Source organism: Rhineura floridana, chromosome 11, assembly GCF_030035675.1.
Source record: "Rhineura floridana isolate rRhiFlo1 chromosome 11, rRhiFlo1.hap2, whole genome shotgun sequence".
In the NCBI taxonomy this organism is placed as follows: domain Eukaryota; kingdom Metazoa; phylum Chordata; class Lepidosauria; order Squamata; family Rhineuridae; genus Rhineura; species Rhineura floridana.
In genome coordinates, this window is record NC_084490.1 from 45256582 (window position 1) to 45328670 (window position 72089).

A 72089-nucleotide genomic window follows, 5' to 3' on the forward strand; every position below is an offset into this window, starting at 1 on the left:
TCCCCATGCTGTTGCCATTCTGTGTTAGCAACATCATCCTAATAATAAACTAATTCTCGAGGTGTGGGTCCTTATGTAGCCAAAATGGCACCACCACCACACAGAAGAGATGTTTCAGCAGGCTTGATGGAACCCCAAGGTTGCAGAAGTACAAAAATAGTTAGGAAAAGTCCTAAAAGGGGCGGAGACCCCAAAACAGCCCCTTGAAGACTGTGTATGCTCAGTGGGTAGAGATTGCTGGGGGATGTTCAGGAACAAAACCTGAAAACTGGAAGGGGAATGGAGTAGAGTAAGTAGTGGCCAGTGGGTCAAGCAGGATGGGGCAGCCATGCTTACCTGGCTGCCCAACTGTCAGCCAGCTCACGGCCAGTAACCAAAAGGGAGAGGGGTGAGGCAGTGGGAAGGTCAGTATGGTATAGGTGTAGCAGAAGCAGGAGTGATGGATTGGCTCTGCCTGCATTGCACTGACCTCCCTGTTGCCTCTCCCCTTCTCCATTGCCGACAACGACCTCTGTATTAGGAAGCCAGGTAAGCAACGCTGCTTCATCCACTCTGCTGGTTCCCACTGAATAGAGTATAATGGAAAAAGGCATAGCTAGTTGACTGGTTGGAATCTTGAATGAGAGCACTCCACACTGCAACATTTTGTTGCATGTCCACTTCTTCACAAACTAATATGCAATTCCTAGTGTCCATGTAATCTATTAGAGGATTGAACTGAATTTTGGAAAGAAAATTCTGACACACATTGTTTCATCTGATTTGCTTGCAAAAATTCAAATGTATTTTATCCAAATTCTGTTTTGTTCTTCCTCAGTTATGATCATCTTTGCATTTAGGAAGTGTAGAAAGCATAAGGTACAGAACTACCCAGCAATAGAGATCCATGTGTGGAGGTTGGCTTTCTTGCATGCAGCTGATGAACATTAAAATATGCATCTTCACTGTGATGGGTCACCTTGAGTCCTGTTGAACTGGCTTGAGCCCCATTGGGATTCTCATGCCTGTCCAGAGGCACAATTTATTGTGCAATGCAAATTGTGTGTGACTTGCATTGTATCAAGAAAAGACCATTAAATGTAGCAAGATCACTGATTGTTATGGCCTTAAAATTAATCAACAGAAGAATTTTAAAAAAGTTGTCATCCAAGTTTAATTCCTAAAGTAAAAATTGGTACAAAAATTCAAAATTCTAATTCAGGCCTGAATTCTGACATTTTTGCCAGATTTTGTTCAATATAGTAGAACCTTGCTATAATGCAAGGGTTGGACAAAGGATGTGCCCGTGTTATAGTGCTTCTGTGTTATAATGAAAGCTGCTGTAAACAGTATTTTACTGGAGGGACATCATGCCTGCAGTATATCTGCAGTTCAGCAAGCTGTGTTATAGCAAGGTTCTGCTGTACTTTGTTTCAACTCTATCAGTTGCAGTATGTAATTCAAACTTCATATGTCAGCGAGAACCATATATATTTGCAAAAACAACAGAGAAATTATAACCGCCACCATCTGTGGAAGCACTAGAGTCGTTGAATCAGAGGTGGACTTTGTTCAGAGTCCCATCAAATGTATGTTGTTTTTGAGTACTAGCTCTCCAAAAATTGGGGCTCTCAGCTTAAAGTACTGCAGATCTGTAGCCTGAAAAGTATATGGGTACACAGTCTTGGGGAATGGCCATAGCGCAGTGGTAGAACATCTGTCTTGCATGCAGAAGGTCCCAGGTTTAATCCCTGTCATCTCCAGGTAAGGCTGGGAAGGAATCCTACCTGAAACTCTGGACAGCCACTGCCAGTCAGCATGGACAGTACTGAGCTTGATGGACCAATGGTCTTGACTCAGTATAAGGCAGCTTCCTATGCCCAGTTCTTTGCCAATATGATGGCCTAAGACCAGGGAGACCCAGATTCACACTCCTGCTGAGCTATGAAAATAATTGGCTGACCATGTCTCAACTTAACTTACCTCACAGGATTGTTGTAAGGATAAAATAGAGAGGGTGGAGTGAGAACCACGTATGCCACCTTGAACTGCTTGGAGGAAAGTGTGATAGAAACCAGAGCTTGGAAAAGTTACTTTTTTGAACTACAACTCCCATCAGCCCAATCCAGTGGCCATGGTGGCTGGGGCTGATGGGAGTTGTAGTTCAGAAAAAGTTACTTTTCCAAGCTCTGCACAATACATATCAAAATAATAATATTTTATTCTTTATACATATTTTCCTGTGTGCACTTGAACCCAGAACTCTGGAGGACTACAGCCAGAAAAGACAACAAGCACTCTTTGTCAGGTTCTCCAATGTGAAGGATGGACCTAGGGATGGTGATTTTGTAATCCTGTACGCAGTTAGGGTGATTCCAGAAGTTTATTGTGGAATCAGTGCTACTCATGTCTGCTTAAATCCCACTGAAAAAACACTGCAATTTTCTGCAGGCTAACTGTGTTCAGGATACTGTTTTGCAGTCACTATCTTATTACTTTCAGCCAGATCTTCACAATGATCCTATGGGATAGGTCACTATTTGTCCCATTTTACAGGTGGCCAGCTGCATCCTGGAGTGAATAACTTGCCCTAGGCCACCCTGGTAGGACTCAGTTGCCCAAGGCTAACTGAGGCAGGACTTTTATTGCCTTGAGTCCTCCTGACACTGCATCATCCATATACCATGCATGTAAAGGGGGTGAGGGTTGAGAACTCCCATCCATAAAAGTTCACTTAACCTAAACATAGTTAGGAACAAAAATAAGATATTTGGATTTGAGGGGTGGGGTTAAGCAAATAGAATAATTATTTTAATATAACTGTCTTTTGTCTATGTTAATAATTACAGTGTGGCACTACCTGCTCTGAGATGACAGAGTAGGAAGGGAATATCTATTCAGGCTCCCCAAACTTGGTGTCATTCAGATTTTTGGAGTTGAATTCCCGTCAGCTCCATCCACCATGGCCAAATGTCAGGGATTATGGGAGCTGGATTTGGAGGGAATCAGGATGGGGAAGCCTGATCTATGTCTCCATATACATACACTTTATATGAAAAAGATTATTTACAGGGGTCTGCTATTTTTTGCTGGAGGAGGGCTTGCTGGGTGGTTGCTGTGAAAAGAAGTATAGAGGACCTTTACACAGCAGCATCAAAGCAATCCCCACCACTGCTGGAAAGACCTGTGGGTACCACTCTGGCATGGGTTCTGCTGAGCATGGGTGCTGACAAATAGCCCCCAGACCTTTTTCCAACTTTCAATCTGGGCAGGGGGTGAAAATCACCATACAGCTTTCAGGAAGATCCTTGCTGGACACTGCATCTTCAGAGTTGGGAGAAAAGCTGGTTCCACATCACACTCCCAGAGAGCAGAACCACATTCGCCATGCTGAATGTAATTGTGGAAACCTGGATATTTGCCTGATGGAATACTGGGGGAGTTCACATTTCTGAAGTGGTCTGGAGATAAACAAAAGCTGTCATTGCAACATCTTCAGCAAGCTTCATTTCTGCACTGTGTGCCCACCTAGAGCAGGGACATAGTTTGGTGGAAGAGTGCATGCTTTGCATGCAGAGGGTTCCAGATTCAGTCCCTGTTATCTCCTGGGGAGAGTTGTCCTGCCTGATAAAACCCTGGAGAACAGCCACCAGTCAGTGCAGACCAGGGATGGAGGACCTGTGGCCCTCCAGATGTTGCTGGACTACAGCTCCCACCATCCTTAAGCACTGGCCTTTCTGGCTGGGGCTGAAGGGAGTTGGACTTCAACAACATCTGAAGGATGCAAGTTTCCCATCTGTGGTGTAGACAGTGCTGAGCTGGTTGCCCTAATGGGCATAGGGCAGATTCCTATGTTCTTATTTAATCTGTTTAAAGTTGGGCCCTTCAGGCAACCTAAGACCAGTTGGATGTGTGCACGCAGCTTTTGTGTTGGCAGCCCAAATTATCCAGTGAGGGGAAGAACCAGTTGTATTCTGAGAGGACCTTTGGGTGTGCACCAATTGTCCATAGTTTTGGTATGTGTGTTGTTCCCTCTGGCTACTTTTCAGTGGTGTACTGCTTTAAATGTGTTTCCAGAAACCAACAGCCCATTTTCTTGTATGGAGGGATGCCAAAGCTCACAGATTTCAGCATGGACAACACACATCCAAAGCCACCCTGAATAGGAATCACTTCATGATCTTTGCAGCAAATGGTGTTGCAGGACAGTAGATGGTGCTCTTGCCAATGCATCTAAGAGCAGTTTCACAAGTTCAACAAAAGACTAAAGCTATGTGCATTTAGTGGTATCATGCTACAGAAGTAAGGTATTTGGTGTTAGGTCCAGAATTCAACAGTCTGTGATGTTCAGCTTCTGTTGTAAAAAAGGTTTCTAGTCCTTATGGCTGTGACTACAGGCATAGAAGTGTGTGGCGTAATGCCTGGTGAAGTGGGGTTGACCACGATTTGCATAACTCTTTGCCCCCCCACCTAATTAGCTAAAGCAGACTAACAGACACACAGTCAAAATATATGCAAATTTAATTAATTTGCATAATATAGGCTTCAGGGTTCTTGGTGCTCTATGTGTGCGTGTGCATGTGTGTATCTCTCTCACAGAAAATCTACATACTTGACTAAAGGCACCTTTTCTTCACTCTTTAGCTATTTGTGTACATGGGTGAATGCAGCTCTGAAGTTGTGTATATTTTTTTAAAAACTGGTTGAAGTCTATGCAAGAAGGCAGATTTACATTCACATTTGAACCTTCATACACTTTTAATTTCACCTGTGAACATAAATGTTCTATATTAAATGCATGATTGGTCTCCCAAGTAACATTGTTACCCACATATATCCATGTATGTTCCAGGCTAAGAGGTGTGTGGCGATCATTCCTTTGTAGGAAGGGCCTTTCAAACAAAGATCATGTGGCTCAGGTGGCGCGGCAGTGGCAGCATCAAAGCTTCACAGGTGGTAATTAAAGCGATTTTTCAAGTCACTGATGAAAGACACCCATCATTTAAATTAAATATATAATATGGGATAATGCAAGCTTTGGGTGAGGGTCTGAAAAGTGTAGCCCTTTCCTATGTATGCTTACTCAGGAAGACGTCCTGCTGAGTTCTGTGGGATATATTTCCAGGCAAGTGTACACAGGATTGCAATCTTGGTGTATATTCTGCTGTATTATTTTTTTTTAATCTAATTTTATTGGTCTATAACAGGGTTTGGGAAACTGTATCTAGAGGTGTTGTAGGACTCCAGCTCCCAAAAGTCAGGATGGTGAGATTTGTAGCTCAACAATGTCTGGAAGGCCAAAGCTTCCTCTCCCTGGTCTATAATATATTAACATATCATTTAAAAAGTTATCTGTCCCAAATCCTAGGATGAGGCTGCATATACATTTTAATAACTAACTATGCAATTGAAGCAACAAGAAGGCCACCAGTCCACAGCTAGGCCACTCACCACCAAATCTTGCACAGATTAAATCACAAAATTCAGACTGCAGAGTGACATTGATAGAACAAAGGAGCAAATCAGATGCATCACCTCAAAAATGCATCTCCTTACTCAAACCTACTTGCTCCTTTTTGTTTTGAAAGATGACTTAGGTTGCATTTCATTTTTCATTGGTATGCCACCTTTCCACATTATTGTACTTAGGCCAGTTTATGACAAAATATACAACAAAATTACATTGTCATCCCAGGAAAAAAAAATTAAAATATAACTAAAAACAGATAACACAATTCAAGAATCCATTTCACATATAATATTATTAAATAATAGAATATCACCAAATGACAATAGAACAAAATCACCCCCATCAATTACAATAAATCGTGGATATGTTATAAACAGCCAAGTAGGGATCAGGGAGAAATTCAATTCAGTTTGCATTTAAAGCTGAATCTATCAAGCTTGCACTTTCTGGAACAATTCATAAACTGCTGCAGAAATGTGGAGAACTGAAATAAATGATCTAGCAACCCAGTAGAAGTTACACTGGCAAAAAGCGTGGTATAACTCAATCTGTATTTTAAAGGCTCGTTTTCCCTCTGTAAGGCTTGGGGGCAGTAGCGCCGCTTCTGAAAGGAGTTTGGAATAGGGATAACTTACTCCATCTTAATTTAGGATGGTGTTAATTACACTAGCTTCCTTTAGGTTGGATTGCTCTGCCAGTTAGCTACACTTAGGTCCCATTGAAATTATGTAAAAAGTTAGTCTAACCTCTCTGGATTCAACTCATCATTAGCAAAATATATATACTGGGCTAATGTCCATCCTGATATGCAATACTGACCTTAAAAAGAAGAAAAGAATGCCTGCAGCTGAAGATGAGCTCTGTGTAACCCAAAAGCTTGTACTCTAGGCATTCTCAGACTTAATCTATGACCTAATAAAGTGGCCTCCACTTCTTGTTCAGCAGCGCAGACAATACTGTTTGATGCACCTGAGTGAACAAAGACATGCGTTGAAGGGAGACAAAAATACTCCCTCTCCATGAGTTATGACTCAGGTGTACCTTTTTTTGTGACCTTCAACAGAGGGTTAGTTGGTTGGGTGGTTGTTGTTGCTGCTTTTTAAACATTTTAAAATTTTGCTTCAGGGTTTTCTCTTCGGTCACTGAGGAATGTTGATTGCTCTATAATCCTATTAATCTAACCAGCCAACTTGTGTTCCATAGAATTGCCAGAATTAATGTAATTACTTGTTTTTTTCCAACTTTAGCATCAATCTTTTTTATTTATTTTGTTCAGGCTACACTGCCTGCAATAAAGAAAAAAAATAATGTATTCTTGTTGCTATTGTAACTATTATAATTTATATCATTCCCATCCACGTACAGTGTACTTTACAGTAGCAGAAAAGTTGCTGTGCTAGTCTGTGTTGGAGCAAAACAGCAAACTAACACATTTATTATATCATAAGCTTTCCCAATTTTATTTATTCATTTTTAAATAATCCAACAAAAGCCAACAATCACCAGAGCCCTCCACGCAGAACCCCACTCCATTCCCTCTCTCCTCCACCCCATCCCTCACATAACCCCCTCCCTCACAAACTAACCCACCCCTTCATAATCATCTATGCAATGCAAGGGGGGGGGAAGAAACAGCTCATTATACACCAACATTTTAAAAGAAAAAGAATTGGCATAAGCTTTTTTGGATACAGGAAATCTAACCCTCAGTTGCAGGCATATGGACATGGAGGGCTGGGAGATTTTAAACAGTGGTGTGTGTAAGGGAAACAAAATGCAAGAAATAGTCAGCTACAATTACTCTGGAGCTAAATGTATGCAGAATAAGTACAGTGACCCTTGGGTGGGGCTGACTGTTGGGGAAAGGTTGTAGTTCAGTAGTAGAGCATCTGCCTTGCATGCAGAAAGTCCTGGGTTCAAGCCCCGGAATATCCACTTAGGGCTAGGAGAGACTCTTGCCTGAAACTCTGGAGAGCCGCTCCAAGTCAGTATCAGTGATACTGAGCTATGGACTAACGGGTTTGACACAGTATAAGACAGCTTCCAATTATTTATTTATTTAGTATATTTATATCCCACCCTTCCTCCCAGTAGGAGCCCAGGGCTGCAAACATAAGCACTAAAAACACTCTGAAACATCATAAAACAGAATTTAAAATATATTACAACAAAACATCTTAAAAAACATTACAACAAGATGCCTTTAAAAAAATCTTTTTAAAAATGCTTTCAAAACATCTGAAAAGCAATTACAAGAGCAACAGCAGGTAAAAAACCAGTGAACTTGGCAATGCTTTGGTCATTAACATCTGTAACAGTACAGGAAGCAGTAACAGCCTATATATGGTGGAGAGGAGGTGCAGAACCGCCCTCCTGACACTGGTGCCATTGCAGCTTATCTGGACAGAGCTGAGTTGGGCAAGGCGGTAATCAGGTAAGGGCTGCATGGGCTCACTAACAGAACCACTCCCATCAATCCACTCCCATCTATGTGCCCAAACAGGACAGACTGTGCAGCTGCCCTGCCGTATCCATATCCCATCTGGGTAAGTTGGAGCAATGGCAGTGTGGGAGGGCAGCTGTATGGCTCCGCCCCACAGATAGGCCATAGCTGACAGGAAACCACTGTCTCTATTCAGACCTAAATGATTAGAAGTGAACTTTTTGATGAATTGTTAATTAAATAGTTTCACACTGGAGCCCCCCTTTTAAATTCCTTTGTTCCTGTACAGCCACAGTAAATCAGTAGCAGAGAGTTCTGGTGGACCGAAATGCTCTCCCATTCATATTCAGGGCTCAAACCTGAGTTTCTAATATCCAGCGCTAATCTGTTAGCCACTGTGCTACACTTGCTGTCAATGAAGGAGATTCCAAACAATGAGGAGAGAATTATTAAGCATGTGCAGAGTGCAAATAAAAGGTAATTACATCAGCAGCCAGCCGATGCAAATTTGAGGTTTGAGAGCAGAGATGTGGAAAGTAGTTGGCTTCCTGGCACGCCTTATTTCCAGTATCTCTTTGTAAAAAAAATAAAAATTAAATTTAAAAAGTTAAGCAAGTACAAACACTCCAGTGTGAATTTCTTTCCCATTCTGCAGTCCAGAAGGAAAATAGCATCGAAGCATTCCACAGCTGTTAATGAACTGAGGTTTTGTAGGAGGCAGACAAAAAGGACTGCAATCTTCTGCCTCTAATTATCCTGTATTTCTACATCTGAAAAAGTGGGCTTTAGCTCACTCAAGTTTATGCCTCAATTGCAACAGGTAATATGTAGATGTATGTGTGCCATATCCCCATTTTGTGGGTGCATGTATATTTATGTGCATGTGTGTTGTTTTAATGCAGGAGGCCCACTGCCAAGGCACTTGTCCATGCCTGGAAGGGTTAAAGTCAGCAGGTAGTGGGTGGGGCTGAGAGGTGGAGTTTGGATCTATCCTTGCTCCTTCCCTGCTGTGAGTGCTTGAACCAGTCACTCCTGGAGTGGCACTTGCAGATACCTGTTTAACTTGCCTCTGACACATTGCCTCTCTCTCGGTGCTCTCTGAGGACTGCCTCACTTCATCAGATTCTGGATTTTGCTTTGGAGACAGCAACATAATTTCCCTGACAAGCCAATGTGGAAAGACCTGCTGGAGGATCGTTGTTCCTACCAGCAACTCTAAACCAGTATGTAACTAAACTTTTTCATTCTCTCTCTTCCTTTTTTTGATTTATTTTGGAAGGCAGGTCTTCTCCAATAGATGCTAAAGTTGCAGTTGGGCCAAAGGTTCCATATAGTAATCCAAAACCTGATCATCCCATACCAAGGATGACAAGTGCATAACATTATAAAGAAAATTAATTATAATTATAAAATTATTTTAAAAAGTTCACTATCCTCCCACCCCATCCCCTGGCTATTGGGAGACATAATCCTTTAAAACTGTTGTCATAGAATTTGCCACGTACTTAAATGTCCCTGATAGTGGTCCATATCTATGCTAAGAAAGCCCTTCTGTCAGCTCTGTTCTGAATTATCTAAACGGATTATGTCCCTTTTTAGTGGTTTATAATTTTATTAGCTGCCCTTCTTATTCTAAGCAGTGTACAAACAAAACTTTGCTTGTGATCCTATGTATCTAGATTACCTAGAAAAAAGACCCATTAAACACAGGAGAATTTATTTATTTATTTATTTATTGCATTTGTATACTGCCCCATAGCTGAGGCTCTCTGTGCGGTTTACAACATTACAATATTTCGGAGTAAGCGTGGATAATATCAAGCTGTAAAACTTGAAAAAAATGAATAAGTTGTTGGATTGAAAGAGTGATGAATACAGGGAAAGCAGTTCAATTAGACAATATTAGGAAATGGAAAAAATATAATATTTTTGTCACATTCCAAAATGAGATTTTTTTAAAAAAATAGGCCATGCAATTTATTTACAAATGTCATAAGGTATGTGTTTATGTATGTATAAGAATACAGCTGAAAACAAATGAGAACAGTCAAAGTTATGATGGTATAGCATGCTGGGTTAAACTTTTTTTAAAAAATTGGATTTCTCATACATAAACCGTTGAAAAGATGGTATGTCTCATTTGAATTAGTTTAATATGGATATCAAAAGATGCAGTTCTCATATTATGAAATTAATCCTGTTTTTAAAAGTATCTTTAATGTGGAAAAGCAGGATCAACCCAACTACACCGTAGGTGTCTCCCGGACAAACAAAACAAAAATCATAGCCTTCAAAAAGGGTAATCACACTTCAAAATTAGTTTTCTCATTATAATGTGGGGAAATGGAATGTATATCTGTAGATACATTAAATGGGAGTCAATCCAAAACGATCACAGTCTTTCCTTTTTTTAAAAGTGCGTTTTAAATGCTTTGTAATACCACACACACACAACACACACACATGATGAAAGGACTGAATGAAGTCACTGAAGTTGACTTATTTCCTTGAACCCAGAAGTCACCAATTAAAATTAGGTTTGAATTAGAAGTTTTGTCAGACTTGATTTAATTCCTTGGCATCGTAAATGTGTGGTGGATAGAGAAATCTTACTTTATCGTAAATAAGGTAGTAGGAAATCCTGCTTGCCTCAAGGCCAACAATAATGAAATCTCAAGATACACCGAGTTTGGCAGCTAGTCTCTCATACACAGTGTCTTGTGACAAAATAAAGCCATGCTGCATGTGGTTGTATTGTCTCTGGGATGGTGACATTGGTCCAGTGCACCTTACAAAAATAGTGCCCTGATATTAGGTACATAGTGTAGATATAAGTTTGTGGCTGGAGTAGGGAAAATTCATCTAGCACTAGGATAATGCATTACTTTGAGATGTTTCAGTAGCTTTGAGCTGTTCATAGGAAGTAGTTCATAAACGGAATGAAATAATAAATAACTGTAATTCTATAGTTTTTCTCAGCCTTCACCAACCTGGTGCCCTCCAGATGTTGCGGATCGCAACGCGCAAGGAGTTTTCTGATTGTAAAACACATTTAGTTAGGAATAAGCACCATTTCGTTGTAGAAAAGGGTAAACAATTTTTAAGTAAAAATAATAAAAAGAGCATCTGTAACCATGTACATGCCCAGCCATCTGTCCCCCGACTGTAAAAAGGCCTTATTTGGGAATGGGGATGGCTGGACTACACGGTGCTGGACTTTGGCCCAGAGCTCCAGCCATTGTGCTGGCTGGTGCTAATGAGAGTTGTAGTCCAAAACATCTGGAGGGCCCTAGGTTGGCAAAGGCTGGTATATCTTGTAAGAATCTCAGGGCCTTTTTACACATTACATTTTTAGGGATACACATTTAAGGGTATAACAAAAAATGTAATCTGTGAACGGGACAAGCATGTGTCTGAAAACGCATGTCTCATACAGGTACTCTAAGAGTGTGAGGATTGGCTGTGGTGACCTGTTGAGTGTACCCAAAGTGGCAAACCTGGGTTTGCTATTGTGTAATCTGTGAAACAGTCCTCAAGCATGTGTACCACCAGACACCCCATCATGGGCACAGCAGTATACACATAGCCTTCTATTGATCCCATAATTTCCTACATAACTTGCTCTCTTCTTTCTTGTGGGATCCCAGCACCACAGAGAAGAGGAGGCACAGCTGAGAAATGGCAAAGAGATGAGAAAGAGGGAGGTGTATCCTACCATGGAGTGTTAGGTCAGGGGCGAACCCAACTCATTCACAGATCTTGTGATCTCAGTGACGGTTGGATCTAGGTGCTGCCAGCAGTCTGTTGATTGAACGCCTCTGCAATGCCCACGAACTAAATTAGTACAGTTAGCTTTTGCTACCGTGCCCTTGTACAGCCCTCACTGACTTCAATGAGGTTTGTACTGGAAAACTTCCCGGTAAACTGTGCCCCATGGCTCATATCAGATCTGTCTGTGTCCCACCCTGCTGCCCTTAATGGAGACCAACATCTGCCACCCAAAGTGGCTGTGTCAATTTGGCTCATGTTAAGGCCACTTGTGAGAACAAGGGAACTGGGACACCTGTGTTGTAACCAGAGAACTGATTTGCATTTTAAGTTATGCAAAGGCACCTGTAAAATATTGTGTGTGCTTCATGAACATGACATTCCATATAATATTCAAGTAAATTTGCTGGGGAGGTGGGACTGGCTGCGGCTGCCTAATTACTGAACACCTGAGTGGCAGCCACAAGCAGAGAATTGCTCCCATGTGATAGGTGAAGAAGTAACTCTCCAGATAGGCCTGTTGAATGAATCTTAGATTATGGCCTAGGTTTTTGTTTTTTTGCCTCTCTGTCTGTCTGTCTCTCTTTTCCCCTCTAGTGTCTACACACAGGACCAATCCATGTGCTAATTTTGTCCCACTTACAAAGAGGTTAACTTCCATGCTTGGAGAAAGCTACAATTTGTAATAAACTTTAATAAAAAGCAATTAATTAAATAACAATGCTAGGGTTTAAGGTGTTTTGTGCACACCACCTCAATAAACAATACGACATACTTGTAAAGGAGGCCAGTGCTGTTATCCACTATTGTAGCTGGTGTGGTGTGCGCGTGTGTGTGGGCACGGAGCTAAGGATGGGGAAGAAATTGTGTTCGGTTCACATTTCACTATGACCCTCCCAAATTTGCATTTTCCAAAACTATATGTGAACCAAAGTCCAAAGCAGAGCTATCCATAGAAATGTGCACTTCTCCAAATTTTGTGATGTATTTCTTCAATCAAACCAAATGTGTGTAAAAATGTGTATGTTGGAGGAAAGTGTGTGTAAAGTGCGTACATTGTTGAAAATAACATAAACGCACATTATATTGTGGGAAACTGCAAAAATGTGTGGGAGAAATGCGATCTAAAATGCTGACAAATTTTCATTAGAACTTTAAAAAAAGCTCAAACTGATGTGGACTGAATTTAGGACTGGAAACGGAGAGAAACAGTAATGGTCAGACTCACCAATCTCTAGCAGAGCCTGAAGGAGTAATGCCTTGCTGAAGGCTACCCAAGTTCCATCTGAACGAATTACCTCCTGACTCACTGTGGAGCCATACCAAGTCCAAAACACAGGAATGTGTTTCTTGAAACAGGTACATGGAGCAAATTTAGAGGTGGTGTGTGTCAGTTGCCCAATTTGTCTACTTCACTGATGGCAAAAAGCACATCCAGGTTGCTCTCCCTGTGTAACAGGAAAGACACCTATCTTTCAGTATGGAGATTAATCTCCGTGCCAGAAAAAGCAGTGTATGAAGCAATATAATACAGCGGTACCAGCTTTCTATAGATTTGTCGTCTGCCAGGCTGGCCTCTCAGGTCCTAAGAAAATATATTAGTAATTCATGCAACATTTTGTATTCTGTGTATCGAATGAGTAAAACAAAAGGGGGGTGCTCCTTCCTCTGACATATCAATAAAGTACAATCTCTTTGGAAAAAAAGGGGGAAGTAGGTGAGCATCTCCACCTGGACTAGGCCACATTTCCAAGGTTTTACAGGCTGTGGTAAGCCACTACCTTATCAATATGTTTTTATTAGTCAGGTATCGCCATGCTAAAAGTGAACCAGCATGGATTTCACTTTAGAGCTACGCAGTAGAAATCAGCTAGGCCAGGCATGGGAATTTTTTTTCAGTCTAAGGGCCATGTTCTCTTACGGGTAACCTTTCACGTGTCACATGCCAGTGGTGGGTGGTGCTAGAGGCAAAAGTGGAAGGAGCAACAGATTTGACTCTTTGCCTTTATACCCCATCTCTCTCCATCCAGGCAAGCAAGAGGCATTCTCACAAGTGAAGGGCATATTCCAGCCAGACAAAAGCACTGAAGGAGTGATGTTTATAAGGCTGAAGGAGTCTGACTGCTGAAGGAGTGCACTGAGCAGCAACAGTGAGGGGTGTGGCATGGGGAGAGTCCACCTGAGGGCCAGATAGAGAGGCCTAGAGGGCTCTATTCAGTCCCTGAGCCTGAGGGCCTCCAGCCCCAAGTTAGGCAGTTCCGTCCAGTATGTGTTGAGGGGTGATAGGATTGATTCAGGACCAGTTCACACAACCAAACTGGCCGATTGGGAATGTAGGCTGGACTGCTTAGCCCATACAGAGCTCAATCCATTATGTGACTGCTTTGTTGTTCACAGAATTGAGACCACACTGACTGCCTCACCATAATGTTGCTGAAAATTATTGGAGCACTGACATAGTAAATGTAAGATATGGGTTCAGTTTAAGGTGACCAGCTGCACATCAGCCCAAAAGAGGAAATGCATTACATCAAAAAAGAGGAGACAGATTACTATAATATTTGCATGTGCCAATTTATATGTGTAGATACAAATACTTAAATAGAAATATTTCTATTTCTTGTCATAATAGGTAGAGTGTCGCCAAGTTACCCGTGCGCCTGCTCAGTCTGGTGTCCAGGTTCTAACTGTTGTTAGCCAACTTCAGAGCCCCTGCTGTCCCTTCTTAGGGTAGTTTGTTCTTAAACCAGACTTAGTCCAGACACCCCTTCAAATAGAGCAGCCCTTCATATAGAGAACTGTAAAGTAGAGCAAATGTCCACTCCAGTTCAGTTGCATGCCTTGCTGGGTGAGCGAAAGGCTCATTGTGCAAATCCTTTGAGTTTAGGGATGGGGGAGAAATTTGATTCAGTTTGGGTTTAAAACCAAATCTACCAAATTTGCACTTTTCGAAACAATACGAGAACCAGAACACAGCCATTATTTGAAATTTGCCCTTATCCAAATTTGTGATGTAGTTCAATCAAACACTGTTTACAAAAATGTTTATATTAGTAAAGGTGTGCATAGAAGTGATATAAGTGAAAATAACATTAAAATGCACTATATTAGGAGAAATGGTTTGCAAAAATGTGTACATTAGTCAAAACTACATACCTAAGTGTGAGAAATGTGCACTAAAATGATGACTTTTCATGAGGATTTTTTTTTAAAGCAGATTGCTGCAGAAATGTTGAGAATTGAATTTAAGATTGGAAAAAAATGAGAAACTGAGGGAACCGAAATAGATCCTTCCATCCCTAGCTGAGTTCTGCACAGATCCTTTCAACACGTATCCTCCCAGTGCTAGTATGGCTATCTAAATGGTCCCTTGGATGCCCATTACAATTATTTCTGTAAATGATCGATATACATAGTGCTTTCAACAAAAGGCAGGTTCCTGCCCCACATAAGCTTCAAGCTGGTATAGGGTGCCAACATCAGGAGGAAAAGGGAGGAAGAGGCAAGGGTAAACAAGCAGAAGTGTCTTGCCAGGTGGAGCAGAGCCAGTTAGCTTCCCAGCAAGTGAGTTGCTGTAGCTTACTAGGGGGAGCAACGTGGCGGGTTGGGGGACACACTGCAAATGCACTGCTGGAGCCAGTCCAGCAGTCCTGACAGTATGTTTGCAGCATGCCAACATCCCTGCCGCCTTATTTATTTATTTATTTATTAAATTTATATACCGCCCGACTAGCAATAGCTCTCTGGGCGGTGAACATAAAATAGCATAAAAATACAATGAATAACAAAATAATACTAAAATACAATCATCAATCCAATACAATAAACATTTTAAAAAGTAAATCAGTGTAACTTAAAATGCTTCAGAGAATAGGAAGGTTTTGACCTGGTGCCGGAAGGAGAGCAGAGTCGGCGCCAGGCGTACTTCCTCAGGGAGACTGTTCCATAGTTTGGGGGCCACCACTGAGAAGGCCCTAGATCTTGTCATCACCCTCCGGGCCTCCCTGTGAGTTGGAACCCGGAGGAGGGCCTTCGTAGCAGAACGTAGTGCACGGGCCGGTTCATATCGGAAGAGGCGTTCCGCAAGGTATCGTGGTCCCGCACCGTATAAGGCTTTATAGGTTAATACCAACACTTTGAATCTAGCCCGGAAACATATTGGCAACCAGTGCAAGCTGGCCAGAACAGGTGTTATATGCTCGGACCGCTTGGTCCTTGTCAGCAATCTGGCCGCCGCATTTTGCACTAGTTGTAGCTTCCGAACTGTCTTCAAAGGTAGCCCTACGTAAAGCGCATTACAGTAATCCAAACGTGAGGTTACCAGAGCCTTGCTCTTCTCTCTCCTGGTAAGCAACAACAATCCACCTCCCAGGAAGCTAATGTAGGCCACTTTGCCCCATAAACAAGGGATACTTCTATTAATCTTAGCCATGTTTATCCCCCCACTAAAAAAAAATTCTCCCATTGTGCCATGGCTCACATAAAGCAAATGAGAAGCAAAACACATTTGAATATACACAGGCTTAATTTCAATTGAAGATATTATGTTGATACCAGACTAAGTTAGTTCCAAACTCAGTGGGAACTAAGGGCACTTCCAGACTGCCACTATTTTCAGATGGGATTCAGTTGCATACCAACAAGTTCAGGTTGCATAAAGAAAACTGATTTGGAGGTCTTGCACAACAAACGCGCTTCTCCAAAAGATGGGACTTTTTTGCAATAAGGAAACTGATGGGAAAATGCACTGGAAAGTTTGGGATAATGCTTGATGCAATGTTGTCTAACCTCCCTGCAAACAAATCAGGTTGAATGCTTAATAAATTGGTAATCTGGAAGTGACCTAAGTTAAGGCACCTAGGGATGTAAGAAGGCAGCTGTTTCTGTTATTCTGTTCCTATCTGTATTTGTCATAATCAGTATTGTTTATGTTCCGCTGCACTTCTGTTTCTGCCAAATCCTAAATTAGTTTGCTATTTAATGTAAGTTGCATAAGTTTGTGGACTTAAAAATAATTGATGTGAATTAGGGATGGGCAAGAAATTCGATTCAGTTTGCATTGCAAGCAGAATCTATCAAATTCACACTTTCCGAAACAGCATGAGAACTGAAACACAGACAATCCTTCAAAATTCGTACATTCAAATGTTGCAGTGCAGTTCACCAACAAATGTTTACAAAAATGTGTATGTTACGGGAAAGTATGCATAAACATTAATATATGAGAGAAAATAACATAAAAAAATTGTATGACAATAAATTGCTTGCAAAAATGTGTAAATTAGAACAGCCTACAAAAATGTGTTTAGTAGTAGGAAATTCACAATAAAATGCTGAAGAATATTTATAAGGATTTTTTTAAAATTTCAAATTTCTGCAGAAATGTGGAAAACTGAATTTAAGATTGGAAAAATGAGAAACAAAGAGAACTGAAATTGACAGAACTTTCCACCTGTAATGTGAATAAATACCAGTCACATCGGCTTGACTGATTCTTGTTCCTGACCACAAACAAACCTGTGAACTGCAGCAATTTCTGCTTCCTTTTCCATTTTGTCAAAATTCTCTGACATCCCTAGCGGTGACTGGATTTCAAAATCAGCGAATTTATTCTAGATCCAAGCTGTTATTATTGTAGTGGTAGTGATGAGATTCGAGTGGAGTAAATTAAATCTGTTATTTTCCCTTCTATGGGCACATGGTGAAGGGAGTGGGCAGCTTCTTCACCCAGCCGCATGAAAAGTGGCCAACCAGTGAATGGAAAGGATCTAAGTACATGTTGAAGCAATCATGTGAATAGTTTTGCTTTGCAGTCAGAGTGGAAGGGATTGGGAGGCACATAAAACCATAATCACTCAATCCATATTTCACCAACTAAAATGGTTGGATAATCTTTATTGGATGATTGTGAGAATGGACTCTACATAGCTCTGCTTTTAACAAAGAAACATATTCTAGTTTCCAAGGTTGCCCACAAGACATTTTGGTGCCTGAGTTACAAACTCCAAATAGCATCCCCCTTTCACTAACAAATGGCATAGGTTCTGTTCCCAAAACCTTATTTGTTTCTTTTGATAGTTGCCATGTTTTCCCTGGCCAGGAAATAGGACTCCAAACAAAATCCTCCTCTCCTTTCATGTTACATAAATTAAGGATTGCTTGATTGCTAAAAAATATATGATTAACTTAAGCTAATAAAGGATACTTACCAGGACTCCTCCTTTCTGTTTCCTTAGCACTCTTCTGTGTATACCCATGTAAAATGTCATTGATATCTCTCTAATCGTCTTGCATCTCAACTTATAAAATATTTTACCTTCTCCACCATTCTTTCAGTCACCCTCCCTAACTATCTCCTAAATACGGCTTAGCTAGATTTTTTCTCTTTTGGTTTTCTGTTCTTTTCTCATGCCAAGTCCTTCACCAGAATATTATACAGCCACAAGAGTGGCTGTATACCATAGGCAGCATGGATTTTTCACATTCCGTAATGTTAAATTGAAAATACACCCCATGCCATTCTGATGCTTCCCATAAGCTCATTTCAAAACAAAACCTTACAAAACATATAGTACTAAACTCAGAAATGTTTGCTTAACCCTGTCAATTTTCATGGCGATACACAAAACAGTCAGAGAGAATTGAGAGTGCAAAGTCTAAAAAGAGAGAAAAACCTCAGAGCCCATTTGGACTTTTTTCTCTGAGAGTTCTCATAATCTGTTGAAATTCATTAAAAATCAGCCATGTTCACAGAGTACCTGTCATCCTAACACTGACCTTGCCCCATACTCTGACCTTCATCTTCTGCAGTTTAAAAGTTTAAAAAATGCCTGGCTGATTTTTAATTAATTTAAGAAATTTTGGCTGGAAGCCTATGATAATGCTGGGCATGCTCAGTAAGAACCAACTGTCAGTGTTCTAAAAGCCTCCCAGCTGCTGGGCTTGGCTAATCAGGGGGCCACACCCACACCAAACTTGATTTCACTTGAGACAGTCATGGCTTCCCTCAGAGAATCCTGGGAAGTGTAGTTTGTGAAGGGTGCTGAGAGGAGACTGCTATTCCACTGACAGAGCTTCAGTGGCCAGACTGGTTTAACAGTCAGCCACTCTGATTTAAGGTCTGTGAGGGGAACAAGGCATTTCCTAGCAACTCTCAGCACCCGTCACTTACTATACTTCCCAGGATTCTTTGAGAGAAGCCATGACTGTCCGAAGTGAAATAAAGGCCTGGTGAAATAAAGGCAAGGACAGCTTTGGTTTAAATTTGGGTGGGAGGCTACATGTGCCTGCTGTAGAATCAAAAGGTGGGGGAAATGCTGAAAAGCAATGATACCGTTCACAATATTTTCCTTTTGCTCTCTGCTATCTTTTTAGCACCTTTTGAAAACTTTTCCTCTTTTAACAAGCCTTTTAAGTTGAGACCTATCCCAGTCTGCGTCTGTGTTAGAATTGCTTTTAATATGTTTTCTTTAATAATGTTTTTAACCCTTTCTTTTTTAAAAAAGATGTTTTTAAAGCTTTTTTAAAAATGTTTTTAACGTCGTTTTGTTTTAATGTATTTTAAGGTCTTTTTATGATGTTTTAAAGTGTTTTTGTTTCTGTTTGCCGCCCTGGGCTACTGCTGGGAGGAAGGGCGGGATATAAATCAAATAATAAATAAAGGAATAAATAAAGGAAAGGGACCTCCCTTCTGCCCAGTACCCACCCACCCAATCTCCTCCCCCTCCCCTCCCTGCCCCTCCCCCAGGTCAGTGTTGGACTACGACCTGGGAGACCAGGGTTCAAATACCCACACAGCCATGAAGCTCACTGGGCGACCTTGGGCCAGTCACTGCCTCTCAGCCTCAGAGAAAGGCAATGGTAAAACCACCTCTGAATACCATTCACCATGAAAACCCTATTCATAGGGTCAACATAAGTCAGAATTGACTTGAAGGCAGTCCATTTCCATTTTCAAACATGATTGCACAGAAATAAATCCCATTGAACTCAAAAAGTATGCAAACAATCAAACCCACCCTCCCTTCTCCTCCCTCCTATTCCCTCCCCCTTCCCTCCCCCTTCCTTTGCCCCTCCCTCCCCATCCCCAACCCCTTCCAATCCCCTCCTTCCCCCTCCTCCCCTTCCTCCCCATGGTCAGTTTTACCTATCTTAAGCATGATTGCACGGAAGTAAATACCATTGGACTCTATAAGCCTGCAAATGATCAAACCTGCTTTTTCTCCTCCTTCCCCTCTCCTCTACCTTTCTCCTCCCCTCCCCTCTTCTTCCTCCTCCCCTGCCCACTCCAGCCCTCCCTCCCTCCCCCCCCGGTGAGTTTTACCTATCCTAAGCATGATTGCATGGGAGTAAATTGCACTGAATTCAATAAACATGCAAATGATCAGACCTGTCCTTCTCCCCTCTCTGTCCTGCCTGCTCCCATCCCAGTCCTCCCCTCTGTGTTTCCTCCCCTCATCCCCTGTGGTCAGTTTCACCTATCTTAAGCATGATTGCAGGGGAGTAAATCCCACTGAACTCAATAAGCATGCAAATGATCAATCCATTCTCAGCAAACTTGCACAGGATCCCATTTCTTACCTCCCAGATTAAAAAGCAGAGAAATTCACTAATAGGCAAAAAACCTTGCTGTTTAAGAACGTACCTATAGCCCACAGATATTTCTATCAAACTTTAAAAAGCAGGGAAATTGGGCAGCTATAGTGAATGCACCAGGGGAGCAGGAGACCTGAACTCTTATCTGAGATATTGTACTGCCCTACAAATTTGTCAGAATGCAAACACAATTTGGGTTGGTCTTTCACAGTCCAATCCACTTCCTGTGTAGCTTGGAAGAATTTGGTAACATGTGCCTCTGAGCATATGGTGAGTAGTGGCAACACCTGCAATCAGCCCAAATAGAAAGAAGACATGTGCTGTGCTGATCTTGTTTTAGCAGGGAGGAAGCAACTTTATTAAGACAGTTGATATAGTTCAGACGGTCACTTTAAATATGTCTGATTTACTTTGCAATTTTAGTGAAGTTTCCTATAGGACATCATTTTCTTTTGTTTCTATTTCTGTGAATATGTGAAGTAGAGCAAAATTTGCACTAAAAAACCTCCAAACATAATTGTGGAATAATGGCACTGACTAATGGCAGAATAGTCTCCAGTGGACCTCAGGAGTGTCTCAATTTGCACAAGATAAAACAGTGGGAGGTGAAATATATTCTAGCAAAATTCTAGGTGTGCTCTATGTTTTTAATAGACCATGCCCACCTTGCCTTAAATAAAGTGGTTTAAACATAGCAACCTGAAAACATGTATCCTCTTTTTTCCCACAGCTAAGAGTCATTGCTGAAGTAGCAACATATTGTAATCAGTATGATTTTACATCAAACTGCAGTTTCAGATTCAACTGTTAATGCACCCAAAATAGAAATAGAACATAACCTCCAGTTTGAAACACAAAAGGCTGTCTGCACCATCATATGGCATTGACCAATAAAAAGGCTTTGAAATTAATGAAATAAATTTGACACAGATTTCTGGATGAATAATGAGGGAAATAAAATTTTCTAGTTTAGATTCTCTGTAGAAACATTAGTAACAGGAAAGAAGCAAAGTAAGAAGAACACCAACAAACATACAAAAATATAATTCTCCATCTTTGGAGATGGCAGGTGTTGCCACCACTCACCATATGCTCAGAGGCACGTTACCAAATTCTTGCAAGCTACACAGCAAGTGGATTGGACTGTGAAAGACCAACCCAAATTGTGTTTGCATTCTGACAAATTTGTAGGGCAGTACAATATCTCAGATAAGAGTTCAGGTCTCCTGCTCCCCTGGTGCATTCACTATAGCTGCCCAATTTCCCTGCTTTTTAAAGTTTGATAGAAATATCTGTGGGCTATAGGTACATTCTTAAACTGCAAGGTTTTTTTGCCTATTACTGAATTTAATATGTTCTTAGCTGTAAAATCGTTAACATTCTGAAAAATCAAACAAATTTTTAAAACAGCCAGCAGTGTAACATGGTGAACAATCCATCAAGAATTTTTCTGCATAGCTCCTGTTCATTTGAATGAGCCTTGCAAAGAAGTTCTTGGATGTGCTATCTGCTATTTGTCACCTTTAAATGTCACCCAAAATTCACCTCCTGAGTTAACACCTTATCTCATGGTTAAGCTAAGCCATCTTTGCTAATAATTCTAGACCGCCCAAGAATTTGGAGATACTTGTGTGTGTATATACACGCCATGCACACACATAACTTTATGCTGAGGGATTAACTATAACACAGCTGCTTCCTTGAAGGAAAATGGCCCTTCTGCATTACTCTGGTGTTAGCTAACTTTCAAGAAGGAGAATCTGGTCTCTTTGGGCCTAAGGATTCCATGCTTCGGAAGATATTTGAGGCATTGTATCCAGACCTTCATCTTCAAAGGGCCCCCAACCTCTTGATTCATATTGTGTTAAGTGGCCATTGACTACCATTAATTTCTAAATCCAATTATTTCCCCCCTGAAAACTGAGTCAAACTGTGCCTATGGTTTTCTGGGAGAAAAAGGTGTGCAGGAAGCATAAATGTGGTTAGATGTACAGATGGGAAAGATTCAAACATGAGTCCAAGGTTTTAGCACTCCCAAACAGGAAATATTTTGTTACTTTCAGGGTGCTTCTAGGCTGTCACTGCTTTGGGGTGGAGTTCGATCATGTACCAGCAAATTCAGATCTTGCACAATAAACCCACTTCCCCAAAAGATTGGACTTTTTGCGATAAGGAAAGTGATGGAAAAAATGCACTGGAAAGTGTGAGATAATATTTGCTTTGAGCCACCCATGTCATCTATCCTCCCTGCAAGCAAATAAGGATGAATGATCAATAAGCCAGTCATCTAGAAGTGCCCTAAGTCACTATTGTCAAAGGAAAAATGCATTTTAAATGTTCTTCAGCAAGTGTCTAGAGACAGTTTAGCTTTCAGTTAGTGGCTGTGGCTCCCTTTGTCATTCAAATTAGGGTTGTGAACAGAGTAAGACTGACATTTATTTTAACTGACTAAAGCTAGACTTTTATGTGCTTAATGAATTAATGAAACATATATGAATGATGCAAAACCTCTAGTGCAGTCTTAGAGGATCCTGATGATGGGTCACTTTCTCTTTTAAGTGTGCTATTGTAACAATTCAATGGGCAAAACCTACCAGTGTTTGCCTGTTGTCAGCCGTATGAATTAATTGAGGTTGCAAAATTTAATGTGCAATTACAGCTTTAGTCAATTGCACTGACCAGTTGATTGTAGCCCTAATATTGTTTAATAATATATAATAGGCCCACAGGTCCTGATGCACAACCTATACTCTGGACAAGAGGCTACTGTAAGGACAGAATATGGAGAAACCAATTGGTTCCCAATAGAAAAGGGTGTGAGAAAGGGGTGTATTTTATCCCCCTATTTGTTTAATCAGTACGCAGAACATATCATACGGAAAGCGGGATTGGACCAACATGAAGGAGGTGTGAAAATTGGAGGGAGAAACATCAATAATTTAAGATATGCAGACGATACCATACTCTTAGCAGAAACCAGTAATGATTTGAAACAAATGCTGATGAAAGTTAAAGAGGAAAGCACAAAAGCAGGACTACAGCTGAACGTCAAAAAGACTAAAGTAATGACAACAGAAGATTTATGTAACTTTAAAGTTGACAATGAGGACATTGAACTTGTCAAGGATTATCAATACTTCAGCACAGTCATTAACCAAAATGGAGAGAATAGTCAAGAAATCAGAAGAAGGCTAGGACTGGGGAGGGCAGCTGTGAGAGAACTAGAAAAGGTCCTCAAATACAAAGATGTATCACTGAACACCAAAGTCAGGATCGTTCAGACCATGGTATTCCCGACCTCTATGTATGGATGTGAAAGCTAGATAGTGAAAAAGGCGGATAAGAGAAAAATAAACTCCTTTGAAATGTGGTGCTGGAGGAGAGCTTTGCGCATACCATGGACTACGAAAAAGACAAATAATTGGGTGTTAGAACAAATTAAACCAGAACTGTCATTAGAAGCTAAAATGATGAAACTGAGGTTATCATACTTTGGACACATCATGAGAAGACATGATTCACTAGAAAAGACAACAATGCTGGGAAAAACAGAAGGGAGTAGAAAAAGAGGAAGGCCAAAGAAGAGATGGATTGATTCCATAAAGGAAGCCACAGACCTGAACGTACAAGATCTGAACAGGGTGGTCCATGGCAGATGCTCTTGGAGGTCACTGATTCATAGGGTCGCCACAAGTCGTAATTGACTTGAAGGCACATAACAACAACAACAAAGGCCCACAGAAGTGTAACAGTGTGAGGAATCAGAGAGGTTAGGGTAACAAGGAACTATGAATGTGAGCAAAAGCAGTTACAAGAATTTAGAACTTATTGCTGTTGGGTATGAAGATGGGACAGGAGGGGGCTTCACCTAAGAGACTGATTTGGAGGAGAGAGATGCCACCATGCACGTCAACGATGGGGAACTTGTTAGGAAAATGCCAGCCCATATTCCCCCCTCCCATTTATCCCGGATGTATGCTTTCTGACAAAATCTGTTAAGTTTAAAAAACCACTATTGCCAATTACCTATTTGCAGTATCTCAAATACCCAGTTACCACATTAAGTCTCCATCTAGAAGCTGCCTTCGTCTGGATCATTTCAATTCACTGAGTTTAAGGATATAATTATAAAGCAAGTGGGCCATGCTTACAATACTTGCATATGAATGTGTTTCATGCCGTTCCTTGTTTAACTGCTAAACAAGGCCTATGCGCACAACTGCAGGTCCACCCAATCAATGGAGGTGTGGCATGCTAACTCTGAATGTGTATGGACTAGCATAAGTGACGTACACAACCTAAGGAGAGAGGACCGGCATGAAATGCTTACACAGGCAAATGTTTTTGCTATAAGCATCATATTTATTTGAGCCTGAGGTTGTAGGGCAGCTCAGTGGTAGAGCATTTGCTTTGCAGGCAGAAGGTCCCAGGTTCAATCCCCTGCATCTCCAGGTAGGGCTGAGAATATCCCCCTGTCTGAAACCCTGGAGAGCCGCTGCCAGTCAGTGTAGACAGTGCTAAGCTAGATGACCAATGGCTTGGCAAGTATATGGCAGCTTCCTATACACCTGTGATAAGACATAAAGGAAAAAATATTAGCAATAGATTTGGAGATGAGGGACAAGATGGAAGGGGTTAGATCTGGGCAGACAGGCATAGCTGAGGGCCAGCATTAAATGGCAGCTGTGGGGGGTCGGTGGGATCCAGGATCAAAACCATGATGCATAAGGAGGGTGTACTGTTAACCCTTTCCTCCGACATTATGGTCCCAGCGAAAATCCTCCACCATGCTGCCATATGCACTGAGAGGGAAGCTGTAATTAGTACCAATGGGAACTTTCCTTCCAATGCAAACAACAACTTTGAGGGAAGGGGGTTTGTCAGGACTGTGGTGGCGGAATGGATTAAAATCCCCCACCCTCTGCCTAATTTGGCCAGCCCTTGTCATGACTATTTACCATTTTAAAACAAACATGTGCAACGCTAAACAACGCATTTAACATCACATGTAATTTGGCTCTGTTAGCAGAGTATAAGTGGTGCTGAAAGCCTAGAGCTGCCTTCCTTAAGCTGATGCCCTCCAGCTGCTGTCAACTTCAACTCCCATCGGCCTCATTCAGTAAGTCCAATGGTCAGGGATGATGGGTGCTGTTGTCCAAAACATATGGAGGGTGCCAGGTTGGAGAAGGCTGGCCTAGGGCGTGAGTGGCCAAATGTTGGCCCTCCAGATGTTGTTGGACTACAGCGCCCACCAGCCCTAGCCAACATTGCCAATGGTCAGAGATTATTGGAGTTGAAGTCCAGCAATGTCTGGAGGGCCACAGGTTCCCTTTCCCTGCTCTGGCCCAGTCACACAAGCATGTACCCATTTAATGATAGTCAAAGAAAAATACCAAGGAAGCGGAATACCAGTGTGACTGAAACAATGTAAACTCAAGCCAAGACTTTTTACAATGGATTGTGTTTATACAAAACAACAACCCAAAGAACCAACCAACTAAACAAACAAACAATTCTGCTGGTCACATTAGCTATGTGACTACTTAGAATAAAGTTGTTCTTTGTAAATATGTGTTATTATATGAACCTTTCCATAATTTAATTGCATCCACACTTACAGGAGATTTCTTTGCCTTTGAGAAGTTAAACATGTGTCTTTCAAGTGTTCCTTGAGCAACTAATTTTATTTATTTATTAAATTTATATCCCGACCTTCCTCCCGGAAGGAGCCCAGGACGGCAAACAAAACACTAAAAATACTCTAAAACATCTTAAAAACAGACTTTAAACTTTTAAAAATATTTTAATATTAAATATTTTAATATTTTAATTTAGCTGAGCCACAATAATCATTTTAAATTGAAATTACATTTCAAGAACCCTTTCAAGATGCTGAGTAACCTCACCTGTCTTTTTTTAAAAAAGGTAAGATGCAAAATGTTTGATGGTGTTTGTTGATCTTTAATTCTAGTTTATGTCTGTACTATCACCACATCACTTTGCATGTCCATCAGACACAACAAATATCATGTTTTTATACCAATGTAGTTATCATGACTTCCACCAAAGAATTCTGGGAACTGTAGTTTGGTGAAGGTGCTTAGAATTCTGTGTTAAGAGACCCCTAGCTCACAATGCAAAACTACAAGTTTGCTGCCCTGGGCTGCTGCCAGAAGGAAGGGAGGGATATAAATCAAATAATAAATAAATACAGTTGCTACATCAGTTCCAGTCTGAACTATACATATGCCCTAATAATTGGAGGTGTCAATTTCTCCCCTGCTAGCAACTTAAAATGACTCACTGAACAGGGTTAACATGTCATGCACTACTTTTGGAGCATCTTGATGCCTTTTCTTCAAGCTGTGCTTATGAAGATATTATGAGAATATCGGTTGATTGCTGCTTGAAGTGTCCTGTGATTCTGCAAGAGCCATGGGCATCTATTGGTTTGTGGTATCGTAGGAGACAAATGACACCCTCTCCCCTTATTCACTTTCAGAATAGGCCTTATTTTACCGCCATTTAGAAGCTCTGCATCCAGAGCCTGTATACTTCACCACCAAAATAATTTAACCCGATTGAAGATACCATCAAAACTTTCATTTAATCTCCTCTTTGGAGTTTAAATTTAACTGGGCATTTAGTGGCTACACGTGGGGTTTAGTTGCATTTATAATGACTGTGCCTTTTAGATTTTTATCATCGCTTTATCCTGAATGCTCAGAGCAAGTAATCATATTATTTAAATGGAACAAATTACTATGCAAGACAATTAAATAATATTTGTGTTTTTACCTATTTAGATTTTGAGGAACACAGGAAGCTGCCTTATACCGAGTCAGGTCATGGGCCCCTCCTGCAGTTGACTGGCAGCAGCTCCTGAGGGTTCCAGACATGGAACATTCACAACCCTAGCTGGACATGCCAGGTGCTGAGCCTGGGACCATCTGCATGCATTCCACAGCAGATGCTCTACCGCTGAGCTACGGCTCTCCTCCAGATGTTTAGGTTTACCATATCCCATCACAGACTGGGGCAAATAAGTATGACCTCATTGCCTCCCCCATTCATTTTGGCCCCAAACTATCACCACTTGTAGGTCTGAGGCTTTTATAACACAGTGGAAACCACGTGTGTGTTGGAGACCTGGAGAAACTCTGCTTTCCCCTTGTTTCCAGTATGAGTAGTGGGATGGCCGTGTGTCCCACTTCACAAGGATAGCCATCTGCTTGAAAGGCTGTCGGTACTTGAAGGGCTGGCTAGTCTAAACCCAATTTAAAGAACCCCTAAGAAGGGAAATTTGCAGGGATCTTGAAGTTACCCATCAACAGCTAGCACTTGGACAACAGATCAAGCAGACATTGAGACGGGGAAGACATTTGATTCCTTTCACGTTTAAAGATGAACTTGCTGAATTTGCACTTTCCAAAACAATATGTGAACAGAAACCCCCATCCTTCAAAACTTCTCTGAATTTTGCAATCCAATTCTCCTGCCAAGTGATATGTACAAAAATGCATATGCTAGAGTAAAATGTGCATATAAATCCATGTGTGTGTGTGTGACAAATCAGCATACAAAAACTCATTTTATTTATTTATTTATTTGTTAGATTTACATCTCACCCTTCCTCCCAGTAGGAGCCCAGGGCAAAAGTGAAAATTGCTTTGCAAAAGATATATATATATTAGGAAAAAATTGCATACATCAGTGTATGCAATGTATGTATTTCTTTACTGTAGAAGAAATTCACACTAAAATGCTGATCAAATTAGGAGTTAAAAAAATCATAAACTGTTGTGAAAATGTGAAGAGCCAAATTTAAGATTGGAAAAGTGAGAAACTGAGAGAAACTGAAATTGATATATTTGCCCATCCCTAGCAAGCAGGCACACAGGTCACGTGGTCACAGTCTTCCCCATTGTGGTGATATGCATTATATTTCCATTTAACTTACAGTAATTATTTCAAATTGTGTATCTATGTACCTGTAGTTAACATATGCAAATGTTATCCAAATCAACATCTTTATTGGTGATGAATAAGTATATGTTCCGGAAGTAGGGCTATCTATGTTAGAGAAATCTAAGTGAATTATTTTTGTTTTGATTAGGCAATTAATTAATTAAATTTGCATATAGGTTAAAAACAATAGTTCTGAAGAAAAATGCAAGCTTTCTTTGTGTTGAATCCAGTTGTGTCCTTCAGTTCAGAGAAGGTTTTTGATCCACAGGACACCTCGCTAACACAAGAGAAGGAGAGAGGATTTGTGCCAACTCCCCTTTTCCCTGCACCCTTCAGATATCTGCTCCAGAAGGCTGGGGGACTCAAAACAGTGTGGAAGTTGGCAGTGGCATAGGGGACTGAGCGGGGGGAAGGGAAATAAATGAACATCGCCTTCCCTCTACTTGGCTAGCAAAGGAATCGGGGTACAACTGGAGTCAACCTTTTGTATTTATTTATTTCAAAAACTACTGCCTGATTAATTGGGGCATGTTTTTACTTGAGTTGTTTAACAGTGGTTTGTTTGTTTTTTTAAACTCTACCTGGGTAATAGATTAACAGTGCAATTCTATGCATGCCTACTCAAAATAAAGTCCCATTGAGTTCAGTGGGGTTTACTCTTACATAAATGTGAATAGAATTGTAGCCTAAATTTTGCACCCTGCCTGGAAGATACACATCTTAAGACTTTGGTGGACCTTTGGTAGGAATTTGTTACTAGTTGTGGAACAGCCACCAAGAAAGCCTCTCTAGAGGTCTTCCTCATTTAGACTCACAATAAGGTTGCAACAGGATATAGGGGAGGATTTGGGGAATTTTATCTCACTCTGGCTTGAAGGCTCTGGGCGGGTTGCAACATATATTTGAAACAAACAAACTCCTAAAATAGAACACCTGAAATGCTGCAATAAAATCCCACAAAATACAACAAGATTTAAATAGCCCAATAAACCAGTCCCAGTCATGTCTTAGGTAGATTCTCTTTGATCTTAAACAAAAGAGACAGTAAGAAAGAAGAATATTATAACTCATGCTGAACTTAAGGTTTTGATAGGTGATACTTTTTAAATAATGTGACTACAGCTGTTTAATATTTATTTAATGATTACAGCATGCTAAGTATTATGTACATCTAAAAGGAAAATATGCCCTGTTACCACAATTATTATTGTAAATTAAATATTATTGTATTAATTAAATATAAACGCTAATGTTTAAATGTGGGTTATGTTTTCCCACCAGCCAGCAGTGTAGTTGTGCATATAGCAAATCAGTCGTGTACATTTATCTACAGACCTACATGGCATCTGTAGATGCTACTGATTAATCTGCTTTGTATTTGTTTTAAAACAATATTTATACCCCATTTCCCCCCCCAGTGGAAATGTGCAAAGTGCCTATCTGTTAATAAAAGAGCTTAGAAACAAAGATAACAGTAAAATATAAGAAAAACCCACATCAAATAGAATCAAAGCAGCTGTGAAGCTGGAAAAAATAATAACCAACAAAGAGCCAACTTAACATAAAAATCAAACAGCAGACTTGGAATTTTGCAGCTGCACACACAACTGTCACGAGAGTCAGTGATGTAGGACTTGCATGACTGGCAAACTATAATCCTTTCAGACTAGAAAAATCAGTCCTGCTGAAACCATTGACAGTATAAATAATCTGTCATATAATGGCTGTGATCACAAGGGTCCCACACAGAAGACAAATGTGTATGTGTGCACATTCATAGCATATTTACACAAGTCTTAAATCTACTCTTGTTTCAATTGCGTTGCAATATAGGTGTAAACATTAACATTGACCACAATGCTCATTTGCATTATAGATGCCTTCCTTATACTTTCTCTTCCCCATTAACAATGATCAGACATATGTAGAAATAGCATGAAAGATGATCAAAGGCAATTTAAGTCTCAACTTTCATACTCTTGCTTTCTCACCTAGTAGCAATTCCTAGTTGACTCACTCATGGAAGCTGAGAAAAATTGCTAACCACTCTTAATAATTGTATTAGAAGATCAAAACTGCGCTCTGCTATCCCTTCACTGACTTGTGTGGGTGAATCAGAACTGCCTGCTACGGGACGATAGGTGAAGCTCTCTGTGGATGCACCTAGCTTTCTTCTGCATAGCCGTGTTTTTTTTTTTTAAATGATCATGGTCTAAGTTAAGGTGATCTCACAAATGACTTAAAAATCCCTTCTACACACATTAGTATCCAGTGTTAGCCCTACTTATAATAGACTCACTGAAACTATTGGACATGATGAACTTGGGTTCATTAATTTAAATGGATCTACTTTGAGCAGGACTTGCTGTTTTATTGTGATGTTCTATGGTGTTAAACTGAGTTTTAGAATTCCCTAGAGGAAACCTGATTTTGTTGTCATTATTTATTTTTAAATGCTAAAAGGTTTTTATTAACTGGTTTTAACATTGCTTTTTTACATCTTTATTTATTTATTACTCTTCTAATAGTGTTTCTATCCTCTGATCCCAGTGCATGGTCTCTTTAAAGTAATTAGGGTGCTGAATGCTCATACTGCTTCCCTCGGTAGAGCTCTCTTCTGTCTAGGTCACTTTGGAAAGGGTCTGTTTAATATTCTACCATTTTTCTCTGTGGCACAATGGTTCTCCCTAGAGGAGGGTACAAACAACTGGGTCTGGTCCTTGTGACGGAAGATGTTGGGTTTTTTTTGTCAAGGTGCACAACCAACTTAAAATTACAGATTTTTTTTCTGTTCTAACTCTAAGGAATGAGCAAAACCAGGTACCACAACAATGTCATCTGATGAGAAGATTCTAGATTGGTCTTTGTGCCCCCAACGTATAGTGAAAGCTATGGACTGGGAAAACTTGGCGGAAGGCAGGTGTAGCTTAGCTGCGGAACTGACCTCTGCTTAGGATGTGGCAAAATTTCTGAATGTGGCCATTCTGACCAGACCACTTATGATTGTTTGAAAAGTATATATATGTATATCCTTGTCCGCAAATAAAGTTGTTGTTGTAGTAGACCCATTGAAACTACTGGACATGATGAACTTAGGTTCATTAATTTCAAAGGATCTACTCTGGGCAAGACTTTGTTGGATACAACACATTATGTTGGGAAATTACCCCTATAAATCCTAGTAGCTAAATATACAAGGATTCTCTTAAAACAAAGGTGTTTCTTTAAAAATGGACCTTACATTTGATGGAGGAGGATGTGTGCTCCTTTTTGAACAAACCAAATGAGTAAGTCATTTCCTAGAATGTGAGGCTAAGACCCCCAAAATAATTATTGGCTTGTGAGCTCCAAACTATTATTACTGAGATTATTTGAAGTGGGGAGGGAGAGATTATAGCATAAATAGGCCTGTCTCACTAAGGCATTTTGTCATTACTTGTGGATGTGTCACCATGTATATATTCCATCTGTTTCTATTACTTATTTACCAGGGACAGTTCCTTACATCCCCTATTCAAATGTCGATAATAAATGCTGCTGTATATCTTTGAGCTGCAGCTAGTAGAACCAGATCCATTGTGGGATTAAGCATTCTCTTAAAACATTCTTTGTTGCTTACAACAGAACACTGCTGTGGTCAGCTTACGAACACACCCTTACAAACAGAACCCAGAGCAGGAGGACAAGCTATGGCAGGGCAGATGAAAACAGCAGGCAGAGAACAGCCTTAGGTTGCTTCTAGTTGGGAAATGTCTTGCAAAAGGGTCATTTAGATCAGATTTGGCAAGTTAGCTTGCACACATTCCTGTTTTTTCAGTCATAATATTCATTGCTCCTCTGTCACTTGCTTTCCACACTGGTGTGTGGCTCTTGACACAACGTATCTGGGCTGTGTTTTTTCTAAAAGTGTAAAAATAAGATAAACTCAAGGTCTAAAAAAACAGGGTGCAGAGTCTCTTGAGACACCCCAACTTTTTCTCAAAGTCCACAAACGTCCTTGAAAGACAGTTCGAGATAGCTATGGGAAACAAATAAACAGGAGCCCTGGGCTCCTACTGGGAGGAAGGGTGGGATACAAATAAACAAACAAACAAGCCATTGGCTGAGCAGGGCTAGAAGTATTTGTGTTGTTCTGTTAGCTGATCTTGTGCACTGACCCCAAAGATGTACACAACAAGGTCACCAGTGCTGTTCAGCTGTATTGAGTGTAGATGATACAGAACCACTAGCATTTGACCATTTACTGTTGTAGCTCTCATGCAAGCAACTGGAGAGTGTGTGGGACCCCAATGCAAGCCATACAGGTGAGGGGCACATGTACAGAAACAATGCCTTGTGTGACAAGCACAAACACCACTTTGTGGCTATGTGAAGGACTTCTGCAGTTCACACCACTGCAGTGGCCCAAAGAATACATGCTGCTAGAATTATGCAAATAGTGGCAGCTGCATATATTTCTCACTTGTGGAGGCAACAGTTCTCCATGACACCCTTTTTTAACATGTGTGTTACCCAGGTACAAGTCTTGCAATGGCACCACACACTCCCAAAGGGGAACACCATAAATGGGAATGGAGCCAGAGGGTCACAAATGGGACTAAGAACCCCATTTAGTGTTAGAGTGACCTATCCCCTCCTACTGATCCTGGCTCTCTATCTTGGTGCCAGCCTCCAGCTGTATCATTTTACCACTGATACTGACACGAAAATCCCACTACCGTAATCTTAAGACATGGTGCAGCATATTTTAAGGAACTGCCGTACAAATAGAGCAAGGGCCCTGGAGAAATGGGGGCCAGCAGCCAAAGGGTATGTGCCATTGCCTTTAGATTCAGATACAATCACAGAAGAGAGATTGGATCGTTCACATCATTTAAATACTCTGTAACCATACCTGTTTAATAGGTTTAGCATTTGCCCATCATCTTTCATCATTGCTGCATGTCCTAAAGTGAGATCAGTTTAAAGGCATGCCTTGAGGGGAGGGGAGGGGAGGGGAGGGGAGGTGTCGAGGCCACAATGGCTATGTTGTACCTCCTCTGTCAAAGGCTCTATGCCTCTGAATACCAGTTGCTGGGAATCGCAAGTGGGAAGAGTGCTGTTGTACTCAGGTCCTTCCCATGGGCATCTGGTTGGCCACTGTGAGAACTAGATGGACCTGTAGCTCAATCCAGCAGGGCTCTTCTTCTGTTCTTCTGTTTATAATTTGAGTCAAAGTTCTAAAACCCAGCCTTGGAGCATGCTGGTGTGGTGGATAGTATTAGTAGAGAGTCTTTTCCTCCCAATGGAGCCACGCATATCTGGGAGAGGGGCTTCTGGATCCCAGCAGATCTGAGTCCCAGCACCTTTTATTTATTTATATGTGGAAATAAAGTCTCTTTCCACTACACCAAAGTGGGTGCCTGATTATTCCCTGCCTCCTTCATACCCGTGTGTTTTAGAAATTAACCACTCTCCAGGATCCAGGAAGTGTGTTCCTCTAGTTATCTAGTTATTTCTGCTTAAACACATTGAATGCTGAGTTACTTGTGTGGTTCCATCAATACAGGGGAGGGAGTAGTTTTAAATGAAGGTAGACAGCTACAGCAGGTTGTCTATGCCTATATGAAAAACTGAGGTTGGTGTATCCTTTATTTGGTGGAGTAAAAGACCTGCACTAATTACATAACAAGCAATGCAGAAACGGCAAGCCAATTCATTGTGGCAATCTGATGGAATGCCCAGCTAGAGAATTTTTTAAAATAGCAGCTTCAAAGTATCCATTTCTCCCTTCCATTGGAGACAAAAGGGCATCTTTTGCATGCAACGCATGTGCTCCAACTTCTACTGAGCCATGTGTCCCTTTCCCTCAGCTGAACCTGAGAGATAAAAAAGCAGTACAAGGCAAACCATGGCAGTTTTTTTTAAAAAAATTAGTATTCTTAAAAGGTATTGGGAGTCAGAAACGCTTGACAATCTTGTGTGGTGTATGAGTTAGAGTGTTGGCCTGGGACCTGGGAAATGGGGGTTCAGATTCCTGCTCAGCAATGGCCTTGAGCTAGTCATTACCTGTGAGCCTACCTTGCCTCACAGGGTTGTTGTGAGGATAAAATGGGGAGGGGGAGAATCATGCACACCACTCTGAGCTCTTTGCAGGAAAGATGGCATTAAAAACAACAACCTTACAATACCTGAAGGGCCATCACATAGAAGAGGGCAAAGCTGTCTGAGAGGATAGGACTAGATTTGATGGCCTTAAGTCATAGACTCATAGAACAGAAAAGTGGGAAGGGGCCTATAAGGCCATCAAGTCCAGTCCCCTGCTCACTGCAGGAATCCAAGATAAAGCATACCCGACAGGTGGCTGTCCAGTTGACTGTTGAATGCCTCCAGTGTTGCGGAGCCCATCTCCTCCCTAGGTCATTGGTTCCATTGTCGTACCGCTTTAACGGTTGGGAAGTTTTTCCTGATTTTCAATCAAAACTGGCTTCCTATAACTTGAGCCCATTATTCCATGTCCTGCACTCTGGGATGATTGAGTAAAGTTCCTGGAGGATATAGTTTGGTTAAACATTAGCGGAAACTTTTTGATGGTGAGCAGTTTGACAATGGACCCAATTACCTAGAGCAGATATGGGGAACCCTTGGCCTTCTAGATGTTGCTGAACCACAAGTCTCACCATCCTTGGCCATTAGCCATTTTTGCTGGGGCTGATTGGAATTGTAGTTCAGCAACATCTGGATGGCCAAAAGTTCCCACTCCTGACCCAGAGGGATTGGTGGGGTTTCCCTCACTGTAGGGCTTCAACCAGATGCTGGGCTGTTGGGGTTGCGTAAGCCCTGGATTTCTTCTGTTTGGGGTGCTATAAGCTCTGGATACTCTACCGTGTCCACTCCAACTTTGTGTTTCTACTGCATATCAGAGGGCTCCTGCTGGGAGGGAGGGCGGGATATAAATCAAATAATAAATAAATAAAATATCAGCCAGGGATTCATAATCAGATCCCGATCTACTTTCTGCCAGACCCTGTAGTGGTTATGCTTACAGAGTAGGCCTTTACATTTCGATACTATATACAGATCCTGTACTTCTTCCTAGCCAAAGGTGCTTAGCCAGATCATTGGTATTGTGTTGCTTCCAAACTAGAGTGCCATAGTCATGCCTGCAAACTGAAGATTAAGCAGAGGATATGCACACCTTGCAGGCAAACTTACACATTTTTAAAAACTTCCATTCTATATATGTGGCTGCACTCTTAGGGAAGCTGCATCTCCGTAAAATTAGTCACTACCACCTAGGGATGAACAGTTCTGTTCATTTTAGTTCCCTCAGTTTCTTGTTTTTCCAATTTTAAATTAAGTTCTCCATGTTTCTGCAGCAATTTGCAGTTTTTAATCCTCATGAAAATTAATCGGCATTTTACTGCAAATTTCTCCTAATACATTTTTGTGTGCAGTTTTGACTAGCATACACATTTTTGCAAGCAATTTGTCATGATATAATGCATTTTTGTATCTTTCACTAATATATTCATTTTTATGCACACTTTCTCCTAATATATGCATTTTGTAAACATTGGTTGGAGAAAGTGTGACTTTCGAAGGACAGCTGTGGTTTGGTTTGTGTATTGTTTCACAAAGTGCAGAATAGGTAGGCTCACTAGTAAATCCAAACTGAATCAAATTTCTCCCCCGTCTCTGCTACAACCATATTGGAGTCTGCCCATTTTTGAAACCAAATGCACTTCAAAGCTATGGGATTTCTTGTGAATAAGGGAAGTACACTCTTTAAATCCACTAATCACCACCAGTGGGATTTAATCCTGTTATTTCCATGCACCTCACCATAGCATGGATACAAGCCACTTAGATGGGTGAATGGCATCATCTAGAGCAGGGGTTCCCAAACTGTGGTCCGTAGACCACCAGTGGTCCATGAGCTTCATTCAGACATGTCTGCATTAAATATTCATATTTATTTTTAATTGTATTTGCATTGCATCTTTTAGCTTTTCTATTGGATTTTGTTATATTACAGTTTGAATTCTATGGAATGCAAATTTTAATACTATGTGTACTGCCTTCAAGTCGATCCCGACTTATGGCGATCCTATGAATAGGGTTTTCATGGTAAGTGGTATTCAGAGGGGGTTTACCATTGCCTTCCTCTGAGGCTGAGAGGCAGTGACTGTCCCAAGGTCACCCAGTGAGCTTCATGGCTGTGTGGGATTCAAACCCTGGTGTCCCAGGTTGTAGTCCAGCACCTTAACCACTACACCACACTGGCTCTCTTAATACTATAAAATACACTTACGGAAATAACAGAATCATAGAAGAGTAGAGTTGGAAGGGGCCTATAAGGCCATTGAGTCCAACCCCCTGCTCAGTGCAGGAATCCAACTTAAATCATACCTGACAGGTGGCTGTCCGGCTGCTTCTTGAATGCCTCCAGTGTTGGAGAACCCACCACCTCCCTAGGAAATTAGTTCCATTGTAGAACTGCTTTAATAGGAAGTTTTTCTTGATGTTCAGCCAAAATCTGGGTTCCTATAACTTGAGCCCATCATTCCATGTCCTGCACTCTGAGATAATCAAGAAGCGATCATGGCCCTTCTTTGTGTGACAACCTTTCATGTACTTGAAGAGTGCTATCTCCCCTTAGTCTTCTCTTCTCAAGGTTCGAGAAACAATAAAACAATTAAAAATCATAAAGCATCTAACACAGTGCATTACAGTTGGTATAATAGGCAGAAAAATCATTAAGTGGTTCATCAAGACCATCAGCAATTTTCAAGCGGACTGTGGGGAGAAAAAGTTTGGGAAACACTGATCTAGAACATGTACTCCAGAGATCACTTCAGAAATCCAACGTAAGTAGTTTATTACATAATCAAGGAGATGATCAATTATAGGCTGCATTAAAACAGATAAAAACAGCAGATTCTAGCTGATCTTAGACCTGGGATGGGGAACCTTTGGCCCTCCAGATGTTACTGAACTAAAGCTCCCATCATCCCTGGCCATTGGCCATGCTTGCAATGTTTAGCAACATCTGGAGGGCTAAAGGTTCCCCACCCCCACCCTAAACTAGCATGGACTTTTTTGAACAATATTGAGAACTTATAGGTAAAATGTAATGGGCCCCTTAGCATAGGACGCACTTCATAGAGGAGTGGGCATAGATCCCCCAGATGAATTAAGGCAATGCTGCTTCCACATTACCTCTTTGCAAACAGTCTTCTGGATTTGTTTGCACAAAGTTTGTGGGGAGATTATATGCTATTGCATCAAGCAATTATTACCCCACACTTTCTAGTGGATTTTCTCATCACTTTCTTTCCTGCAATAAGTCTGGTTTTTTTGTTTTTGTGCAAAAGCACAACATCCACTGTAATTGCACCATCTGAGTTTGCCAGTGTACAATTGAATCCCACTCATAAAATAGCTACACTTTGGAAGGCTCTCCGCAAACAAATCAGAATGAATGCTCAATAAACAGTGCACCTCCTGCTGTGGGAATGGGGTAAAGTTTGCATGACTAAACCATATGGAGCAGGGGTCAATCACATGGGTCTTTCATGTGGAGTTCATCTCTCCTTCCCTCCTGCCCACTCTAGCAGTGTGCTAATTCTGCTGTTGGGACCTGTGCAATCAGACCCTGCCCATGCAGTTGGGTCATTTACTGTGCAATTCAATACTCGGAAGTGGTCTGAAGGCACATAAGGCCAGCTCCCTGCTGAAGCTAAGCAGGGTCAGGTCTAGTCAGTGCTTGGATTGGAGACCGCCTGGGAACCATATGTAAGCCGCCTTGGGTTTCAATCATGAAAAGAATGGCGGGGTATAAATGTAATAAATAAATGAATAATAAAAGTCCCACTGTGTTCAGTGGGGCTTACTCCCCTAGTAAATATATTTAGGTTACTCAAGATTACTCAAGCAGCTCCTTTAATGAGTAGAAGTTTGCTGCTGCAATCTTCTATGTGTCTCTATTAACTGTTTGCCGGACTACACCACTTGCACCAGCAGTTACTTAGAGGGGAGGGTGTTAGCTAAACCAACGGTGGTAACATCTGTGCTGGCTCAGAGTGAGTGAGAGAGAAGATGGGCTTGAGTGGTTTCTCTGTTAGTTTGATTAAGAACTGTATGCATCTAGTAGGACAAATGAAAAACTGGCTGGTGCATAGAGATCTAGAATGGACCATTCTCTCTCTCTTTCTCACACGCATGCACGCACGCATGCACACACACACACACACCTCCTCATTCATCATGATAGAATGAGCAGGGTACTAGGTGATCTCTGGTCCTGGCAAGTCAGTTTAACAGCCCAGGGTGGGGTTTTCCCTCTTCTGTTGCACAGGTTGCACAGAACTGCAGAATGAGTCACTCACAGTTAGGGATGGGTGAGAATTTAGATTCAGTTCGCATTTCAAGCAGAATTTATCAAATTCGTAATTTCCGAAACAATATGAGAACCGAAACAGCCATCCTTTGAAATTTGCATTTGTTAGAATTTTGGGATGCAGTTTGCCAACTAAATAACATTTACAAAAATGCATATATTAGGGGAAAGTGTGCATAAAAATTAATATGAGTGAAAAATAACATGCAAAAAGGCATGAAATGATGAGAAATGGCTTGCAAAAATGTGTATCTTTGTCAAAACTGCCTACAAAAATCTTTATTTGGAGAAACTCACTCGAAAATGGTGGAGAATTTTCAAACACAGAAATGAGAACAGAAATTACTGATCTTTGTTTATTCATCCCATGTCTGGGGTGGAAATCAGTCCAGCGAATACAATTGGTATTAACTCTTGTTGCTTTCAGTCTGCAAATGATACGTGATTGTTTACGTTTCCCCCATTTGTATTATGTTTCCTTTGCACTGAAATGAATGGGGTAGAATAACTAATTTACCTAATTAATTATGTAAATTAAATAAGATGTTATTTCATCGCAGTGGACAGTGAGACAAATAATGTATTTTTTGGTGGAAGACAAATTGCAGCAGAACAGAAATAGTGCTGCATGTGATGAATACAAGGTGATATGGAAAATGATGCCTTCTTACATCTCTACTTCTGAGCCATGCAGCATGAATGGTTAGAACCTGAAAGTAGTGAGCCTGCTCTTTCTCCTTATCTTCTCCTTCTATCTCCCTCTTTTTTGCCAAACCACATCCTTGTCTTATTTGAAGTCCTTCCTCTATATAGGTTTTGAGATAAACGGGGGAAAGGGCAGTATTCTAATTGATGTTTGCAGACTGATTCTCTCATTTTTATTTTACCATGTTCCCCATGCTGTATGTGGATACATTTAACAGCACAGGATGCAGAAGTACTGAACTTGGCAGATTAATGTGTCACAAGTTCCTTATCATTTATTTCAATGGGACTTTGCAGAAGAGAATTTCTTGGGAGATTGTGCATAGCAAACTAGACCCCTTTTCTATTCCTCTCCTTTAATAACTCCTAAAATCTTTTGCCTGAGCCAGCTAGGGCTACCACTGCAACATGATGACAAGTGATCCTTGTATAGTTAGGGTAGAAACACACTTACTGTTCTGCCGGTTCCAGTGCATCTCCACCTCTCTTTCCTGAAAAAGGGGACACGATGCTAGTCAAACCCTGCCCCTTTATACTGTAAAATCTGGTGGGAGCAGTGAGAGTGCATTTAAAAAAAAATAGCTTCAAAGAGATTTCACAACTGATTGGCAGATCAGCCCACTCCCCCTCCAGGTGTGACCAGTGGAAACGCTTTTCTGTAGGAGAGTAGTATGTCACAGCCTTAGTCTCTTGGTTTCCTTCTGTGATTTGCACAGAACCTAGCATGTGCTGTTGGTGCTCCAAGCGAGTTAAATTTTAGACTTGGCACATGGAACTCCTCAAACATGTCCCACTGGCCCACCTATGATAACTACCTTTAATATGATGGTGAAGGCTATTAATGTTACCCGATTCCCTGCTCCTAAATTACATAAAGCATTATAATGGGCTCTCCTTGTTCAACACAAGTAATGGCCTGAATGGATGAATCTGTCTGCACAAGCAAAATTCTCCTTGTGTGACAGAGTGCCCAGCAAATCTCCTAGCCTTTCCCACTTTGAATGGTAGCTTCACCATCACACCTCTTTATATTTAGGTTTCTTTCCTACTGTCTAATATGTTGTTTAAAACACACACAGCTAACACCCCTATGAGGTGGATCAAACTAGATGTGACTTTAAAAACTAAGAATGTGCTTGACTGGCCACATTATTTTTAAAACAAATAAATGTTTATTTATGAAAAGGAGCTGGGAGCCTTCAAACTGGATCAGGAAGGGCTTTAATTCTTTACGTCTCATATTCCCACCAAAAATCTCCCCCAGAAGCTGCTATTTGCCCCTATTTGATTTCCCCTCTCCCAGTTGAGGCCCCTTCAAAGGAGACCGTTTTGGTGGGAAATAGCATAGCGGAAAGAGTTAAAGGCCTCCCCCCCCCCCCGCCGCCGCCATGCTATGGTCCCAGTCCAGATTGGACTCCACTGCTGCTGCTTTTTGTTAACAAAGATGTGGTCAGTCCAAGCGGGGTTAAAAGTCTCATCTAGTTTGAATCTGCTGATATGGTGACTTGGCCAAGGCCACCTAGGGAAGGTCCTCTTCATTCATATATTGCATTATATTCAGATTTTTTAGGAAAACTAATGTGAGTATGGCAAACAGCTTTTTGTAAAAACATGTACCAAGATCTAGAATTGGCTGATCCTTCCTGTTGAAAGTAAAGTTGGTGGCAAACATGAATTTGTTACTGTATAATAAGCAAGGCTTGCAACAAAATGTTGCAGTGTGGAGCGTTTCATCAGGATGCTAGCAAGCCAGCAGCAGCCAGCCATAACCTGCTACCAGGATATTCCATTCAATCCCCACTCTGCCCTGGGTTTTCTGGGTATTCCAACTGTCAGACACTTTTCTGTGGCCACCGATCATGTTCAGTCTTCATTGGACTGTTTTGCATTTCCCCCCCCCGCTAAATATTTTTTGTTCTTAACAAACCTTGGGAGTTTCCCCACGCTTGCTGATACTTTCCTCTTATTTGCAGATAGTGTCATTTTGGCCGCAGAAGGATCCATGGTTGGAGAATTTATTTATTTATTTATTTATTTTATTACATTTTTAGACCGCCGTATAGCAATAAGCTCCCAGGGTGGTGTACAGCATAATAAAACAGGTTAAAATACAGGTGGATGTAAATACAATACACAATGAAACATAATTAAAATTTTCAAATTTAAATACACATTTTAATTTTTTTTAAAATGCCTCCATTATTAATATATAGTAGATATGGAGAACCTGTGGCCTTCCAGATGTTGAATTCCAACTCCCATGAGCCCCAGCTAGCATGGTGCCACCAGCGGCCAGTGCAAGATGGCCTGGCTATGTTGAAATTTGAGCTTGAATCTCCTATGCTTATAGCACACCAATGACCGCACAATTAGGATGGGTACATTGTTCTAGCAGGGCTGCTGTGCTTTTTAAAGCTGCTTTATGTCTGTCAGAAATTCAGCAATGAAAGCTTTCCCAGCATGACAATGTAGTGAAATTTTCACTTTTGAAAACTTGAGGAATGAATAGTAAATATGAAATGAAGTACAGTTTTACAGAGAGCTGCAGATTTCAAAAAGACACCAGGAGTGAAGAAGGGACTTTGGAAGAATTAAGTTTTCCCAAACACTCAGTGTTTCTCTATAGAGCTAGGCATGTCTAATCTATGAAGAAATAATGTTCATAAACAAAATGCATTTACTTGACATCTGTAAACACCTAAAAGTGAAAGGATAGCTTGACATGTCTGTAGCTGTTTCATTGTTAGTGTGTTGGGTATCACAATGGGTATGTGCACTCTAAAAATATCTTTTAATTTTTTCTTACCTTTGCCTGGCAGGCCTCAAACCTTTGCTTTCTTCCCCATAAGGGGGAAAAACAGCCTGAGCATTTTTACATCATGTAAAGTACTCAGCAAGTGCTCTTCCCTTCCATTGGGACAAGGCAGGAGGTGTGCCGTCACAGCTAAGTCGGTTAAAGATCAGATGGTATAATTACTGTTATCTGCCTCTCAGAAGCTGACGATTAGAGGGTCTGTCTCTAAGAAAGGCTTTTGAAGAAAAAGAGAATAAGCTGTATTTAAATCTCTTCCCCACCCCATACCCTCACCACAACAACCTCCACCACAGTGTTGTGTTTTTTTGTTTTTGAAAAAGAGAACGCTGCACTCCAGACATCCTTTTTATTATGCATTCATGATTATTTGTACTGGTTATAAGCAATCCAGCTTTTAATATTGTTTGCACATGCAAATGTTTCAGGGCAGACATGCTGCTTTGTTTCCAATTAATGCACATCCCGTAGCTTCCTCCTGAAATTGTGTAACTTTTCATACCTACTTTTATTGTACTTTACTGCAAGAGGGTCCCCATGGACATAACTATTGAGGTAACATTGGGGAAGCATCACAGAACTGAAAAAGCAGAATGATGTATGGACAGTCCAGCATATATCCACTGCTAATGTACTGTTTTTGCATCAATGTTATGTTGCGGAATACACCCTTTAAAAAACGCTAGTCTGGAGGGGCCCTTAAACCTGATTTGATTGGAATGTGTTTTAAGTGTCATGGGTCTCAAACAAGTGGCCTTGGGAACTATTGTAAGGATAAGATATCTATCAGAGAGAGTATTACAGATTCTCACATAAATACAGTTCCCAGAGTTCTTTGGAGGAAATGGCATTTCCACTAGAAGCTAATAGATGCTAAGGCCTGCTTCATGCATTTTTTAAAAATGCACACCTTTTTAAAGTGCGTGCCTAAAAATGTACTATGGGAATGCAACAAACATGTATTAGCAAGCACATGTATCATACAAGTATACTTCTTAGAGAGCTAGGTTCATCATTTTACAGTATATGTGCTCAAAGGATTGTTTCCAATATGGATAGTTTATAGGTCTTTGAAATTGAGATCCTTCTACTATCTTCCTCTAAGTAAGGTCTTACTTATACCACAGACTGAAACTAGTTTAATCAATTCCCTCTTGTCTGGGTGGGGGTGAGAAAAATATCTCAGCACCTTCACCAAACTACAGTTCCCAGGATTCATTGGAGGAAGCCACAACAATTAAACTGGTTAAGCTAATGTATGATTGTAGTTTAGCCAGGGTCAAAGTTTCCGTGTTGGACCTTGCTCTACTAGTGAGCTTGCTTTTCTATACAGGATGGAGATATGCTAGAGTGGCTTGTCCAGTGAGTTAATGCCTGAGGTGATATTTGAAACTGGGATTTCCTGGCTCACTTAACTCTGAAATGCCTTTGCCATTACCATTATTCTACAACAATTCATTTTTATTGCTGTTGCGTTTTTGGCTCCATAATAAGGCTGTGAGATAGCTCACTGGTATTTCCGATTCATGGATGAGGAACTGGAGCCAAGGAGAATGCTTTTCCTGTAACTGTTAGACAACATGAGAGAACGGTCCCAATAGATCCAGAAACGATGGGGGAAGTCCCAAAATGGTGTAGATCAATGTTTATAATCAAAAGAACCCCTTCCCCCAAAGTCCTAGTGCATTTTTTAAAAGCCATTTTTTAACAAGAAATTCTACCATAGCTTTGTTGTCACAAAATTACTGCCCTAAGGAAGAGCTTCAAGATGCACTGAGAGTTTTGGGATTTCCCAATAAGGATTGGTTTGCATCCCCCCCCTTTTTTTTTGCCCAGTGCCACCTATCTAATGTGAAATGAGGTCTTTGGCTACAGCGGCTGACAGGGAGTAAAGATGGGAGAAAACTTTGATTCAGTTCACATTTAAAGGTGATCCTACCTAATTCACACCTTCCAAAAGAATACACAAGAAAGCACAGCCATCTTTCAAAATTCACACTTCTCTGAATTTTGCAATGCAGTTCTCTAGCCAAGTATTGTACAGTACAGTATACAGGGTAAAGTGTGCATAGAAATGAATGTATCAGTGAAAATAACATACAAAAAAGCATTGAATCACAGAAAATTGGCTTGCAAAAATGTGTATAAGGCAAAATTATATACCAAAATGTGCATATTATGAGAAATTCACACTAAAATGCTGATGAATTCTCATTAGTCGCAAAGATGGGGAAAATGAGAGAAATCAAAATTGACAGATTTGCCTATCCCTAAGAGGGAGGGTTAATTTTTCTCTACTGTACAGTGGTGTTGTCTCACAATCATTTCTCTCTTCCTCCCTCTCTCCTGTTCAGGTGTGTCTGAGAACCCACCCACTGAAGGAGTTCTGCAATGCTCACAGCCGTCTGTGGTTCTCTTGGCAACCAGTGCTCAGAGACACCCCGTTCCTCTCCAACCCACTTGGAACTGCAGCCTCTGCAGACCTATCAGCCCCACACCAGCCCAGAGAGCGGGGGAGATTTCCCATCCCCTCTGCAGCCCACGGAACTCCAGCACTTGCCTTTGGCTGGGCCTGACACAGAGTATTCGGGCAATACTGGTTATGAGCTGCATGGGGCTTCAAGGTTAGACCTGGACGGCGAAAACCAGCTGCCCCCCGGCTCGTACTCTAAGCTCCTGCAGGCAGCACCAGATATGGCTCACCACTATGAACCTTGGTTCAGGCCTACCCATCCTAACAGTGGCACTGATGATGGTGGTGTTAATCCATGGTGGGATCTCCATGCTGGATCCAGCTGGATGGACCTTCAGAGTGGTCTCCAGCCACCAGGTCACACAGGTGGACTTCAACCAGCGCTGGGTGGCTATAGCTCTGCTGAACATCAGCTCTGTGGTCCTCCTCACCACCTGTTGCCTTCAGTGCCACACCTCATGGGCCAGGAAGTGATCAAGACACTGGATTCTACTCAGGAGCCTCACCCAATGGAGCAGACCGGGGATGGTAGTGGTAGGCCAAAGAGTTCAAGGCGCTCAGTGACCCGGAGTTCTGGCCAAACTGCCTGCAGGTGCCCTAATTGCCAAGAGGCTGAAAGGGTGGGCCAGTGCCTTGACAACTCCAAGAAGAAGCACCTCCACAACTGTCATATCCCAGGCTGTGGCAAGGCCTATGCCAAGACATCCCATCTGAAGGCCCACCTGAGGTGGCACAGTGGTGACCGCCCCTTCGTCTGCAATTGGCTGTTCTGTGGGAAGCGCTTCACCCGCTCTGATGAGCTGCAGAGGCACCTTCAGACCCACACAGGAACCAAAAAGTTCACCTGTCCTGTTTGCAACCGAGTCTTCATGAGAAGTGACCACCTGAGCAAGCACATGAAGACGCATGAAGGTGCTAAGGAGGAAGGAGAAGGAGAGGCCAAAGCTGGGACAGAGCCTCCTGCAAAAGTCAAACGGGAACCTGATGGAAGCTCTTCAAGTGCTGCTTCCCAACCCAACTGAGCCTTTCTTCCTCATCAAGGATGCCTCCTCCCTGTGTTTCCAAAATGGTCCCCCCTGGCCTATTGACTTGTCTTCCTTGCTCAAGGCTCTGGGATCACACTATATCCTATAAGCCTGAACATTATTCTGTCTTTGGAAGGAGAGGTTATTTATTCCCTAGGAGGAAAGGACAATGTTGTTGGGACATGCTGGGAAGGGCCACACCCTTGAGCAGTTTGGGCTGGGTCTTTATGTTGCATATGTGTTTGGGGAGTATGGGAGGAATATTTTTGAAGGATGATTTCTGAGGCAGGTTGGGCTAAGTGGAATCTTATAGGCACAGATATACATGGAGGGATATGGGCCTTACCTGTCTCCATCTTGAATGGTGGGTTATGTGTCTTTTACACAGAGAACACACAAGTGTGTTAATAGTTATGGTGGAGCATCATTCTTTAGTTTAAGTTTGTAGAGATTTAAGGTTTGGATCTAGCCATCCAATATTCAACTCCCATCTCCAGGTCTCTGGTTTACTAGGTAACAAGGCTATCCCAGTTTTGTAGGTAAAATAGCTACCACACCTCCATTTCCATTAATTGGGTGTATTTATTTGGAAAGATAATGGGCAGAATTGTTGGCTTCTGTCCTAGATTGCTACCTCGCTCTGCTTCCAAAGCCTGTAAGATCCTCGACCTTATCAACTATGGGTGTTTTCACAATTGGCTCTAAAAGTACTTTTCAGCATCCCTTGTGGCAATTTGTGGTCCTTGTGAATGACCGTAACCTGATATATCATGCATTACACATTTATTTTAAATTTTCTTGAGGACCCAGCTGAAATGTGGGTTTATACACAAATTTGGCACTTTAAGTCACCTGTGAAAAGATACAGTATCCAAAATTGTATTTCTACTCTTAACAAAAAATGAAACATTCAGGCTTTCTCCAGGAAGAGTGGCCATTCCTGATATTAAAAAGTTAGAAACAGAGTATGCTCCTGTAATGGGTATCTTCATAACTTGTTTGTAACATTACAGAATGAGGGTAACATTTAAAAATCACCTGTGGAAACACTCTTAAGGAGTTGTAAAATCAAAATTAAACACAAACAGACCAGCTGCTTCCAAGCTAGGTGTTTAGTGTAGAATAACCATGCCTTGTTCACTCACATTTTATAACAATGTCATCCATTTATAATATTTCCATTTTTCCCCAGTGCTTCTTCTGTCTTTTTTCCTGCCAAAGAAAGTGTGACTTTTTTTGAGGACAAAAATGCCCTTAGTGCTACTTTAAAAAAAAAAAAAAGGTGTTGTTTTGACATGGACAGTGATATATCAGGCAGGTGAACATGTCTGGGTACCATTTATAACCCTTTTTTAAAATTAGTGCAAAGATACTTTTCTGGGTATAATTTATTTATTTTTTAAAACACTATCCTTAAATGAAAGTGTTATAGCAGTATAACACTATAATGCTAATTAAACATATTAAGAAGAAAACAGTTTCTAGTGACTGCCATTTTTAAAATGTGATTTTTTTCCTAACTCAACATTTCTAAACTACGCTTCTGATCCAGTTTTTTAAAATATCAAAATAGTGAAATACTGCTTAAATTAGAGTGTTAAAGTGCTATGATACTATAATGCTAATTTTTAAAAAGGGGAAAAACCCTTTCTGGTCACTGCCATTTAGCAAAGTGGTTTTTCCTAGTGAACATACAGTAAAAGTGCAATATCTTCAGTAATGTAGAGCTTGGAAAAGTTACTTTTTTGAACTACAACTCCCATCAGCCTCAGCCAGCATGGCCACTGGATTGGGCTGATGGGAGTTGTAGTTCAAAAAAGTAACTTTTCCAAGCTCTGGTATTGCAATTCTGCTTGTAGCTTGCAGTGGAAGAGCAATGATTTAATAATGCTAGGAACCACCTGTCTGGAAGCAGTCATACAGTTATTTCTATGGAGCTATATTGCCATACTGTTCAAACACTTTTTTAAAAAGGTCGTTTCTAGACCTCATTGCTGCAATGCAAAGCTCAAAAGCATCTCAGCAGCTCAAATCCAGAGAACTGTGGGGACAGCAGAAAGCTAAACTTATACCCATGTTTTTGTGTCTGTGGAGGAAGAGCGCCCAGTGGCTTAGGTGCAGAGAAAACATACATAATGGCCTTGTTAGTGCATAATGCTAAGCCAAACAATGGCTAAATACCAACAAAACAACCATGCTGATGGGGTTAGAAAATCATGGCTGCTTTCCTCCTTCCCTGTTCCTGCTACTGGGATATAAGTCATGGTTGGTTAGTGTTACGTGCAAACATGGGTTCATGGTTTGTCTCCCTGAAACAAACCACGCATGGCGAACCAAGAACAAACATTGGTTGCAGCTTGTGTTTTATTTGGAATGGGGGAGGAACAAAGCTGATTCATGCTAAGCCATAGTTTGACTTAGAATTATGTGTGAATCAAACCATTGAGTATGTGGGCTTATCCACATGGGAGCATTACTTCGTACTAAAGACAAGTGTTTTTACCTCTGTTTTCTTTTTGCACTGTCCACAGTAAGGGCTCAATGCCAGCTGCAAACACGTTGTTTTATATTCACACTGATGGGGAGGATCAATCACACAGTTTCCTAATGACTACACCCTCTAATTTAACATTTCCGCTCCCTCTGGTTGCTTGGCAACCAAGCATGCTCAGTTTGTTCTACCAGCTGCAGTAGGTTCCATTTAAAAATAAAATAACCCGGAAGTGTGATTATTTGTATTTTCACTGGTATGACACAGCTGAAATACAAATCTTTGTTTGAGCAGTGTTATCCTTATTGCACACAAATTAAGGGGAAAAGAAACATAACAGCACTGTTTGCAGCAACATAACAAAGGCCAGCAGAACAGAGGAGAGCAGCCAGAAGTTGCTTGTCAGCCCACAGGAAATGAAATGAAAGAAGGGAGGAGGAGATAGTGGGCGTGGAAAGGGGAACAATTGACATACCCACCTAAAAGCATCAGAGCAAAGTGTCTGCAAGCACTAGAGAAACAGAGTGAAGAGGTTTTCTCTTTTCGTATTAACGGATTGAGTTAGTATGGATTTACAGGGAAAAAACTGGTAGCTTCTGTTTGCCAGTAACATCATGTGAACCATGCGAATTAAAATATGTGAGAAGCACCAAACACTCAGTAAACCACCATGTAGATGAGCCCTATGAATCACTGATTTTGGGTACTTGCTGTAGCAGATCAACTATGTAAACCTATTCTTGCACATGAATCCTGTTGGCTAGATTTGGGACTGTCTTTGTTGCTCAAAATTCTCAAATGGTTTGAAAACAGAAATTTTGGATGAAGAAATTATGCCTTAATCACTGACACACAAAACATACCTGTGATAAAATCCATGTCCTAAAATTAACTCTGGTGTGCATAGATCTGACCACAGGTGAACTTCTGTATTGATATTTCAGACATTTTTAGCAGTGTTGCAGGAGTGCAAAATATTCTTTCATTTGCAATCCCTGTTAAAAAATCATCACACACATCAGACCTAAAAAATTGCACAATGAAGCAATTTTCTGCATATTTACTTCATTTATTCAAATAGCAGTATGTAAAGTTCCTGCTCAGAGGAACTGATTTTGGAGGAAGGGATTCAGAATACACACTATTGCTTGCATTTTTCTTTGTATCAGGTGGAAGATACTCTTCTGAGATTCCTTTTTCTGTAGCACAAAATGTATCACATTCTTTGTCTACATCCTTAGCCCACTGCAGCACCCCCAGCAATCTCTCAGTTACCAAACAGCTTGAGACAAAATGCAATTTTGCAAAAGTCTTAAATTTTGTAGATTTCAAAATTTGATTTCAAAACCCCAATTTAAAAAAAATAAACCAACCCTCCATATAGGGTTTTCTTTATTTACATTTGGTGACAGTCATGTTAACTATTGTCTTGCCAAAATTCAATCTTTAGGATATGTCTAATGTTAGTCATACTCAGAGCAGACCCATTGAAATTAATGGGCATGACTAAATCCAGTGAGTCGAGTTTGAATAAAACTTTGTGCTCCTCCCCTCAGAAAAAACCCTAAATCCAACATCATCCCAATATTATAATACCATATTCTGCTAATTATATTTTAACCAGCAGAATTCAGAGTTGAATTTTTGCAGGCAAATCTGATCGAGGAGAATTCACTGGAGAATCTCCACCCAGTCCCGAGTTCATTTCAGCTCTTCAAAGCATCTTCCCACACCCCACAATCTTAGCATTTTTCTTCCTCATTAATGACCCCACCTGGGAAGTTCAACCATGCCGCCTCCTGCTCAGTGGGGATTTCTTTCTTGCTCTTTGTGTCTTGTAGCAGTACCTTTGCCTCCACCTGGCCTATTCCCCACTATGCTGTGCACATTGCTACTATTGGCAGAAGGGAGAGAGGAGCAAAATTGCGTGGGATCTCATGCAGCCTAACAGCGAGAAGGTGTCCAGACATGTCCAGGCCGAAAAGGAGAAAGGAAAAGAAAATAATATATAACAACAATTGCTTGGGAGATGCTTGTTAAAAATATAACTCAGCCCAGAGGAAGAATCCTTCCAAATTTTTTGAGGGGAGGGGAGTAGCTAATGGCTTTGCTCTCTTAATGATGCTCTCCCTGCCCCATAGCATAGCAGCAAAGGCCCTTGGAGTGATTGGGTGTTTTTGCAAGCCTGGATTGGCTTCAGCTGTAAAACTGAATCTGAGGATGGTTTGGACTAGGTTCTGCGTCCAGAAACATTCTTTGCATTGGGTTCTTCTTCCCCAAATCCCTCTTCCTCTCAGTTGTACAACAGGTGGCAACAGACCCCCAAATTCAGGAAGCTGAGTGTGGGGGTTGGGGAGGAGCTAAGGGGATGTACACAGCTCAAATTTTATTTTAATTCTAAAAAATAGGGCAAACCAGGGTGGTCAAATCTATTTGGAACCTATCATGCTGGCTGTCCTTTTGGATCATGTATGTTTGTGGAGGCTGTGTGGCAGAGAAAAGCATTCTGCTCATGCTCAGAGGCATTCCTCAGCCAGCGCAGCAGAATGCATGGTTTAGAAATTAATGAATGGCTAGAAACAGGTTCGAGGATGGGATCCTTACTTTACATTCCCTGTTCTAAATGTTTATAAGCAGGCTACAGTTACTCAGTTATTGAAATTAATGGGTTGTATTCAACTAAGTCCTACTCAGAGTAGACTGGTTGAAATGAATTAACCTACTTTCATCATGTCTATTAACTTCAGTGGGTCTACCCTGAGTAGGACTAGCATTAAATACCACCCAATTTTATAGGAAAGCTATGCTTACTGTTCACTTTCGTGTCACCTGTATTCTGAGGCATTTAAAAAAAAAAGGCCCGCTTTGGTGAACTGAGCCACACATGACTTGAGTTTCCAGGACAATTATTTACCTAGATATGAACAAGTCCAATCCTTGGTATTTTCCTGCCCTTGAAGGTGGCTGTGTGTCCTACTTTACAGAAGACAGCCCTCTGTTTGAAGGGCAATCTGTTCCAAGTCCAGTTTAAAGATAAAGAGCCCTTAGAAGGGAGACTGCAGGGGCCTGGAGGTTGCCCCGGTTAGCTGCATCTGGACCGCAGATTGAGCAGGTACACAGGACATTTAATTAGTTTTCCCCACTATGGTGAGAAGTACTGTACTTCTATTTAAAATGATAGCTACACTTTCTAAATTTGTGTCTATGCATATAAGCATATGCGATTTTATGCAAATCTACTCTCTTTGGCTCTTTTTTTGGCAATACGCATACGGCCGTCCTGCTGCCCATAGATTTTCAGCCAGTCTTCAGAGTCAGATGGAGGCATATTTGAATGACAAATGCACTGAGAAAATGCCCATTGAACCCCCACAATCCACATGGAAACAGTGTCATCTAGGGTGGTGACCCATTTGCTCATCCAAACAGTGGTACTAACCAATAATGGTAGACAATCTCCATGTGCTCCTTGGTCCTGCAAAGCACCTCTCTTTCATGTGACCTTTGCTCAGGAACTTTGTGGGGAAACGGAACAAGCCCAGATGTCTAATGTCAAAATAGCCTCTGGCTCCAGAAAACCACAATGACCCAGACTATCTAGAACAAGATGCATGTGTGTGTGTTTAAGTAAATCTGGACAAATTTTGGGATGAGAAAAAGCTCGGGTTATATGTGGTAGCCCAAACCTTCCAGAAAGGCCAAGCATTAAATCTGAATGTTGGTGGCAGTTTCGACCCCTGTCTGCTGCAAGCAGGAGAAGGCAGCTTACCAAAAGTGAGTAGGCCATCATTTCCCTTATGGTCGCAAGAAGGAACCCCACAAAGAAGTTGGCTCATGGGTGAATCTGCCGGGTGCATTTCGTGCAGCACGCTGTCCATTGAGCGACTGCCAAATACCAAAGACACCTGCTGCTTTCCCACACCCACTTCTCTCTCGTCCGCCACTCTCTTCGCCTCAGGGAAACCTCATGTGGGGGAGGGGGAGGCGGGAGCAGTTCCCAGAAGCCAGAGAAGCAGGCCGAGCCAGGATTCCAATGAGATGGCCCAATTGTGTGGGGCAGAGAAGGGTGTGTTGTACACCTGTCTCCTTTGCAACCCAGGCCTTAATATGTTTTTATTTGCACTTCTCTGGTGAACCTATGTTGTGCATGCTTTCTGTTATTTTTGTTGTTGTGTGTAATTTTAACTGGAAATCTTATATTTTTGATATAAAATCTTCATCCCTTGTCAGGAAAATTCCCTCTAAATTTCCCATACAGTACTCTCCCCACAGTATTTTTTTGGGAGGGGAGGGGCAGGTTTGATTCGATGAAACCAAGGCCAATTGCAAAGGAAACAGGTTTTTTTTCTTGCTTTCTGTACCTTACTCCATCCAAAAAACTTATTTAAACATGAAATGGTTTGTGTTTTGTATTAAAAATTATTGTAATTACTTCCCTGCCCCACCCTACCCCAACTATCAGTAAAGCCCTTGAGCAAATACCAACAAAAACTGGATTTCCCTGCTAGCTGAAGTGTAATGAAATTAAAAGGAAGGAATTTTAGGGAGGGAAGGAAAAGCGAAACAAGGAAAAGGTTATGTATCTCAGATTGGAGTCTTGAAATCTCACAACCTAGGCTGCTTCTGTTCACAGATGGAGGTACTAGTAGTGGTGTTGCCAACTCTTGCTAACTCCTGAAGACCCTCAGTTTCCTTCAGACATCTTAACCAAGCTTCTAGTCCTCCTGATTACTCAGCTGCTGCAATTGCCTTGGCGTATTAGTTACAGTCAAGAGCATCCAATATGCCCTTCCTGCCTTTAAAGGACAGAAACAGCCAGCTGGGATAAGCTTCCTCACATCCCCCAGTTCCTAATTCCAGCACTTATTTTTTAAAAAGTAAATCCATCCTGCTGCCCTACAAACCCTGTGTTTCTGAGGTCACAAACAATGTGAGGTCAAGATGTGGTTACTCGGTAGTGAAAGCAAATTTATTTTATTTTATTTATTTATTTATTTTATTAAGCTTATATACCGCCCGACTAGCAACAGCTCTCTGGGCGGTGAACATTAAAAATACAATAAAAATAACACAATACAGTATATCACAATACAAAACTGTACAAAAAACTGTACAGTCTAAAATCAAAATATAATAATTTAGAATTAACAGGAATTAAAATGCCTCAGAGAAGAGAAAGGTTTTAACCTGGCGCCAAAAAGATGATAGTGTCGGCGCCAGGCGCACCTCCTCGGGGAGACCATTCCATAGTTCGGGGGCCACCACTGAGAAGGCCCTAGATCTTGTCACCACTCTCCGGGCTTCCCTATGAGTCGGAACCCGGAGGAGGGCCTTCGTAGTAGACCGTAGTGTACGGGCCGGTTCATATCGGGAGAGGCGTTCCGACAGATATCGTGGTCCCACGCCGTATAAGTCTTTATAGGTAAGTACCAACACTTTGAATCTGGCCCGGAAGCATATTGGAAGCTAGTGCAAACGGGCTAGCACAGGTGTTATATGCTCAGACCGCTTAGTTCTTGTTAGCAGTCTGGCCGCCGCATTTTGCGCTAGCTGTAGCTTCCGAATCGTCTTCAAAGGTAGCCCTACGTAAAGCGCATTGCAGTAGTCCAGACGCGAGGTTACCATAGCATGTACCACTGATGTGAGGTCCTCCTTACTCAGATCGGGACGTAGCTGGGCTACCAACCGAAGTTGGTAGAACGCATTCCGGGCCACCAAGGCTACATGAGCCTCAAGTGTGAGGGAAGAGTCTAAGATGACTCCCAGACTATGCACCTGTTCCTTTAGGGGGAGTGTAACCCCATCCAGGACAGGGTATATATCCACCATCCGATCAGAGAAACCAAAGTATGAACTTTGTGCATACTCAGAGTCACTTTTCTTATTACTGACATTCCTGATTTTTGGCACTCGTACTGAAAACAGATTCCAAGGCTTAAATTAATCCTGACTGTTTTTGCTAGTCTTTTGCCTTTAGCAGAAACATTCCCATGCAGTTTTCACGTTTTTCTTCACAGCCATGAGGACTGGAAACCTGTTTCCATTTAAATAAACAAATGGGGGGGGGGAACAAATTCAGATTGCAATCCCATGCACACACTTACTAGGAAGTATGAAATAAATGACACTTGTTTTTTAATAATTGTATTTACAACTGAGCTATGTGCCTCACTTTTTACCATCATTCAGCAGTTTCTATGGCAACTGTAAACTCTTTGCTAGCTTCTTACCATTACCCTTGTGAGTTGACTAGCCCAGAAGGCAATATGAGGAATGGCTCATTTCCAGTAGATATGAAGTAACTAGTTATATAGCCATGGGACATTTCACTTTCTCCCTCCCGCCATGATTCCATAAGAAATTTTGGCTGAGAGGGGCAAAAGCAAACTGCTCGGGAGATCCAAAAGCCTATTTCTTCATCTTGACTGAGAAGGGTAAGGAGCCTTGTTAGAAAAAGGCTTAAATCCCCTGCACCTAGACAGTCCAAATGCTGAGCAAGTAGATGTTTTGGTTGGTTGGTTTGAGATGTGTGTAGCAATTATTATTATCAGCCATGATTATCAATGGCATTTCACAAGTGAGTAGGCCAGAATGTCCCACATTTGGTGTAATGCTTTTGCCTAATGCCTGCCTGTAGTCGGCATGTTACTAGAGGCAGATTGTGTGCGGCTTAGAAGCACTGATAGGATCAGTAGTGGAGCAAATTTTTTAGTAGGATCCTGTTCTCTCCCACCCTTCTCCCACCGACCCACCCCGTGATAATGTAGAGCAGTTCTAGGGATATAAAAGGCTGTGGCCTTATTATAACAAACTAGAAGATTCTGCTTTTATGTATGAAAATATTATGGAAGGCTATTTTTTTTTTAATGAAACTCAAAGTCTCAGGATTATTAGAACAGCAGCTGTTGCTGCTGCCACAGCTCAGCTTTTGTTTATGTCTTGATCTGTCTTTGGCCAGGAGGCTGGAAGTGGAAGAGCAATGTGTGTTTTAGAAGGGGGGGGGGGAATAGAGGTATGTAGCGTTAGGTAATCAAGCTGTGCCATTAAGTTATAATTAAAGGATGCCTTTTTTAAAAAAAATGAGGGCTAGCAATTGCCTTTTTTAAAAAAATCAAAAGCTATAAACTCTCAGGATGTGCAGCTCTGAAACTTTAGCTATGGTAACCACAAAATCTTCCCTGACCTGTCCCAGCCCAGATCTTTTGTATGTTTTGACTTGACTGAGCCAGGAGGAGGGTACAGTGGAAAAAAGTAATGTTAATAAATCTTCCTTGGCAAAGATGTGTAAATACGTGTTAGAATTGAATAGAAGACTCTGAGCCACTGAGTAGCTTCTGTTCTTCTTAATGGGATATTCCCAGTAAATCAGGATCCTTTTGGCTAGCTCCGTGAGTTTAATAATTGTCCTGGAAATGCATAAGGGACACTTTTTGAAAATGGGGGTTTCTTTCTAGGAGTTTGGTGATGCTCACCAGGGAGTGGGGTGGGGGCGTAGCTGAAAGTTACAAGACCAAGAGGCTCAACAAGAGGAAAATCTGGAAGTGAATTACATTGCTCTGTGGGAATGAATTTGGTCTGCTGGAAACCATATATGAAGTATTTGCCTCTCTACATCAGTTGCTGGGGAGGGTGCTGTTGCACTCAGGTTCTGCTTGTAGGCTTCCCACAGGCATCTGACTGGTCAATATGAAGGCTGTATACACGCCATACATTTAAAACACATTTAAAGCATGTTTCCCCTTCTCCCCCAAGAATCCTGGGAACTGTACTTATCTGTAGGTGATAGCAAAGGGCAGTGTTTTTTGTGTGTGCGGGGGGGGGGGGGAGAGGCTAGTTTCTTTCTCTCCCAATAGCAAATATATATAGAATTAAAATGAAATTTCAGGAAGTTTGGTATTTAGCAGTTATTTCTAAATGAAAATTCCTGTTTCTGTGATGGGAGTTCCTGGATACCAGCAAGCTCTAAATCTGAGCCCTGGAATGGAAATTTTGTCCACCAAATTGAGTCTTGGAATACTGATGTTATTTAGCAAATCACTCACTTAAACATACCAAATCATTAGCATGTCTTTATTTTTATTAAGGAAAAACAAACAATGCTTGTTCTTGGAATATTTGGAAGTCAGATACCAAATCTGAGTTTCAAAAACCTCTCTCTAAGTCACTCTCTCTGTTTTTGCCCACAACTCAAATCAAAAGTGACCACTGGGTTCTTTCAATAGACAGTTAGTAAATACAGATAATTTTCCAAGTTGTGACTTATCATGGTAGAGAAATCTAAAATGTAGAAAACAAAGAAGGAGGCTTTTAACTTGTTACATGCACAGTGTGGTAACTTCTTAACCTATGGCTAAAATCCACTCCTAAAACAGCAAAGGCACTCCTGGCATACACATTTTTTGTGTGTGCACATTTACTATGAAGTAAGTCCCACTAAGTTCAGTGGGGTTTACTCCCATATAAGTGCATAGTATTGCAACCTTGAAACGCAAATATTCCATTTTTAAATGATGGACTTGCCTCTGTGTGTGTGTGCACGCTCACATGTGTGTTTTACTATGAATATTGCAACATACAAGTTTGGATTACTGGGAGATAATTATTTTCCCCAAATAGTTATGGAGGAGCAAGAAGCAAGGACCTCTCTGTCTTGATAGAGTTTGTTGGTTTGTTATCTGGGGCAGCAAAAGTCAGGTTGTCCAGCCTTAATAATAATAATGAAAAAGACTGACTTCAGTATGGCAGTTTTTTGCAGTTCAGATGTGAGCTGTGAATGCCACTCTGAAAAGATGCACAGCCAGATCTAGTGTTCAACACTGATAAGATTTTAGCCTTGGTGGTTGTCTGTGCTTGATGCTGGGCATGGACGATGTGGGATGTTGGGTTACTTTCAGCTGGGTGAGCTAATGTAATGACAAAAAAGCAACACACCTCCTGCCCTTCTCTTTTCTTTCTCTCTTCAACCCCCCCAATCCCTTCACTCCTCTTCTAGTGCTGTTTCTTGCACATCCTGGTAGGGAGATATGCTGTAGGATTTATCTAGCTGTGAAACATATGGGGATGAAGACTCAAGGGTTTTGCATTTTGTACCCTAATAAAATTTGTGTGGTTTCCACACTGCTTCTGTCTGTGTCTGCTTCGACAGAGGGCAACAAACTGGGAATATGTGGGCAAAGAAGGACCAGGCAGCAGTGCGCTTACTCTTTTCTAAGGCCAACATTTGTTAAAAAGAGGTACCGGAAGGCAAGGAAAACTCACTATCATGTTCTGTGTCTGGGATTACTCAGTGACAAGGGGAAAGGCATGCTGTATATTTTAAAAAGCACACTTGTACTTTCAGACGTCCTTCAAATGTGGTCCTTCTGATGTTCCAGCCCTGGCATGCAAATCACAGGGCTAAAACCTGGTGGATACCAACTCACCTTGTACCTAAGGCTTTGGTACCTAAAACCATCCTTCTTGGTGCCCTAAAACCATCTCCAAGATAATATATCTAAAACATAATATATAAAACTAAAATAAACTTTAAAAACTGTGAAACCCAGCATACCACCTTGTAAAGCACCCCAACCACTCTTGCTTTCCAACATTACTTTGTTCATATTAAAAAATACAAGTTAATTTACTTTCATGAGAGATGAGTGCATGCAAGGAGCTCTGTAAACTTTGGAACTTAGTTCTTACTAAACTTGGCTTGATTTATCCTGATTTGCTAAGAACACTGTTAAAAGAAACCACAATGAAGAGAACACACAGTGCTTTTAAAACGTGTTGGATTAAATGGCTCCAGGCAAAGGCATATCACAAGGTATTAGGCGCTTAGTGGCAGGAAAGCTCGTCTTGACTGAATAAATGCAGAAGACATATGTGAGGGCTGGGGAATTGGTTGATTACAATTCCCATCACCGTGATCATTGGCCATGCTGGCTGGGACTGCTGGGACTGTTGGGACTTGGAGTCCAACAACATCTGGAGGGCCATAGACTCTCCAGCCCTCACATATGTCCTATAACACTAAATCTCAGATGAATGTAGCAATTTATTTATTTATTTATTTAAAACATTTGTAGCCCGCTCTCTTTTCAAAGAACTCAGAGCGGCGAACAAAAACAGTCATATACAAATAACATTAGCAAAATCACAACAGTATTAAAATATGAATAATCAACCATAAAAATGTATCAGAAATTAAAAACAACCTATATAACATCCTATATAACGATTAACTGAACGCTTGATGAAAAAGGAACGTCTTGACCTGGTGACGAAATATTGCAAGAGAGGGAGATAAGCGTACCTCTGCTGGTAAAGAGTTCCAAAGTTTAGGAGCAATCACAGAAAAGGCTTTAGTTCTAGTTCTCACCAAATGAACTTGAAAAATTGAGGGAATGACAAGGAGAGGATCAACAGAAGACCTCAAGGGCCGGGAGCGTTCATAAAAGGACATACGATCAGACAGATAGAAAGGGCCCAGTCTCTTATTTATTTATTTATTTATTTATTTGTTAGATTTTTATACCGCCCCACTAGCATAGCTCTCTGGGCGGTGTACTCTTCATATAGTGCATAACTAATTTATAGAATTGCTACCACAAGTGGTGACGGCCTCTAGCTTTTATGGCTGTGGAAAACAAAATGTTCTACTAGATAGGCCTTTGATCTGATCCAGCAGTGTCAAAGGCAGAGTCCTGCTGGATCAGATCAAAGGCTCGTCTAAATTGACCTTGTTTTCCAATGATGGGAAAACTGAGAGCATTCTGCACATCCTAAGAAGTGTTCTCATCTGGATTCAGTGGAAGAACACAAGGCAGGTTCTTTGTGTGGTTCTCTGCTATCTCCTTCGAAGGGTCTGTTTGCTTGCCTGCTGAATGCTGTGATGATCTCACAAAGTGCAGGCCACTCCAAGGTCTGCTGCCTTGCATCCCTTTGCAAGAGGAGGCATGGCAGAACAGCTCCCAGCCATTTTCCTGTGGCCACCTTTACATCATTTATCATCCATGTTGACAGGAGGGAGGGAATTGCTCAGCCGTGCTGAACTGGTCTGGTTTCATACCACCGTGGCAGCGCATAACAAGACAGAGCTTCTGATGTATGGGATGCTCTGAATTAAAAACATTTATTTAAAAAATAATTGATCCAGAAGAAAACTCATTCATAGCTGGAAGGAGAATCAGTGCTGGGAAAGCTGAATCTAGCTCAGGCTCCCTGAGGCTGTGGGGGGGATGGTGCTAAATTTCTAACAAGAGAACGTGGTGAGACATGAGTCTGCCACTGACCTGGAAGCCCCTGTCTCTTAATCCTAGAATGGTGGAGTAGTAGGTGGCCCTAGTAATCTTGCTTGCATTAGAGGGAAGGTTTTTTTTATATATTTCCCTTTGTGTGTGTGTTTTAGGGGAAAGTGCTGAGAAACCCTTCCATAGAATCCTGTCAATTGCAGGGAGTTCTTGGGCATAGGATAGTGCAGCCACCCAGGCTTTTTAGTCCACACCTTTCCTCAGGTGAGAACACACAATGTATCCATGAACAGACCCAAGGTCTCTTGTACTTGTATGGTCCAAGGCAAGATGGATAGTGGTGAGTAAGTGTTCTTTTAGAGAATCTTGCTGACATTATTGATCCTCTCACTGAGGAAGCCCAGGGTTCTTAGAAACCCACTTTGAAACCCACTGTTTGAGGGCCCCTCTAACCTTGTATCATTGATGCAACAATAGTGTATTAGGGTGGATTTATACAGGACTATCCACAAATTATTCCACTTTATTAGTTGTTCTACAGTGCTTCCCCAATGTTAGTGTGTTATTGCAGGAAGGAGGGGCACTCTTGTGCTATAGCACAACAAAAGTGTGACAAAACATAAGCTGGAACATTCAGGTTATAAAAGGTTATAGGTTTTCAGCAGGAAGTTATGGGACATGCACTGATTGAAAATAAAGCAGTATGTCTGCCCCAAAACCTTTGCAGGTGCAAACAGCATTGAATGTAGGGATGCATATAACCACCCTGATAATATCATGAGCACAAATAATTGGGAATGCATTGTTGTCATGAATGGTGGTCAGAGTAACCAGCACACAAAGGCCAACCCAAGTAATTCTGATGTGCAAAATCAAAATCGAACCACCTCCGATTAACTATTAACGTGAGGAACTGTAACCCACCAGGAAGTTCTTCTGCACAAGCCCATTGAAACCATTGAAATGAATGGGAGTTGCCCAAGAGCACTACTGTTGACTCTTGCAAAGCTCTCCAGTTATTCCAAAAGGGCCCACATAGGTGAATTTCCCAGCAGGTTATACCTCACAGTGGCGGCAGCAGGGCTTGAAGCAGCACCGAGTGGCTGTCACACCACAATTTTAATTTGCTACAATGCCCCAGAATGTTGCTACATCTGAGGCATTATGGAAAATTAAAATGGTAGCTAAACCCAACTGGCCAGGGCTGCTTAGAGTACCGAGATGGAATTGGAGGGCCAGGGCAAATGGCACCAGTGGGCCCTTTTGGGGTGCTGAGGCAGATTGCCAGCAATGCCAGGTGCTGATGCCAGCCCTGATTCCAGGTTCCAGCCACTGCCTAGAAGATCAAACTAAATTTGATGACTGTTTAGGCTTTAGCTTTGTATTTATTTATTTATTAGATTTATATCCCACCCTTCCTCCCAGCAAGAGCCCAGGGCGACAAACAAAAGCCCTTTTTAAACTTTACTTCTGTTTTTGTCTCAAGTTATTTTGAATTTGGGATTGGTTATTAGTCAGGCAGCTACAGCCTTTAATTGGTAGTAGGATTGTATTTTGGGGAGACCTGGGTTCAAATCCCCACTTAGATACAAAGTTTACTGGGTGATCTTGGGGCAGTCATTGTCTAACCCACTTCACAGGGTTGTTGTGAGGAGGATTAAGTTGGGGAAGCCATGTAGGTTGTCCTGAGCAACTTGGAGGAAGGGTGGGATAAACATCAGGTAAACAGTTATATTTTGTCCACGTGAGGGCTTTCCAGTGAGGGGTTGGAGATGTTAAAGACCATATTTTCCCAGGAAGTGTTGTCAATTTCACATGCACTTTCAAAAGAGGAAAGTGAATGGATAAGGATCTTTAAAAACAAAAACAGTCCTGTGAATTTGGGCTTGATGGGGCAAGTGCACAACATCACTGCCTTCCTGGATCAAACCATCTGGTCCAGGAATGGGAAAACTATGGCCCTCCAGATGTTGTTGCACCCCAGCTTCTTTGGCCAATGATCAGGGACTGTGGGGGTTGTAGTCAAACAACATCTGGAGGGCCACAGGCTCCCCACCCAATCTCATATAGCGTTCTATTTCTACCTGCAGCTAAACAGTTGCTTCTGGACATCCACATGTAGGGCATGGGGGTGATAGCCACTGAGTATCATTTGACAGAGCGTATTTTTCAAAGCTTCTGTACCCAGAGGTTCCATAAGGCTGTAATGACTGATCACTATGAATTATACAGTAGTCAGCATGGATTTTTCACGTTCCACAATGTTAAATTGAAAATATCCTCCATGCCATTCTGATCCTTCCCATAAGATCATTTAAAAAAACCTTACAAAACCTATAGTCCTGAACTCAGAAACGCTTGCTTAACAACGTTCTAAATTTTAATGGCGATACACAAAACAGTCAGAGAGAATTGAGAGTTCAAAGAGTAAAAAGAGAGAGAGAAAAAACAGACCCCCTTTTGGACTTTTTTCTGTCAGGGTTCTCATAATCTGTTGAAATTAATTAAAAATCAGCCATGTTCACAGAGTACCTGTAATCCTATTACTGACCTTGCCCTATACTCTGATCTTCATCTTCTGCAGTTTAAAAGTTAAATTAGTTAAAAATCAGCCAGGCATTTAAAAAGAAATTTGGGCTTGAACTCAATGATAATGTCGGGCATGCCAGAATCACAGCTGCTGGGCTTGCCTAATCATGGGGCCACACCCACACCAGACTTTGATTTCACTTTAGGCAGTCATGGCTTTCCCCAAAGAATCCTGGGAAGTGTAATTTGTGAAGGGTGCTGAGAGGAGAATACCATTCCCCTGACAAAGCTTCAGTGGCCAGAGTAGTTTAACGGTCAGCTGCTCTGACTGAAGCTCTATGAGTAGAACAGGGCATCTCCTAGCAACTCTCAGGTGGGTGTGGCCTCCTTCCTATCAATCACCTGATGTCACAAGGACATCAGGTTACCCATTTTCCTTTGCCCATGTGGTTTGATTTCACTGGGCTTTCCAGGCACTGCTACTCAACTGATCACCGTGACAGCAATCCCAATTTTTGGTGCAAGCCACATCTTTATCTGACAGGTGTAAGGCAGATAGGAGTGGCTTGGCTTGGCAGAAACAGCCTCGCAAATCAAATGCGGAGCCCTGGCAGTAGGGATGGACAAGATTTGACAATTTCAGTTCTCTGTTTCTAGTTTTTCCAATCTTAAATTCAATTCTCCACATTTCTGCAGCAATTTGCTTTTTTTTAAAATCCTAATGAAAATTCTTCAGCATCTTAATGGAAATTTATCCTAACATATTTTTATTGTTTTCATAAATTTACACATTTTTGCAAGCAATTTCTCCTAATATAGTGCATTTTGTATGTTATTTTCACTGATACTGTTATGCACACTTTCCCCTAATATATATATATATATATATATAAACATTGTTTGGTGGGAGAACTGATTTGCAAAATTTGGATTAAGTGCAACTTTTGAAGAATGGCTGTTTCAGGATTCTCGTATTGTTTCAGAAAGTGTGGATTTGACAGATTCTGTAGTGTATTAGGTCAGTGTTATTATGACTGTGATTGTTTGAATATGTCTTTATTGTTCTGCCAGTGATTATTTAGGGCTGCCTGGAAAACACAATCAGGCATGCTCCCTGTGGGTGTTTCTTCTTCCTGTTCTTTCTTCTTGTTTTAGAATATTCAGTATAGAAAAAGCTGACAGCAGAAAACTCTGCTCTGACACCTGTGTCTTTTTGGGTAAAGTGCAGCAGGAGGACTTAACAGAGGCAATGGAGATAAAAACATTAAAGCTCTAGGCTGAACTTCATCTCTGGGGAAAGAGAAAGAGATTTGGTCACAGTGAGTAAAGAAAAAAACAAGGGCATAACAGGATGGCTAGCTGTATTGGAAAGATTTATATATTTGATTGTGCAACAGATGATTGGACACTATACACAGAGAGGACTGAACAATATTTTGAAGCAAATGAGATTGCTGCTGGGAAAAGTGCCAGTTTTAGGGGTGATATGGGAGGCAAAGCATACAGTTTACTGAGAAGTTTGACTGCTCCACAAAAACCTTCACTATTCAGTTTTGCAGAATTAGTGAAAACAATGCAGGAGCATTTGGCACCAAAACCATTACTGATTGCAGAGCATTTCAGATTCCATAAACAAAACCAGAAAGAGGGAGAGTCCATTGCAACATATGTAGCTGAACTTAAAAGATTATCTGAGTATTGCCAATTTGGTGAGGGGCTAAATGATGCATTGAGAGACCGGCTGGTCTGTGGAATTCTGAAAGAAAGCATTCAGAAAAGACTCTTAATAGAGGCAGATTTAACATTTAAGAGAGCAATTGAAATTGCTATATCTATGGAAACTGCTGCCAAAGATGCAACAGAGTTGCAGTCAGGAGTGAAAGCAAATGTGAACAAGCTTGTAATAATGTGTAAACAGAGGACAGCAGGTTCAAATGAACTGTGTTATCGTTGTGGCAAAGGTTCATACACATCAACTCAATGCAGATTTAGAAGTGAAATGTGCAGAAAATGCAATAAAATGGGACATATTCAGAGAGTGTCATTCAGGTAAAAGGCAACCATTTACTAATGACAGAAACAAAGATAATCAAGCTGCCACTTTTAAAAAGGTTCAGAAGTGCATGCTGTAGAGAAAGAAGCTGATAATGGAGGTGAAACAGTGCTAGCTAGCCTGGAAATCTATAATATAAAGGATGGAATAAGACAAGAAATATGGTTACACCAGAAGCGAATGGCAAAATGATATCAATGCACCTGGACACTGGTTCGGCTGTATCAGTTATATCACAGCATGAATTTGAGCAGCATTTCAGACATTATTTATTAATTATTTGATTTATATCCCGCCTTTCCTCCCAGTAGGAGCTCATGCTAAACTAAAGGCTTCAGAACTGCAGTTGCAAACATATACTGGAGAAAAGATAATTCCCATTGGAATGACACCTGTAACCATGAGATATAATAACCAACAAAATATATTGGACATATGTTCTGAAAACAGGTGGACCAGCACTCTGGGGTCAAGATTGGCTGAGGAAGCTGCAGCTGGGACTGGAGTGCCATCAACAGTCTACACACCATGCTCCCCATGTTGGAGTCGACTGAAAGTAAGCTGAAAAAGGTGTTGGATGCTGCTGCACCTGTGTTCCAAGCTGGCATAGGCACACTAAGGCACATCAAAGGTAAAATAGTGTTACAGGAGGATGCCACACCCAAGTTTCACAAGGCCTGTCAATTTCCATATGCCATACGCCAAAAGGTGGAAACTGAGCTAGCTCTCATGGAAGCCAAGGGAATTCTTTCAAAAGTTGATTGGAGCTCATGGGCTACACCAGTGGTTCCCCTACCTAAGAAAACTGGAGCTGTTAGAATCTGTGGTAATGTTAAAGTTACCATTAATCCAGTATTATGCGCTGAGCGGTATCCATTGCCCAGAATTGAAGACGTTTTTGTTAACCTAGATGGGGGACAACATTTCAGCAAAATAGACCTAAATGTAATTGTACTGCCTTTCAAGTTGATTCCGACTTATGGCGACCCTTTGAATAGACTTCCAGGAAGGATTGCTTCGCTTGTGCCTGCCTCTGAGACGAGCTCTCGTCTCAGAGGAAGCTTTTTCAGTTTTAAAACCAGTCAAAAGGTTTTTTTTGACTGGTAAAAACTTTCTCCCAGGCAAGGGAGAAACGAAGAGATCATCCACAAGCTTCGTTGTGTTTGTTGGGGGACTTGAATTCATTAGGATTGCCTATGAACGAAGGACCAGCCAGCAACGTCAGACGGAGCCAAGGAATTTCAAGCAAGCTCAAAGTGATTAAGCGAGACGTTTTTCTTTTCTTCAAAGAAAAACAGATTTTAACAGGCAAGCATTCTTCTTTCTATCCTTATCATTTGGCTTAAATTGTTGCAGTAAAAGAGATTTGTTAAAAGAATCAGCAGTAAAGAATCCCTGGGTGAGTTATAACTTTTCTCTTTTATACACGGAATTAAGGCGGAAGGAAATCGAAATAGCTTATCTTTGTTTTTATTGCAAAAAGCTGGCCTGGAATTGAGAATTATAAAGATACAAACGGATGAGAGATATCTAATCTGAGGAGAAAATTTTTGATTTATATGAACTTTTGAGTATTATATGTCTGGGACTATTTTTTCTGGTCTACTTCATTTTGACGAATCTGCTTGTTCTTTATGCCACTAACTATTTGGATGCTGTGAACTAAATTTGTTTTGCATTCTTGGACACATAAGAGATAAGGCAGTTTGTGCTGTCTACATTATGATGTCATCAGGTTTGGAATATTAACTCCTTTGTTGCTGGAAAAAGAAATAAATTGCTCTTTGCTTGGGAATAGTGCTATATTGGAAATTGAAGGGATTTTTTTTCTTCTTGGTTTTAAAAATGACAATTAAGAAAGTGGCTGAGACCCTGGAAGTAAATATGTTTCAGAAAATAATGGATGAGATTGAGATAACAAAACAAGAACTTAGACATGGCAAACAAGAGATGAAAATTGAATTTGGCAAAATGAAGCAGGAGCTGAAAGAAATAGGGGATTTTATGAGAGAGGAGGTTGATGAGATCAAACATATAACTAGACAAGCAATAGAAGAAGAAAGAAAAATTAAAGGGAAGATGCAAGTCCTGGAGATTGGAACAGATATATCAAATGTGGAACTGGAAAAAGATTTGGAGTTTATGGACCTTAGAGATAAAGGTTACTGTTTGGAATTCAGCGTTGTCCCTGAAGAAATTGATGAAGATATCAGAGATAAAGCTATCAATGTTTTGAAAAAAATTCTGGACTGGAATGATGTGATGGAGCTTGAAATAGAGAAAATTTATAGAATTAATTACAGATATGTGACAATGGAAAAACTCTCAAGAGATGTGCTAGTGCATTTCGTAAAAAAGAGGAACAGAGATATGACTTTACAACAACATTTCAGTAACACATTCAGAATTGATGGCAAGGAAATATTTGTGAGGAAGGAATTTCCCATCAGACTCTTATTATATGACTATGACTATGACAGCAAGATTATTATGGATGCAAGTATGGAAGATGGAAGATGGAATTAACACTGATAATGGAAGAATGGCTATTGAAATTACTGGACCTAGCAGACTTGATGAGATGGATTAATCGACATGTTTATTTGGAGAAAAATCGATGGATATATTTCTCAAGGACTGGAAACCTCTCTTTGACTTTTTGCAGAAAGAATAAAGTGATGTTAATGAGATTTGATGATTAATTAAGATAACTACTGGAGGAAAGTGATTTTGTAATATATTAAGAGACAGGTTTGTTATAGACCTATAACTGATCTGCGACAAATCGGAAGTCAACATTTTATTTTATTGTATTAGTTATTAATTTGTTTTTGTTTTGTTTTGTTTTTTGAAACTTTGAATAAAAAAATGAATGAAAAAAAATGAATAGGGTTTTCATGGTAAGCAGTATTCAGAGGGGGTTTACCATTGCCTTCCTGTGAGGCTGAGAGGCAGTGACTGGCCCAAGGTCACCCAGTGCACTTCATGGCTGTGTGGGGATTCGAACCCTGGTCTCCCAGGTCATAGTCCAGCACCTTAACCACTACACCACACTGGCTCTCTTATTTATAAATGGAAATAGAAGATGATTCTAAGATGTTTCTCACCATAAATACACACAAAGGGCTATATCATCATAACAGACTTGTTTTTGGAATGGCATCGGCACCAGCACTTTGGCAGAGAGCCATGGATCAGGTGCTACAAGGCTGTCCAGGCACCCAGTGCTATTTAGATGACATCATTGTCACCCGAGAGAATGATGAGATGCATCTACAAAATCTCAAGACAGCTCTGCAGAGACTGGAAGACTATGGACTCAGAGCACAACATGACAAATGTGAGTTTTTTAAACCTAGCATTACATACTGTGGTCATACTATTGATGCACAAGGCCTACACAAGTGTGCAGACAAAATCCGAGCAGTCATAAATGCTCCAAGGCCAAAAGATGTGTCCCAGCTACAATCTTTCTTAGGATTAATTAATTATTATAACAGATTCCTGCCAAACTTAGCTTCCGTGCTACAGCCCTTGAATACCTTGTTACAAGTTGGGAGAACATGGCGGTGGACGAAACAGTGTGAACAAGCTTTCAAGGAAGTGAAGAAAATGGTGACATCAGATACTGTGCTCACATACTATAACCCACACCTAGGCTACAAGTGAAACTAGCTTGTGATACTTCGCCATATGGCATTGGTGCAGTTATATCAAATATCATGAAGGCGGCAGTGAACATCCAATAGCTTTTGCATCACATTCACATTCACAGTTGCAGACAGAAATTACACACAGACAGGGAAGCACTGATTTTGCTTTGGGGGGTGAAATGTTTCAATCAGTACCTATATGGGAGAGAGTTTACCCTCATCACTGACCACCAGCCACTACTGTCCATCTTCAATCCACAAAAAGGGATTCTGCTGACAGCAGCTGTCCGAATAAAGCGATGGGCATTGTTTCTGAGAGGGCACCGATACAGAATAGAATTTAAGAGGACACATAGTCATTCAAATGCAGATGGATTGTCTTGTTTACCTCTGTTGTTGTTATGTGCCTTCAAGTCGATTACAACTTATGGCAACCCTATGAATCAGCGACCTCCAATAGCATCTGTCGTGAACCACCCTGTTCAGATCTTGTAAGTTCAGGTCTGTGGCTTCCTTTATGGAATCAATCCATCTCTTGTTTGCCCTTCCTCTTTTTCTACTCCCTTCTGTTTTTCCCAGCATTATTGTCTTTTCTAGTGAATCATGTCTTCTCATGATGTGTCCAAAGAATGATAACCTCAGTTTCATAATTTTAGCTTCTAGTGATAGTTCTGGTTTAATTTGTTCTAACACCCAATTATTTGTCTTTTTTGCAGTCCGTGGTATGCGCAAAGCTCTCCTCCAACACCACATTTCAAATGAGTTTATTTTTCTCTTATCCACTTTTTTCACTGTCCAACTTTCACATCCATACACAGAAATCGGGAATACCATGGTTTAGTGTTCAGTGATACATCTTTGCATTTGAGGACCTTTTCTAGTTCTCTCATAGCTGCCCTCTCCAGTCGTAGCCTCCTTCTGAATTCTTGACTATTGTCTCCATTTTGGTTAATGACTGTGCCAAGGTATTGATAATCCTTGACAAGTTCAATGTCCTCGTTGTCAACTTTAAAGTTACATAAATCTTCTGTTGTCATTACTTTAGTCTTCTTGACGTTCAGTTGTAGTCCTGTGCTTTCCTCTTTAACTTTCATCAGCATTCATTTTAAATCATTACTGGTTTCTGCTAGTAGTATGATATCATCTGCATTTCTTAAATTATTGATATTTCTCCCTCCAACTTTCACACCTCCTTCAGCTTGGTCCAATCCCGCTTTCCGTATGATATGCTCTGCATATAGATTAAAGAAGTAGGGTGATAAAATACACCCCTGTCTCACACCCTTTCCGATTGGGAACCAATCAGTTTCTCCATATTCTGTCCTTACAGTAGCCTCTTGTCCACAGTATAGGTTGAGCATCAGGACAATCAGATGCTGTGGCACCCCCATTTCTTTTACAGCATTCGATCATTTTTCATGATCTACACAATCAAGGCTTTGCTGTAATCTATAAAGCACAGGGTGATTTCCTTCTGAAATTCCTTGGTCCGTTCCATTATCCAAAGTATGCTTGCAATATGATCTCTGGAACATCTTCCTTTTCTGAATCCAGCTTGGATATCTGGCATTTCTCGCTCCATATATGGTGAGTGTTTCTTCTTTCTGTTCTTTCTTCTTGTTCTAGAATATTCAGTAAAGAAAAAGCTGACAGCAGAAAACTCTACTCTGACTCCTGTGTCTTTTTGGGTAAAGGGCAGCAGGAGGACTTAACAGATTCAGCTTTTAATGTGAACTGAATCAAATTTCCCATCCCTAATTTGGCCCATAGGTCGGAGGTTCCCCACAATTGGAAAACAGACATGTTGATGGAAGGAGAATTCTCAGTTGTGTTAAGCCATTTTGTCTGCTTGTTTACTAGGCGAAATGAGTGCTTAGGAATAAGCATGGTGGTAGTGGGAAGGAGCTGTGTTGCCTATTACTGCTGCTCCCTGGGGGGATTGGCTAATAGGTACATGTGACTCAGAGCCACGTACCATGTTGCTATCATATCTGTCACTAATATGCTAGCTGGGGAAGAATGTGCATGTGTGTGGAAATCATGTTTTCCCAGCCACAAAATATCACAAAACAAGTGATTTCCCTGCAACTGAAAGCTGCTCCATGACACTAAATGTACATTTTATGCATAAAATCATCATTTGAAAAGGTCTTTAGAAAGACTATTGCTAACCTCCCTTGGGAATCATCCACTACCCAGTCCATTTCTGAGCATTTTGCAATGTGCCACACTGTTGGAAGAGCAGCTGGAGATAGAATCTCCATTGCCCAATGTATTTGTGGAAGATATCCCCCCCCCGCTCATTATTTCAAAACAAGTGGGGAAGGATGGGAGTAACTCCCTTGAACAGCCGGTTGGGCAGGACCAAAGCACTTCCAACCTAGAGCCTGTGCTTATTGTCAGCCTGCATTCTTCATCTCAGGCTTTCTGTCACTTCAGTGGGTGGGGGGAAGTAAAGAACCGACTCTAAAATTGAAATGTAAAGGATCTCCCATCCCCACCTAAAATTCTTCAACATACCCACTCCCAAATCAAATCTCTCAGTCAGAATAAATTATGCAATTTTGCAAACTTTAACTTGCATAAAGTTTGGCTGCATGCAAAATGTTTTTTTTTAATAAAAATAATTGAACCAGATATATTAAAATGTGGCTGACTGAAGATGCTTCCACATATGGGTGGTCCAAGACTTTTGCTGCCTGCACCCCACACTTCCTTTTCTTTGTATGGAAGCCAATCTGACTGGCACCTGAGTTTTATTCCAGCACTGGCAGGGTTCACTTCCATACATAATGGCAGGCAGCCTTAGGGGGGTGCAGGCCAGGCCACAGAGTGCACACAACTCTATCCTCCAATCCAACACTACTGCTTCCCACCCCCACCCTTGCATTTGCCATTCACTTTTTATGAGGCATCTACAGGGCATCTTCATTATAGCAAAGGATTTTTCACTGGAAGAAAAGTATGCCTAATTCAATTGAAAAAAAAAGGCACATATTAATGAGATTTGGCAGGTATACTTAGGGAGGCTTCTCTGTTAAATGGGTGGTGCCACAACCCAAAAGGCTCTGGCAGACATTTTGTCTGCTGCAGGTTATAAATTCATGTAACTAACTAAAACACGTACCAAGCACAGAAAGCCCCAGTTTGATACTTCTTTTGCAGCCTACTCAATGAATCCACTTTTATTTCTATACTGCAACACACACACCCCATCACTTTAAGGACTAGAAAGATCTTTTTCCCTGCCAAAAAAAATCAAAAGCTGAAAGCTGAACATGCCAAGAATATAACAAGATCTAGAAAGAGAGCTAAAAGGCCCTTCCAAGAGCTTCACACACCACCTTGGAATTCAACATGAAGGGCAGAACTTTCTCAAAGGGTGAGGCTGTATCTCCTGGAGCAGCAGAAGGTGGAGTTTCCGGAGCATGGCCCAGAAAGTTAACGCTGGAGTGAGCCCCAGCCTGAACCAACTGGTTGCAGAGGAGAGAAACTGATGGATGTGGCAACAGGGTGTAACAGCATCCATATAAATAATGCCTTGGGTACAAATTGGAGGGAGGAGGCCACAGGACCAGCAACTTCAAATCTGAAGGGAGTGCATCTTGTTCTCTGTATTGTACTTTCTCCACCCTCGTCCTCTTTTTATTTATTTATTTATTTATCAAGTGGACACTTTCCCTTATTCCAAAGAACTTTAGTCCTGTCTGAGGCAAAATCAGAGCTGGATCTAAAGGAGGGTGTCAATCACAGGCCAATTGGGAAATGGGTGTGTATCAAGAAAGATAATCACTTGCACCCACCTGACAGTGCTCAGAGGGTGTGAGGCATGAGCATGGAACTTAAGATGCCCAGGAGCAAGACAGGCCTCAGAACCAAAGGACTGGTTATCCCTGGGTACTTCCACACTCAGTGTTTTTTGCAGGGTATCTGTTAACAACATAATTAGATCATTGTCCTCCTGGGCTTTCCCCATGTTATTTCCATCTGTTTTCAGACTCCAGAAATTCCAGTGTTTGGAACAAACAGAACAGTAGCACAATCTCCTCAGTTGTAAATTGCCTTAGTACTACTCTTCCATCTTTTTTACAGAATCATGGTTTTCAGGTGTACCATGATGTTTTGGATAGGTTAGCCTATTGTCATGCTGCAGTTTGGCAAACATTCCCTATTGCTTTTTCCAACAGCAACATTTTTTACATCTGTAGTGGAATTGCTTTTTTTGTCTTTTTTTTAATTAAAATATTTGCACAGTAGTACTTAAATGGAAAAGTGTTTTAGAACAAATGTAAAACTTGATGTTTAAAAATGCTGTATTTACAGTCTTTGTAATCATGGTCATATATCAAACAACTTTCCCCCCTGTTTTTCCTGCTTTTAAACAGCAATCTGCTTTTAAAAAAAGAGTTGCACAATAGTGCTGATATTTTAAAAAAGCCCCTTAGTGTAAATTTTAAAAAATGAAAAAATGGATTGGATTGGGGACCAAATGGTTAAGAAATGGGATAGA

General features: G+C 41.1%; 1 protein-coding gene across 1 annotated transcript; it reads left to right on the top strand.

Moving 5' to 3' along the window:
- The first annotated feature begins 8909 nt into the window (after window positions 1-8909).
- On the top strand, window positions 8910-57177 carry SP6 (Sp6 transcription factor). Its single transcript, XM_061589732.1, has 2 exons — window positions 8910-9115; window positions 44476-57177. Exon 2 carries the CDS (start codon window positions 44513-44515, stop codon window positions 45614-45616), a length of 1104 nt encoding a protein of 367 aa, XP_061445716.1. The 5' UTR covers window positions 8910-9115; window positions 44476-44512; the 3' UTR covers window positions 45617-57177.
- Window positions 57178-72089: the final 14912 nt, after the last annotated feature.

Excerpts from the sequence above, each read along its gene's own strand:
- SP6 (XM_061589732.1), top strand. The coding sequence starts at position 44,513 with ATGCTCACAGCCGTCTGTGGTTCTCTTGGCAACCAGTGCTCAGAGACA.